The 72,089-nt window shown below is 43.5% G+C and overlaps 1 protein-coding gene across 3 annotated transcripts; it reads left to right on the forward strand.

The window, feature by feature from the left end:
* Positions 1-1,916: 1,916 nt before the first annotated feature.
* Positions 1,917-58,475, forward strand: TAF1B (TATA-box binding protein associated factor, RNA polymerase I subunit B). Of its 3 annotated transcripts, none has more exons than XM_072143564.1 (15): positions 1,917-2,099; positions 7,041-7,139; positions 7,940-8,030; positions 9,891-9,988; positions 10,601-10,696; positions 10,775-10,919; positions 11,708-11,873; positions 12,931-13,030; positions 33,231-33,378; positions 36,172-36,349; positions 38,340-38,386; positions 39,943-40,033; positions 42,624-42,694; positions 43,665-43,887; positions 58,075-58,475. In XM_072143564.1, the coding sequence occupies exons 1-15, from the start codon at positions 2,082-2,084 to the stop codon at positions 58,265-58,267; spliced, it is 1,764 nt and encodes a 587-aa protein (XP_071999665.1). In that variant the 5' UTR covers positions 1,917-2,081; the 3' UTR covers positions 58,268-58,475. The 3 variants fall into 3 exon arrangements, with proteins under 3 accessions (XP_071999665.1, XP_071999667.1, XP_071999666.1); XM_072143565.1 differs by lacking the exon at positions 1,917-2,099 and adding an exon at positions 4,594-4,862; XM_072143566.1 differs by lacking the exon at positions 7,041-7,139.
* Positions 58,476-72,089: the final 13,614 nt, after the last annotated feature.

Genomic DNA, 72,089 nt, shown 5'->3' on the forward strand with positions numbered 1-72,089 from the left:
CCGTACTAGTACGGCGCGCGACGGCTCCCGGTGCATGGAGAGGGCTCGCGGGCCGAGCCCTCTCCATAGCCGGTAAGTCTTTGCTGCATATTGCAGCAAAGGCTTACCGGTAACACCCGCGATCGGTGCTAGCACCGATCGCGGGTGTTTTCTCCGCGATCGCCGCCGGCAATGCTGCCGGCGGCTTCAAAGAGATGGCGCCGCATGGGCGCCGCCATCTTGTCGTGGATCGCTGCTCCCCGATGACGTCACGGGGAGCAGTGATCCGTCGCCATGGTAACCTCGGGTGTTCCGAACACCCGAGGCTACTTCGTTTTAACCCATGCATTACAATGTGCTAATTGCACATTGTAATGCATGGGGAGTAAAATCCACATATACTGCCATACTGCAGTATGGCAGTATATGATAGGATCGATCAGACTACCTAGGGTTAGAGTACCCTAGGGAGTCTGAAAAATAGTAAAAGTAAAAATAAAAAAAAGTTAAAAAAAAATTATAATAAAAAAACCTAAAAATTCAAATCACCCCCCTTTCCCTAGAACTGATATAAAAATAAATAAACAGTAAAAATCATAAACACATTAGGTATCGCCGCGTCCGAAAATGCCCGATCTATCAAAATATGATAATGTTTTTTCACTATGTTTAACCCCGTAACGGAAAATTGCGTCCAAAGTCGAAAATGGCATTTTTTTGCCATTTTGAAAAATATAAAAAAATTAATAAAGGTCGCACAGTCCCAAAAATTATAGTAATGAATACGGCATCAAAATTCGCAAAAAATGACACTATCCACAGCTCCGTACACCAAAGTATGAAAAAGTTATTGGCCCCAGAAGATGGCAAAATAAAAAAAAAATTTTGTACAGGAGGTTTTAATTTTTTTAAATGTATGAAAACATTATAAAACCTATACAAATTTGGTATCCACGTGATCGTACCGACCCAAAGAATAAAGTAGACATGTCATTTGGGACGCAGAGTGAAAGCTGTAAAATCCAAGCCCACAAGAAAACGTCACAAATGTGTTTTTTCACCATTTTCACTGCATTTGGAATTTTTTTTCCGCTTCCCAGTACACGCCATAGAATATTAAATACCGTCACTATGAAGTGCAATTTGTTACGCAGAAAATAAGCCATAACACAGCTCTTTATGTGGAAAAAATAAAAAAGTTATAGATTTTTGAAGTTGGTGAGTGAAAAATGGAAGTGAAAAAACTAAAAAAGGCCAAGTCGTTAAGGGGTTAAGGTGGCCTTAATTGGCAATCTCTCCTTAAGGAGAACACCAACTGTCTGACACTGGGGAGACTTGAATGAGTTTATGATGTTGTAAAGATGGAGTATTCTAGAAATCATAGACTTGGAGCGACCAACTTTTCTAGGATCACTCCTCTGGCCTTCATCTTCTTCTGCCAGAGGGTTTTATTCACTTTAGAACGGCACAAGATTTATGCAAAGTCAATGGAAATTGGAAAATTAGGTTGGTAGCTAAATATGGTTAGTTAAACACCAATAACTTACATGTTCTCTAATTTTGATCAGTCTTTTACAATTCTATCATTAACAGATTTTATTCAGTTCTTTAGAATATATACAATCTATGAAATAAGTCTAAAATACTGACAATCTACACGTTAGGATATAGTAACATAGTACTACACTATGACCTTCACATTCAAGTGATTGTGCACTGTTCTCTAATTTTGATCTCTAGTGTACACTCTACATTACAGCAGCTTCATGTGATTCAAGATTAAATACGTGCAATTTCCTTGGAAAAGGTGTTAAAACGGTTTTTGTTAATTTTCTAGGAATCCCCTTTAACCAGTGCAGGTTGATGCTGTCGCATTATTTTGCACATTCTGTATAAAACATACAGCGAGCGTCTCCTCCGTGACTCTAGCTCCGCCCTCCCATCGTCACGTGACTCAGGTGGAAGTGACGCGCTCAGGAGGCGACTGCTACTTAGACACAACACATGGTCGCGCTCAGCGTGATTCTCTGATGTCCGCGGCTACAGGCCCCGCCCTCACAGGATAACGGCGGAGGAGTCCTCGGTGTAACGCGCGGTGCATCATGGATGCGGAGAGCACGGTGCGTAACGTGCGGTGACGTCCTAGGGGAGCGCCGGGACCCGCGTCCCATGTTTTTACGGCGTGGTGTGTCAGTGTTATCATGTGTATGACACAACACATGCCAGTATGGACAATGATGTATACATCTAGAGAGCAACGGGAAGCAGCGGTGCTGAGGAATAAAATGTATCCATGGGCCTTGACTTTAGGCAGTGCATATTAGCAGAAGGGTGGCGCAGGGGCGGAGGGTGTCCCTGTGCGGGTGGCGCAGGGGCGGAGGGTGTCCCTGTGCGGGTGGCGCAGGGGCGGAGGGTGTCCCTGTGCGGGGGGCGCAGGGTGTCCCTGTGCGGGGGGCGCAGGGTGTCCCTGTGCGGGGGGCGCAGGGTGTCCCTGTGCGGGGGGCGCAGGGTGTCCCTGTGCGGGGGGCGCAGGGTGTCCCTGTGCGGGGGGCGCAGGGTGTCCCTGTGCGGGGGGCGCAGGGTGTCCCTGTGCGGGGGGCGCAGGGTGTCCCTGTGCGGGGGGCGCAGGGTGTCCCTGTGCGGGGGGCGCAGGGTGTCCCTGTGCGGGGGGCGCAGGGTGTCCCTGTGCGGGGGGCGCAGGGTGTCCCTGTGCGGGGGGCGCAGGGGCGGAGGGTGTCCCTGTGCGGGGGAGCGCAGGGTGTCCCTGTGCGGGGGGCGCAGGGTGTCCCTGTGCGGGGGGCGCAGGGTGTCCCTGTGCGGGGGGCGCAGGGTGTCCCTGTGCGGGGGGCGCAGGGTGTCCCTGTGCGGGGGGCGCAGGGTGTCCCTGTGCGGGGGGCGCAGGGGCGGAGGGTGTCCCTGTGCGGGGGAGCGCAGGGGCGGAGGGTGTCCCTGTGCGGGGGAGCGCAGGGGCGGAGGGTGTCCCTGTGCGGGGGAGCGCAGGGGCGGAGGGTGTCCCTGTGCGGGGGAGCGCAGGGGCGGAGGGTGTCCCTGTGCGGGGGAGCGCAGGGGCGCAGGGTGTCCCTGTGCGGGGGGCGCAGGGTGTCCCTGTGCGGGGGGCGCAGGGTGTCCCTGTGCGGGGGGCGCAGGGTGTCCCTGTGCGGGGGGCGCAGGGTGTCCCTGTGCGGGGGGCGCAGGGTGTCCCTGTGCGGGGGGCGCAGGGTGTCCCTGTGCGGGGGGCGCAGGGTGTCCCTGTGCGGGGGGCGCAGGGTGTCCCTGTGCGGGGGGCGCAGGGTGTCCCTGTGCGGGGGGCGCAGGGTGTCCCTGTGCGGGGGGCGCAGGGTGTCCCTGTGCGGGGGGCGCAGGGTGTCCCTGTGCGGGGGGCGCAGGGTGTCCCTGTGCGGGGGGCGCAGGGTGTCCCTGTGCGGGGGGCGCAGGGTGTCCCTGTGCGGGGGGCGCAGGGTGTCCCTGTGCGGGGGGCGCAGGGTGTCCCTGTGCGGGGGGCGCAGGGTGTCCCTGTGCGGGGGGCGCAGGGTGTCCCTGTGCGGGGGGCGCAGGGTGTCCCTGTGCGGGGGGCGCAGGGTGTCCCTGTGCGGGGGGCGCAGGGTGTCCCTGTGCGGGGGGCGCAGGGTGTCCCTGTGCGGGGGGCGCAGGGTGTCCCTGTGCGGGGGGCGCAGGGTGTCCCTGTGCGGGGGAGCGCAGGGGCGCAGGGTGTCCCTGTGCGGGGGAGCGCAGGGGCGGAGGGTGTCCCTGTGCGGGGGAGCGCAGGGGCGGAGGGTGTCCCTGTGCGGGGGAGCGCAGGGGCGGAGGGTGTCCCTGTGCGGGGGAGCGCAGGGGCGGAGGGTGTCCCTGTGCGGGGGAGCGCAGGGGCGGAGGGTGTCCCTGTGCGGGGGAGCGCAGGGGCGGAGGGTGTCCCTGTGCGGGGGAGCGCAGGGGCGGAGGGTGTCCCTGTGCGGGGGAGCGCAGGGGCGGAGGGTGTCCCTGTGCGGGGGAGCGCAGGGGCGGAGGGTGTCCCTGTGCGGGGGAGCGCAGGGGCGGAGGGTGTCCCTGTGCGGGGGAGCGCAGGGGCGGAGGGTGTCCCTGTGCGGGGGAGCGCAGGGGCGGAGGGTGTCCCTGTGCGGGGGGGCGGAGGGTGTCCCTGTGCGGGGGGGCGGAGGGTGTCCCTGTGCGGGGGGGCGGAGGGTGTCCCTGTGCGGGGGGGCGGAGGGTGTCCCTGTGCGGGGGGGCGGAGGGTGTCCCTGTGCGGGGGGGCGGAGGGTGTCCCTGTGCGGGGGGCGCAGGGTGTCCCTGTGCGGGGGGCGCAGGGTGTCCCTCTGCGGGGGGTTGGGCTGCACAGGGGCGGCAGGTGTCCCTGTGGGGGGGGGGGGGTTAGGGGGTGGTGGCGGGTGTCCCTGTGCCGGGGTTGGGGGGCACAGGGGCAGACCCTGTGCGGGGGCGCAGTGCGGGCATGCTGTGGGGGCAGGGGGTGACCCTGTGCAGGGGGTCACCATATGCAAGATAAAGCTGGAGTTTCCCAGTCATGTTATTGTTCATATGAGGACATTGACATCACTGTGTAAGCACCCCTAACAATGGCTGCAGATTGGCTGTTGCTTATTTTCACTTCTCCCTTCAGAATTCACCTGGCACTTTATCAGCATACATCCTATCTATACATTGTAGCGACATCTTTACAACATGTGGCATAAATGCAACGTGAATACAGGCTAAGGGCAGGACTGTAAAAATGCATTTATTATCCAGGTTTATCACTTCTCCAAGTGCACCAGGGGCTTGTCCTCACACTGCTGCAATGTTGTTTTCCAGCACTAATAATTTTTCACAGTCCTGCTGCTACTAACAACAAGTGACGCCAATAAAAGAATAGAGCGGCATGTATGGGACAGGTAATTCTGTGAGCGTCTGGGTTGCTGAAGCATTGTGTGTACTGTATACTTACAGTGATGTTATCTTCAGTGTTTTTTTACATCAATGTTACCGCTGCATAATTTTTATTTCTCTTGGCAGAGCGTTATGGACACTGCACACTCCATTATATGCCTGATATTATCATGAGCTGCGCTCTAGCAGTATTACTCAGCTTTGATTTCTGCTACATTTTCATCTTGTTTTTTTTTCTAATTTTTTTGGATTGTCACACAAAGCCCCTCCCTGTCTTTGCAAAGAAAAATTTCTCTCCATTTTATGGTCGCTATGGGGACCATGTAGTTTAAGAGTCTCTGCTTACAGTCCATAAAATGTAGCAGATTTTCTGTATGGGTTTGGGTTACATTATCAGGTTTTCGATAAGATTTTGGATATCTGATCTTATTTTTAAAGTCTTAATATATACAAAAGAAAATTGACATGAACTGGAGATTCAACCATCAGTATCATATTTCATACAGGTTTTCTTCTGGGTTTCAGCGTGGGTTAGGCGCAGCAGCCTAATCATATGGTGGAGTGCAATGGCCTATAGGGGCCCCTTGAAAGCGGGAAATGTAGTGAACATCAGCAGCTGATTGGCTGCTGCTAATGTTTAGGGTGTTTCCCCAGTGTTCCGTTAGGCCCCACTGTCCAGGAGGCCTAGGATGCATCCATTATTGTTGCATCCGTCCCCCATAGTCTATGGACTTCTCTACCCATAAATATTTATAGATATGTTCGGAGTTTATGCTCAGATCTTTCCTGACGTATGTGCTGAACGTTTAAAAAGAAAACCGCATATACAAAGTGGGCCGTAAAGACTCCTGGGCCAGAAAACTCCTGCTCCACCCCCTGGGTGGCCTTGAGACTCCTTGGTCACCCCTAGAGTGGGCCACAAGCCTCATAGTTCCTTCCCGTGGAGCACCCTCTGCGGGGGGTCATGGGAATTCAAGGCCACCTTTAGGGGAGGGACCAGGAGTCTCAAGACTTGCTCTTGGAATCCTGCGACCCCCACGGGAGGTAGACCAGGATTCTTCTGGCCTAAAGGGTTGTGAGACTTGTAGGCTACCCTCAGAGCGGACAATAAGACTCTAAGACCAACCACAGAGTGCGCCTGGCCACTCCCAAAGCTGTCTGACTCCACGGTCACCCCAAGTTTGGGACGCGAGCCCTTTGAGGGGGTCGAAGGACCTCTGAGGCCACCCACAAAGTGGGGCATCAGTGCCACCCCAAAGTTGGAAGCCGTTGGACTTCTAGGCCACAATCGGAGTGGGCCATGAGACTACTGGGCCACTGTCTGAGCTGGCCGTGTTGATGTGAGTCTACCCTCAATGTGGGCGGTGAGGCTCCTGGCCCACACCCTGGCATGAATTGAGAGTAAAAGGCCACTCCCAGAGGTGCCTGTGAGACTATGGGGCCACCAGCAGCATGGGCCTTGAGCGTCTCCCAGCTTGGGCTGCGAGACCCCTGGTGCACCCCCTGAGGAAGTCACGGGACTCCAAGACAACCACAGAGATGGCTATGAGACTCCTGGTCTATCCCCAGAGCAGCAGCGAGACTCCTAGGCCACCCACAGAGATAGCCATGAGACTCGGCTCTGGTGTCTTGCCTGTCTGCTCCTCTCCCTCCTTTCTTGCTGACTTACCTTTCTGATCCTCTCCCTTTTCACATCTCAGCAGAAATGAGCAGCCCAGCTAGTATCTGTTCTATATATTACAGTATACATTTTTATACACCAATATAAACAGTAAACATTTACACTCTACATATGTATATGGCAATACAGAATGATAGACATCTATCCAGGAACTTCTGGCCCACCCCAATGGTTAACTCTTGTGACTCCTGGGCCTTCTGCAGAGAGGGACGTGAGACTCCAGAGCCATCCTTTAAGGGGCCATGGAACGATGAGGCTATCCCCAGAGCAGGCTTGAGACTACTGGGCCATTTCCAGAGTGGCTATTAGACTCCTGGGCTATTATCAAAGCTGGCGGTCTCCTGTGTCACCCCAAGTTCGGTGTGAATATATAGCCTAACCGTGTCTCCAGCACAGATCTGAAGATTGTCTGCATTGTTTTGATTTCTGATGCCTCTTGACTAGTTTTAGTATGATCAGTGCTTTATAATTACAACATGTCCTGACTTTTTTCTTTTGTTAGAAATCTTATAAGACTCCATGCCCCCAGTGTGCAGAGGTTCATTGGGGTATCAGCGATGAAGGCCAATACTACTGCAAAAGCTGCCACACTGTCATAGAGGTACATATAGCACAACCTGGATATATTTTACATTGACTCAGCAAGTTATTTCTACTTCAACTAGATTCTTGCTTAGCCTAAACCTAACCAAAGACTGGTCACAATGTAATAATATGACCCAAAGAGTTTTATAAGAGGTTCTTTGATGTTACAACATCATGGCTACCGCAGTAGTTGTATTACTTCATATTCAGGGACCTTGGCAACTAACAGAAACTTTTATAACTTAAGAGACTGGATGTAAAGGTGTTGAAGTAGCTTCTTCATGTTAATGATTGACCTGTAGAGGTAGGTCATTCGTATCAGATCAGTGACGGTCCTCTGTGGCTGCGTAGCCCAGCCGCTAGGTGAAATAATGGAGCTGTGATAGCTGATGTTGATGACCTATCATCTGTGTACGTCTTCAGCTATAAAACCCTTTGAAACACACTTTTTAAGTATCAAAGCACAGGTTTTTCGTTACATTTAAGGGGTAATACAATACTACAGCTCTTTTAGGCTCTGTTCAGACTGCATTTGAGCCTTCTCTCTAAGGTTTAGGAGAATGTGGCCCACTGTATAGGAGAACACAGGGATATGGTAAATTGCCTGTAGAAGAGTGCATACTGGATGCTTCTGTATAGAATAACATAGTGGACCATACTGCAGCATGGCAAGACTCTCTGTCTTCCGTATGTCAAACATGTCATAAAACAGTACATCTAGAAAATTACGTTTCCGTAATTGTACATAACTGAATTCTGCACAGCATACAGACCGATGTGCGGCTTCTTGGACTGATTCTTGTGTATTTGTTGCAGAAAACTCTGGAGTTGGAGGAAACAGAAGTATACAATAAAAATGCAAGAGCCCAGTCTATTAACCGAGGATTAAGGAAAGCGAAACGCAAAGGTACAAACAAAGTGAAACTCAAAAGTACACACAGTTTTTGACCACTTTGTTAAAAGTAACCCGTCAGTAGAAATTGAACTTATAAACCACTACCAGTTTCAAGATTTTTTTTCATAGTCAAGCACGTGGTCATCATCCAGAAAAAAAAAAGCACTTTGAAGTGAGTTGTAAATTCGTTGTATGAGGCAATGGAGGTGGAGAGTATAGCACTTAAGTCCAGCTCTCCCTCCTCAGAAAACCCTTCTCTCTTGTAATTGATTGCACTGCATCAAAAGATATCACTAACATGGTCTCCTGAAGTCTGGCAAATGATGTCCCTCACAGCGGGCAGGAAATTCTGTTGTGAGGAGAGCTTGACTTCAGCACTAATCTCTCTGCCGCTCATTTTCTGGATGATGTCACCACTCTGGGCTATGTGAAGAAACGTGAACTGGTGGTACTCTGCTTTACAACATGCTGACAGTGGCTTCTGCTGACAGGTTCTATTTAATGGAGTGAAGGAAGGCTTCCAAAAAGACACTGAATACATACAAGTATGGATACTGGACCCCAAATCCTGTGATTGCTAGGGGACCATTTGGTTACGCACATTTATTTCCTACTTTGGGGATACAAATTCATTAATTTTGTGGGTCATGGGGGGACTTGGCTAAACATATGCTTAATATTACCCAGTATGCTAATTTAAAGGGAATACAGGCGGTCCCCTACTTAAGGACACCCGACTTACAGACAACCCATAGTTACAGACGGACCCCTCTGCCCCATGTGACCTCTGGTGAAGGTCTCTGAATGCTTTACTATAGTCCCAGACTGCAATGATCAGCTGTAAGATGTCTGTAATGAAGCTTTATTGATAATTCTTGGGCCAATTACACCAAAAATTTTGAAACTCCAATTGTCACTGGGGCAAAAAAAAAATTGTCTAGAACTTCCATTATAAAATATACAGTTTCGACTTACATACAAATTCAACTTAAGAACAAACCTCCAGACCCTATCTTGTATGTAACCCGGGGACTGCCTGTATTTCTATATGTTTTTCATTTCTTCAAGAGGTTTTCCAGGAATCTTCTGTCAATACTTAAAATATGTCAATGTATTTTCAGGAGATAGGTTTATCAGACAGAAAATATCATGCATGTTTAGGTATGCAGTAATGTATTGTAAACTAAAAATTTGTTGATATTTTGTATACTGTATTTTTTGAACTGTGAGATGCACTTTTTAGCAAGAAAAAATCTTGTTAAGAAGTACCTGAGTCTTATAGACCGAAGGTCAGGAGTATCCAGCATTGCCAGACCCTCCTGACCGCTATAATGGAGATCAGGTGATGCCCTGATACAGAGCTGCAACCGATCTCCCACAGAGGAGCCTCCGCACTGCTCTCCCTTCTCCCGGGTGTCCTACAGGACCTGCAGTGATGTCAGAATCATGTGACCGATCACATGCTTCTAACATCACCACATACTGATGAGAATGGGGACATGCTGTACTGGGACAGGGTAAGAACAAAAGGAAGAGGGAAATAGGGAAAAGGGGGGGGGGGGCTCTGTGTGTATAACTGAGTTGTCTGTGTAACTATATGGATGATGCAGAGCTGTGTGTGTAACTGTATGGATGATGCAGAGATGTGTGTGTAACTGTATGGATGATGCAGAGATGTGTGTGTAACTGTATGGATGATGCAGAGCTGTGTTTGCAGGTTAGGTGCCACCAACAGGGATATATTAATTGGTGTAAAATATATTTTTCCTTTTTTTTTTTGGAAGCCTAAATCTGGGGTGCGTGCTATAGTAAGAAGCGTCTTATAGTCCGAAAAATATGGTATGCCTCCATATGTTGTTTGTTCCTTTGCAGAGTGGGGTTGGGAGTGGTACATCTGTGAAGGATTTCAGTTCATTCTGCTCAAGCAAGCTGAAGCCCTTGAAGCTTTGGGAATCGGTTCTGGAATTAAGGTACGTACGACCTCACATCTAGACATGATCCTTACTAATATTGTGGCTACTGTGTGCGGTAAACAACAATATGACCAAGTTCTGGCAGATGAATGAATCATTTTCTAAGATTTGGACAGTTTTTTTTTTTTTTTTTTGTTTATTCTTAACCCCAGAATATACAAAAGTAAAATAATATTCACTTTCTCAGACAGTTTATAAGTGAGCTCCAATATATGAACTACTAAATGATGCCATAAAATTACACATTAGTCTTGCAAAAAACAAGCTTACCAAAGCATCATAAAGCAGTGTTAGGCCATGTCTTTGAATGGGTTTTGCAAGTTGAGCAGTTTATACATAGTGTCCTATCTGCATATAGCATGTTATAGAGCAGGAGGAGCTGAGCAGATTGTACATAGTGTCCTATCCGCAGGCAGCATATTATAGAGCAGGAGGAGCTGAGCAAATTGTACATAGCATACTTTCTGCAGGCAGCATGTTATAGAGCAGGAGGAGCTGAGCAGATTGTATATAGTGTCCCACCTGCAGACAGGATGTTATAGAGCAGTAGGAGCTGAGCTGATCGTATATAGCGTTCCACCTGTATTAATGTGGTTATATGTACAATAGGAAGAAGTTATGTGTGTTCTTTGGAGAAAATACCTTCAGCGGACGGCACAGGCATACTGCAGAAGACCCATGAGGAATGGACAGCGGCTGGTCTTGGTATGTACAGAGCTGAACTGCTGTATATAGAGGGAAGTCTCCTTGTCTGCCTAGTATTGATCCTTGTATATGTCCTAGGCCTGTGACAGCAGCGTAGCCTCCTCAGAACTCGACACGGATTCTGAGATTTGTCCTACAGATATCACCGTGGATTCCGATTTCGAACAGCGTTCCCAGAGCAGCCTGGGCCTCCCCTCCACAGGAGAACACACAGATGTGTCCGGTACGTATCCAGTTTCCTTCTTTAGTAGTCCCAATTACCTGCACATATCAGTAGAGGTTTGTTTAGTTGTTAGGGTAATATGAAATCAACACCAGTACGAGATCGAAGTAAATGCCTTATTTCCCCATAAATAAATTTCCAAATTTTTAATTGCATCATCATTGTGAGGAACATCATCATAACTCTCTGAACCCAGGATTTCATGGTGAATTTCTTGTGACTAGTTTGCCTTTAGAAACATGGGCCCCAATTTCTTATGTCCAGCAATGGCACTTTCCTTACAAGAGCCCAAGTTGCTAATAACTATTGGTTCTGTCAGCTCCCTTCTTCCTCCTTCCCAAATTCCTCCTTGCCCTTTTTTTTTTTGCTATGCCAGCAGCAGCAACTCCGGTATCTTGGCACCTAAAAATCCTATTTCTGTTGTCATTTTAAAGCGGACAATCTCCCTTTTAATACAACACAAGGGTTTAGACACATTGATATCTACAGCTCCGGAGTGGAAGCTCTATATGAAAATCTCACACCTGACTATAACTCAAAAATGGATATCTATGGATCTATAATAATCCTTGTGTTAAATTTAAAGAAATTTCTCTATAAAATGACACCAGATCTGTGTTTAGGTGCCACGGTTTATATGTTTGTAACTATTGCTTGTTTATGGGGAAGCACTTTATTCCTCCAACAGATTGGCTCCTTCAGAATGTCAATATTGCACTATTTGTTTCTGTATTAGAGACCTCTGAATTCTACACTGTATTTTATTTATATTTTTAATTGGTTTTTAGATGCGGAAAGTATGACTTCTGTCCGGTCGGGGTCTGTAGATGGAGCTGCTTATATACAGAAAAAGAAACCCTGGGAGAGAAAATTGAACATGCCGATGACCCTGGCGTTCTGCTACCTCTCATTGCTGTGGGTTAGGGCATCAGTCACATTGTCTGACCTTCTGAGGTAAGAGGCAAACCTGATTTCTGATGGAAAGGGGGATGCCTCTTGCATTCTATTATAGGCTATTCTGTCCTGTTTAGTAACACTATGATGCCCCCATTTCCCATTTAAGTTTTCCACACGCAATGACATCACTTATGTCTATAAGGTTGCTGCAGATTAAAGCAAACTTCACAGTATCCAGAAAGTTAGAGGATCACTCATCATGTGATAGGGGAGTGACAGCCATTCTAGTAGTAGGGAAGTCGCCCACTACCCAGTACTGGTGACTGGTTCCAATAGCCTATGCTATAAATATGCTTTTGGTAGCATCCTGAATCATTTTGGTGCTTTATAAAACTTTATTTCACATTACCTGGCTCCTCCCAGCTGCATGTGGTGAGACCCAGCGAGGGCAGCAGCCCATGTACCAGTCTCCTCATTCATTCTTTCCATTCATTCTTTCCCTCTTCTACACTATCCCCCCCTGAATGCTCAATATACATGACAGGACGTGGGGAGGGAGCTGCACGAGTGTGTATAAGAGGAGACTGAGACCCAGACATACAGGCTGCTGCCACTGCCCCCCAGCACAGCATATGCTTTTGGAACCTGTCACCTGCTAAAAATGACATTCCTGCTGACAGGATCGCTTTAAGATAGAAAACAGAGCAGATACTTTTTAATTCTTTACATGTAGAATATTTATGGATTTTTGATCAGCAGAAGTGCAAAAATTGTGTAAAGACGACCAAATTTTGAAATAAAATTACTGCAAAAATATCCCTTTTTAAATTCTACCCTTAATGCCAGACTAAACGTGTCTGTCCATGGCTTGGCTCCTAGTCTTTGAGCGGGTATGGCTACGGATATGTGTGAGCTTATATGGCTAAAAGGCAGCAATCAGAAACTTTGGGTGGGGGGGACTTTAAATTTAAAGTGGTTTTTCAAAATTCTGAATAACAAGCAAAATTTTTAGCATAAACCTAGTAGCCATCTGCTTAGCATGATATACTGTATATGAAAATGTTTTGGTTTTCTTTCCTAACTTTTTCTTTTTTTTTTAAACTAAATTTGACAGGTTAGTCTTCTACCGTCACATCCCCTACTACAACTCACAAGAGAATTTTCCAGAAACAATCAATATATATGGAGCAGATCTGAAGGCCTTTGAAGTTAAGGTAAGTGTTGTCATTTATAATATGGGCTCTACTCAGCCTTCAAAACCTTAATGCAATGGACGGAAAAGGCTTTAATGGGAACCTGTTAGCAGAAATTGAACTAATAAACCACTAGCAGTATGTTGTCTAGCCGCTCAGCAGGTTCCATTTCATGTTTCATTCATGACCCAGTGCGGTGGCATCATCCAGAAAATCAACTTTGAAGTGAGATGTAAATTGGTTGTATAAAGTCAAGGAGATTTTGACACTGAAGTCAAGCTCTCTCTTCTTCAGAAAGCCCCTTCACTGTAAATGATGATCCTGGGTCCAGAGACATCATACTAAGCTGTGTAAAGTAATAAATACTGAGGTCGATAGTTTAGCATTACAGAGGGATTTGTGGAAGCTTGAGGGATGGGCAGAGAAATGGTTGATGAGGTTTAATGTAGATAAATGTAAAGTTATGCACTTGGGCCATGGAAACAAAAAGTATAATTATGTTCTAAATGGTCAATTACTTAGTAAAACTGAAGCTGAAAAGGACTTGGGCGTATTGGTGGATGGTAAACTTAATTTTAGTGACCAGAGCCAGGCGGCTGCTGCTAAAGCAAGTAAAATAATGGGATGTATCAAGAGAGGAATAGATTCTCATGATAAAGACATAGTTTTGCCCTTATACAAATCCCTGGTCAGACCACACATGGAATATTGTGTACAGTTTTGGGCACCAGTGTATAAAAAGGATATAGTAGAGCTGGAACGGGTGCAGAGGAGAGCAACCAGGATTATTAGGGGAATGGGGGGACTAGAATACACTGACAGATTACAAAATTTGGGATTATTCAGTTTAGAAAAAAGACGACTGAGGGGAGACCTCATTACAATGTACAAATACCTGAACGGACAGTACAAGGATCTCTCCAAAGATCTTTTTATACCTAGGCCTGTGACCAGGACAAGGGGGCATCCTCTACGCCTAGAGGAGAGGCGATTCTACCATCACCATAGACAAAGGTTCTTTACTGTAAGAGCAGTGAGACTATGGAACTCTCTGCCGCAGGAGGTTGTTATGGCCGACTCTATGTACATGTTCAAGAGAGGCCTGGATGACTTTCTGGAGAGAAAAAATATCACGGGTTATGGGGATAAAACATTTATTTAATTCTTAAAGGTTGGACTTGATGGACTTGCGTCTCCTTCCAGCCTTATATACTATGATACTAGATAGGATCTAGTAACCAGATCTCTGTGATTTCTATGACGGAGGAGGAGGCATTCTGAGTTCCCCACCTCGACATTGAGTTCTCCTCCTCCTTGACTTTATAGAACTGATTAACATCTCACTTTAACCTCTTAACGCTCAGCGTCCAATATATCGGACGCTGAGCGCAGTGACTTAGCGCTCAGCGTCCGATATATCGGACGCTGAGCTGATGCCGGTTCAGCTCAAGATCTGAGCCGAACCGGCATCGGGAAAGACGGGGTGCCGGCTGTAACTAATAGCCGGCACCCCAGTGTAACACCCGCGATCGGAGTTGTCTCCGATCGCGGGTGCTTAACCCGTTAAATGCCGCGGTCAGCGCGACCGCGGCATCTAACATGTATCTGGGGGATCTTTCCCCCACGATCGGCCCCCCCCGAACCGTTTTCGGGGTGCGCCGATCGTTGCTATAGTAACTCTGGGGTCCGATCTGGACCCCAGAGTTACCTGCAAGAATTGCCAGTAAGATGGCGTCTGTGACGTCATCTTACTGGCACAGTGCCAGCCTATGCAAGTGCATAGGCTGACACTGATAATACTCTGCAATACATGAGTATTGCAGAATATTATCATGAAGAAGCAATCAGATGATTGCTTCTTCATGTCCCATGGTATAAAAGTGAAAAAGTAAAAAAAAAAGTTATTCAATAAAAAAATAAAGTCATAAATCACTAAAAATGCCCCAAACCCCCAAAACATATAAAGAGACATATAACTCAAAAAAAAGTCTAAATCATAACACAAACCCCACATATATAGTATCACCGCGTCCGTAACAACCCGTAGAATAAAAGTAAATCATTATTGAACCCGCACGATAAACGCCGTAAAAAAAACTGTTATAAACCCTCCAAAAATTATGATTTTTACCTTTTCAATCCCACAAAAAATGCTATAAAATGTGATCAAAAAACCATATGTACTGCGACATGATACTGGTGCAATGTACAACATGTCCCGCAAAAAACAAGCCATCAACCAGCTCCGTAGCCAAAAAAGTAACAACGTTATGCCACTTGGAAGACGGCAATACATAAATGATAGATTTTTCCCCACATTAGGGTTTTGTTTGACAAATTTAGTAAAACGTAAGAGAATATATTCATGTTTGGTATCCCCGTAATCGTATCAACCCATAGAATAAAGATAACATGATTATTAGTCTATACGGTGAACACCAAAAAAAAAAGAAGTAAAAAATCCAGTACAGAATTGATGCTTTTCTACTCCTGTCCTCAAAAAACGTTCCTAAATTTTCAACAATAGGTGATACAAACCCCAAAATGGTAACATTGGAAAAAGCATCTCATCCCGCAAAAAAAATGGCATCACATGGCCCCAATAACGAAAAAGCGAAAATTTTATAGCCTTCAAAAGGGGCCAATGAGGAAACTAAAATCCTGGCAGCTGCAGCGCCCTCCTTCCCTTCTGCACCTCGCTGTGCCCCCATAACACAAGTCACAGCCACATGTGGGGGGTCTTTGTACTCAGGAGAAATTGCAGAACAAATTGTATGGTGGGTTTTCTCTTTTTATCTTTTGGAAATGTGTAAATTTTAGGGCTAAATGAACGTATAAGGGAACAATATGACCATTCTAAATTTCACCTCCATTTTGATTCAATTACTATGAAGATCTCAAGGGGTTAACAATCTTCGTAAAAGCTGTTTCTGATAGCTTGAGGGGTGCAGATTTGAAAATGGGTTGGTTATATAGGGGGTTTTGATGCTAAATATGTAAAATTTCATTCCAAACTGTATTTATCCCCAAAATAGTCAATTCTGAAAATCCGGAAAAGCGATATTCTATTTGTAAGCCGCGCGACATCAAAATAAATTATCCAGACATTTCAGAAATTATGAAAATGTAAAGTAGACAAATGGGAAATGTTATTCAGCAACTTATTTAGGTGGTAAATCGATCTGCCTGAAAACGCAATGATTTTGAATTTCGAAAATGGCAAATTTTTCCAAAAATTTATCATATTTTCTTTTTTTTTGTAAATAAATGCAAAACTTATCAGCCAAAATTTACCACTAAAATGAAGTACAACATGTGGGGAAAAAACAATCTCAGAATCGCTTTGATAAGTAACAGTGTTCAAAAGTTATAACCGTATAAAGAGACGCAAGTCAGAATCCAAAAAATCGGGCTGAGCCTTAACCTGCAAAATGGCTGCGTCCTTAAGGGGTTAAAGAAGACTTTCTTGATTATTCCTCCGCACTGGGCCATGAAGGAAAGGAAAACTAGCAGGTGTTACACTGCTTGACAATATTCTGGTAGGGGTTTATTGGGCCAATTGCTGATGACAGGTTCCCTTTAACCTTTTCATGACCAAGGGTCAATGATACTTGAATGTCCAGGTCATATTGATGCAGTTCTGTTATGCTATATCTTTGGAACAGCTTTACATATCATAACAATTTTTTTTTTTAGTTTATTTTCCTGAAATGTTAGACTTTAATTCGTGAGATTTTAATTTGTGCTCGGCAATCTCTGTCAGCTCCATAGAGATGAGTGGAGATGAACGGACATGTGAGGCCCTCTGTTCCACTCATCTCAGGGAGCGATGAGGGGTCAGGCGGAGGTACGTCGGGCCCCCTGTTCTCGTGATCTGTGGGGATCTTATCACTACTTTAGTGGGAAAACCCCTTTAACTCCTTACCTAGATGTGACGTATTAGTACATCACATTGTGGCTGGGCCCTCTCCATACAAGATGAGTGTTTGATGCATATTGCAGCAGACACCCACCAGTAAACCCCCAAAATCCGTGCTAGCACCGATCGCTGGTGTTAACGATCATGTAATACATGTGAAATTCCCATGTACTGCCATGGTGTAGCACTGCTCACCCCTCCCCTCTCCATAGAAAATGCTGCATTGCCGTTCTTACGCCCATAGACAGAGAATGCGCTCTTATTTTTTGCTGCCATGGAACAGTACGGTACTATTTTTGCAGCCACACATGCTCACCATACCAAGCCCAAGCACCATAGACGGGCATATTATATTATATACGCCCCCTATACGTTAGTGTGAATGCAGCCTAAAACTGTATTCCCGTAACTGGGGGAGCAAATGGCGGTGCACTGGAGAGGAGGAGGGGTAAGCACTGCTCACCCCTCCACTCTCCGTAGGAAACAGCGCTGCACGGGTGTAAACCGCACTGCCGCCATAGCCATCCCCACGACGGTTGTGAGAATGGGGCCTAACCTAAAGTGAGAACTGTTTTGGATGACCATTTAGCGTTAGATTGGGAACATTTAGGGAATTGAAGATGGCACGGTGCTTTACGGGCATTGGTGCTTTACGAATTGGGGAGACCATTTCAAAAAGTGCCAATCATCTAGTGTTCTCCTGTGTAACATTGTCCAATGTACAAAGAATGGGGTGATTGAGGAAAAGCTTTCAGCGAAGATGATTGAAACAACTACTCCATGGGTGAGAAAACAAGGTCAAAAATCGTTTTTATGAATTACTGATGCACGGTTCAGCATATTGTTGAGTGAATTAGTTCCTTAGCTTGGACGGGCTATAACAACAAATGACCAATTCAAATGGGTTAAAAGGATTATAATCTGCAAGCTGCATGTTGTAGGGATACAGTATGCTCTTTGATTTCAAAAATCCCTTTATTTACTTTTTATCCCTAGTATTTCTGTCCATTTTTGAGAAATCTTTGAACCTGTATGCTAATGAGGCAGATGGAGCACCCAAGACCTCACCTTGCCACCAGGAGCACTGCTATTCCTGCTTGGGCTACTACCCTCTTCATCAGAAAAACAGGAGATTTGTCCTTTGAGAATAATTGGGCGACCCTGATGGAAAAGAGTAAGTGATTTAGATTGGAATAGCAGTGCACCGGGTGCGGAGGACATGTCCTCAGTGCACCAACTGCCTCATTAGCATACAAATTCAACTGGTAATATCTTGCCGTCAGATTATTTATTATAGTTCCAGTCATGGTATTGGCTTTCTATAGAGTGACCCCCATGAGACCACTAGAAAACCTAAACCAACTAGAAAATGTAAAAACTTTTCATTATACAAAGAATCTAATTTTGCTGAAAGTGGACAACCCCTCTAATGCCACCCCTCTAGTGACCCCTCCCCTCTCCATAACGATACATGACCATGTCCTATCTTTTTCCTGTGTACGCTGCTGCACTGTATCATTCCGTGCACCCATTGCCGGCCTATTGGGGGAATATATACGCCTCTCTACGGTCATGTGAATGTAGCCTTACATCTCCAGCTTTTCATGTGCTAAAACCACAGTTAAAAACTACAGTTGATCCTGTAGACTACGGTGGTGATTTAGCACTTCTTCGCCAGTTTTCTGCAAGAATTTGTGATTATTCTTGCGACTAAGCTACTTCCACACCATGTAGGCGCGGGGGGAGCGTCAGCATTGAGGACAAGCATTGGGCGTTCCTATCCCGTGCCGGCGCACTCACTAAGGTCATATACCATCCACTTCTGAATATTTGCAGATCTTTACGCAAAACTACGCCGGGTCCAGCATGGCTTAGTTTAGCCCGGTGGCGCAGCCATCCGACAGATCAGGCGGATCAAGCGGCTAAGCCACTTGATGTATCGGTCACAGCAGGTGGACGGGGCCTTATCAAACGCCGGCTATGATAAATGTCCCCCTATGAAAGTAACTCAATTTTTAGAATTTCATCCATACTAAACGAGATTTGGCAGATTGCTAACATCTTTCTTGGGATTCATACAGGCTATTAAGTTATGAGATGCATTGTACATTGTTGTGGTATCGTTGTGGTGTATTAGGAAAGGGCAATGACATCTTGTTTGACTTTATTGGGGACCAGCATCAGACGCAGGAAAACGGCACATGTGGCATCCTGTTTGGCTTTAGCATTGACATGCTGCCATCACCGGCCTCAGAGGTGACCTAGACATATACTAGGCGTGTGACGTCCCTTCTGGGTAAAGCGGTAACCTGCCCCAATCACCGGCCTTGGAAGTGACCTAAACAGATACTAGGTGTGTGACGTCCTATCTGGGTAAAGCGGTAACCGGCCTCAGAGGTGACCTTGTCTCATACTACTTGTGTGATGTCCTGTTGTGGATCAGCTTCGACCTGCTCTGATCACAGGCTTCAGTGATGACCTGGGCACATAATACATGTGTGCCGTCCTCTTTTTGGGATCGGCTTTGACCTGCCCCAATTACAAGCCTCAGGTGACCTCAACACAAATACCTACCGGTGACATAACACGTGTGCCTAGATCAGTGAAGCAGAGAAGTAATTGCAGGTTTAGGACAACCTCTATAGATCACCCCAGGATCATTCATAGACTTCCTGCAGCGAGTCCATCCATGTGTGTACTTGATGTAATTGCATAGTCGTATAGATACTACTTCTAACCGCAAAGTTGTCTGTCGTTGCTCTTTGTGGCAATAAAGTTTAGTCACATTACCTCCGAAACACCTCTTCTGGTTACTAATCCAGCACAGAAAGCCAACCACATGCGACCCATAAAAACTTTTAATTGTCGATCTTCTGAGATTGCCACAAGCCCGGTCATGTCTGCAGCCTTACATGTCCTCAGCGCTGACATGAAAAGGGCCCTTCATCCTGTGTCTGTAGTATACACCCCTGTGCTTTCAACTCACCTGAGGTCCTTCACATCTCTGTGGAGATTATTGGGCATTAGATTAAACCTTGTGCTTTTATCCACACGTGTCTTATGTCTTTATTACTTAGGAGATACAAAGGGTTTGAGAAAGTCTGACTCCAGGGTGGGGGTTCCTTTTCTTTTATGGCAGTGACCTGTGATGAATACATGTATTTTCACTCCTTGTCACACATTACATTCTGCCTGATTTATTTTGTGGTTTTGAGGACGGGCGGGTGCACCCTGGCGTCATGGTATAAGTGCAAGATAACACACTTAAAGGGCAACGAGTTCTCATATTCCTGGTCTGGTATAAATCTTTATTTCTATAGCACCCTCATATTCTGCAGCGCGGTTCAAAGAATGACATTAATAATATCATATGAAACTATAGGAATGCTCAAAGGAGCTTACAATCTATGATGAGCAATGGGAGACCCAGGAGGTATCAGATCCTGTATAATTAATGCTTTTTCACTAGCCCACGTCTTGTATATTGGGACCAAAGTTCATAAGACTTCAAAGTAGCCTGTAAATTGGTGTGTAGTGCTTGGAGGATTACATATTGGGGAGGGATACAAAAGAATCCATGGAGTTGTTGGTTGGGGTATTGGTCTGATAGTCCATGGTAGGGCATTCCAGCAAATTGGTGCAGTTTGGGAGAAGTCCTGAAGATGTAAGTGGGAGAATTGATTAAAGAAGAGAATAATCTAAGATTATTTGCAGATCGAAGCTGTACACACAGTGGGGCAGGGTCAGAGTGGGAAAGGTAGGATGCAGCACTAAGGAGGGGAAGGGAGAAGAAGAGATCATCCAAGCACATATCAATGCGGGACCTAGAGTTGTGGGGCAAGGCAAGAAGCATGAGTACGTCTCCAGACTGGAGCGCCACACATCATCCAACCCCAAGCTCCCAGCCAGAGCACAGACCGCATTAGGATAGGGGGGAGGGAGGCGTCCGCCCCACTGCCAGCTTTGTGTCTAGGGATCTATCCGACACGGTGTTGAAGTCTCCCAGCCACAGGACCGGGACCACTGTGTGCTTTAGCATGAAATCCCTGAAGGGCGGATGGGCGTATAAACTGGCAAGAATTAATGAGGCCCCCTGGCACTCTTCTGGCATTGGAGGAGAACACAGTGGTATGCCCAACCCATCCATGATTTTTTGAAATATTTTTTTGAGCCAAAACCGCTAGTCGCCCTCCAGGTGCATCTCCTGCAAACAAATGACATACTCCGCTACCTCAGTAAAGGATGCTTTGATAAGGGACCTCTTAACCCTGTTGTTATTAATGCTCCAAATATTCCAGGAGACAATCTCTATATCACTCGTCGTCATAGCAATGTGGTGAGAAGAGTTGTGACCAGGGGGGTTTTACATCAGGTGTCATTCACTGATGCAGTAAAAACTGGTGGATTTGGAGTTGGTGATGCACTCCTGCGGTGTCACGTGAGGCAGATGTCTCAGATTTCTTGAAGTGCCCCAACTTCTCTGTAGCTTCACAGGTTTTCACAGGTGCCTTGGGCAAAGGAGATTCAATAAGTAAGTCAATGTAAAAGGGGATCCCCTCTGGAGTAGTCCATGCAGGATGAAACAGAATAGGACAGGGAGGGTAGGCAGGATGGCCCCAGGTGACCTTGAAGTACCCAGAACTGAAGGCTCAAACTGCAGGTCCTTAACGGGGGTTCTAAGTAGAGAGTGGAAGCACTGTCTGGCAGTATCAACAGCAGTATTGGTGACACCCTTAGGGTGCAGGCCAGTTCCAAGTGAAGAGAAATGCAGATGGGCACAAGGCCACAGGCAAGAAAACAAAAACGCCTTTGCAGGGATGGCCTTTACGGCTGGCCTAGGTCTCCAAGTGGTGAGAAAAACCAAAGCAAGGCCGGGATGGATACAGGATTGACAGCACAGGACGGAGCTCTCAGATGTGCCACGGTCTTGGTCTATGGCTTGAAAACGCCCCCCGGGGTATACGTCTTTGATGTATGGCTGTCTCCTGGTTTCAAGTGAGGAAAGGATTAGAGAATGTGAGAAGAGCGTGATCTAAATGTAGAAGTTTTAAAAGGTCATTAAAATTGTGAAAAAACTTTTGAAGCCTCATATGACAAATAAAAGTATATCCAGGTATTGGGAAACTAAAAGACCATTATATCTTTGAGCCATTTCCTGCCTAACGGATGGCAATGGAGAGGAAATGAGAACAAAAGGCATCTGTATGTCGGATACTTCAGCCAAAAGCAAATGGTTTCAGGCTATGTACATGGATTTTGAGGTTATAAGCAACTCTGCATCTCCTTGGCCTATAAGTATGGCATATAATCTTTTAGCCAATGTTTTGACAGCAGCAGGCAGATCCTACAAGGTCCAAACCAGGGTGGACCATGAAAACAATGACCATGAAAACAATGTGCTTCAATGAGACTTGGAACCAAAGCTTAAACCACCTTGGCTTTCTGATGCAGATGCGAGGGGGTGGGGGATGGGTGTGAGTCATATTTTGAGATCCTGAGAAAGCCACATATAACTAACCCAAGTGAATGACTAGCTCTTGAAGTGGATTGATTAGAAACAGAAACATTGCCAATTGTAAGAATGATTGACTTTGACCAGAGACAAATTATGACAGGAAGAGGACTTATTCTGTCACTAATTGTAGAAAATCCAAACTTCCTTATTAAACTTCAGGTCATCCCTTAAAATAGTTACAGTCATCAAAGACAGAACAAAGTAGTGTAGGACCATCACCCATGAGTAACCGTGTTCCTGTTTTTGAAGACTGCACCCATTTTATAGGATGACTTGAAACTTTGTAAAGAAGTTTTGATTTTCTACACTCGGTGCTGGACCAATTCCACCTTCCATTGGTTGACGTGAACACGCTGGACCATGTGAGTTTTCAACTGCATGATTGGAGACAGGAGTGGTCTAATAGAGGGTTTCCATGACGGAGTGGTTGCAACATAACAAAGATGCCACGAAAGAGGAACATTTCGTTAACAAACATAATGCTGATGGGTGCCCAATACTTATTGTAGCCTGCATGGATTAAAGGCTCGTCCATTTGGTCTAATCTACAGAAAATATATTGATGGCCAAATTGCTGAAAATGTTACTACTATGTTAGTAAGGTGTGATAATACTCAAATAGCTTGTTTACAGATGGACTTTGTAGGCCTCATTGTCAATGCTGACCCCTGCCCACTGCTGAAAGTACCTACATAAGAATTGGACTATGAAGCAATGAAAGATGGTGCCCTGGTCTGATGAATATATTTTGCTTTACATCTTCTATAGACATGGCACAAAGATAAATTGTGGTGAGTGGACAAGCTGGCGATGGGAGTTTGATGCTAAGGGCAATGTTTTTCTGAGAAACTTTGGGTTCTGGCGTCATGTAGACATTTACTAGTGACCCAAAAGTAATACAGACCAACTACACCCAATTTATGCCAGCTGTTTGCCTTAAAGGCCTTACTAATGTCCAGCCACCCTGTAGGAATAGTTATGGTTTGAGGAAGATGATGAAGAAGAGGTCAAGGGAGTGACTTGGCTATCTTTCCGATTGAGCATCTGTGGGATGTCCTGGATAAACATAGTTTATATGGTTGAAAAAAGACACATGTCCATCAAGTTCAATCAAGGAAGGGAAGGGATTGAATGAGGAAGGGAATTGGGGGGAAACCATTCTATATAACATAACCATCAATGTTATTTTAGCAAAAAGGCATCTAGACCCTAAAACATGGAGGCCCTTACCTTACTAGTTACAGGAATTGCATGCTTGACATCTAACATCTTGGTGGCTGATACCACAGGACATCTATGAAGGTCTTCTGGAGTCCATAATTTGTTGGGTTGGAGCCGTTTGGTGGCATGAAGGAGACCTCCACAATATTAGGCAGGGTGTTTTTATTCCATTACTTTAGCTTTGTTTGCTGAGTAGATGCACCTCGCTTGTTGGTGCCATAGTTTATGAGCTCTAATTCTTATCTGTGTGTGTTTTACCATATTCCTTCCCAGGAGTCTGGGCAGATTGTGTCCCAGCTTATAAAGACGGCACTGAGCTATAAGATTATTATCCTTGTTAAATATTTACACCAGTATAAACAGAGGAATGCTTGAGAAAACATGCCAGGATGTCTGATGAAACGATATGCCAGCAGAAAGGGAAACCTGAAAGCCTTCAATATTCCTGAATCGCTGTCATTTGCACAGTAACCAGACACCCGTGGCCTGTGCCCACCACCAGACACCGCAGGTCACCTGACACAAGGCTTCGTGTTTGTTCTCCAGCTGTGGAAAATGTATGTGACCGGAGATCTGTCAGCACCGGGAACACGACCGGCTGTTTGCTGGCCAGCATCTCGCTCCTATGTGACTGAGTGATCCCACTTTCTCCATCTTTTAATGTATTTGCTTTTAGACAAAGCTTCTTCATGAACAGAGGTTTTCTGTTTCCTCTGTAAGAAATGGATGAAAATCCATAGAAATCTCATTTCACAGCACGTTTCCGTATCTTACTCCTTACCTTACATTTACAGGGCCATAAGTAGTCTGGTTTGTAGCGGGAAAATGTATGCGTCCTATGACCCCATTTATTCTATTGAGTCATTATGATGTACAGTTACGTTGTGATGTGGTAAAGGATGTATGGAGAGGCCACACAAAAAGTTGTATCACACAGCAGACACCTTGTTTGCACCGATCGCTGCAGCTAACATGGTTCTGAGATCCGTTCCAAGATTCCCATGGCTGATCATAATAGTCTTCCGGAGTATTGCCCACAAGTAAATTTGATGGGCTCTCAAATCGCATCATCATTTTTCTGGAACATTTGACCCGAACCCTAATAACCTGGAACTGAACTGACAGGCGGAGTTGAGTTCCGGTTTCTGAGTGTTCGGGCCGGATGTTCCAGCAAGCTCATAATGCGGGTTTGATATTTGTTGCATGCGGCAAACTCACTTGTGTGCAATAAGCCTTAGACTAGTTCACCTCTGTGTTCAACCTTCTGTTCTGCAGTTTCCGTTTTGTAACATTAGTAACGAATGACTGAACGGATCTGTTTTTTTTCTCCATTGGTTTCAATGGACTTGTAATAGTATCCGTTTTTACATCATCCATTGTATTCCGTTATTTCAGTGGATAGATCTTATATCTATTTCTTATATCTATAACATATATACAGGCAGTCCCCCGGGTTACGTACAAGATAGGGTCCAGAGGTTTGTTCTTAAGTTGAATTTGTATGTAAGTCGAAACTGTATATTTAATTGTAGGTCCAGACCAAAAAATAATTGGCACCATTGACAATTGGAGTTTAAGCATTTTTTGCTGTAATGGGACCAAGGATTATCAATAAAGCTTCATTACAGACACCTTACAGCTGATTATTGCAGTCTGAGATTATAGTAACATCCAGAGAGCTTCACCAGAGGTCACAGGGGTCTGTCTGTAACTATGGGTTGTCTGTAAGTCAGGTGTCCTTAAGTAGGGGACCGCCTGTATATTAAATGACAATCCGTTATTTTAAAGAAAAAAAACAGAAAGAAAAACGCAGATGTGAACTTGGCCTCCAAAAATAACTAAGAGTAATAATTTGGATCACCCCTATTTCCCTAAAAAGCATCTAAACAGAGATAATAATAAGCATGTTGAGTATCCCTGCGTCCAAAAAAATTATAGCATATGGTGAACACCAGAACAGAGAATAAAAACATCCAAACTCACACTTTTCCTGCTGCTTTGCCTTCCATTAAAATTTGGATAAAAAGTGATAGAAAAGTCATACAGTTCCCAAAATGGTGTCAATGAAAACGTCAGCTCTGCAAAGGATAAAAACATTGGAGTAGGACGTGGATAGCTCCTTCCTTAGTGTAGTGGCCAGATTGCAGAACTGCAGTTTCAGCTCTCGTACAAGTGGAATAGATCACAGGCAGTGAATTATCTATTTCCAGTGAAACCTTTTGACTACGTCTTATCTACTATTCTCTGGTCTCTGAAAAGTATAATAGCTACCAGGCCTGTAGTTTAATAAAAAATACACCACTAGGGGGCCTCGGCTATGTATAACTTATTCACAGGAGCGCCATTGAAATCCTATGTTTTGTTTGGATAAGGAGTCTATCCTTCACTAATTAAAATAACCCTTTAAAATTCATTATTTCTTATCCTTTCGTTTCATCTTGCGGTTTCTTGTGCTTTTCTTGTTTTTCCTTTTATGTAATGCCTCATTTCCCCTCTGGGGGTGCTGTAGGAGAATGAATCACCAAGTGTCTGCTTGTCTATGCAAATTACAGCTGATTCCAAGGGAAACCACCATGATATATAATTGATCAGATGAATGGAACAACCTATAAAATGTTCTGTGTTTTATTTTGCTCTTTATGTGACATAGTGATGTTTTCTTCTGGTCAGTGCTCAGGTTTTCCTCATTGATCAGAGAGCAGTGACTTTACCTAATGCTTTCTAATAATCCTATTGACGCGTCTGGATTTTCTAGTTCCATGATTAACATGATCTTCAGTATTTCAATAAAATAAAAACCCTGTAAATATACCTCTACCGGTGAACCGTCCGGTTTTACACATCTCGTGAGTCGACCCTGAGAAACCAGCAGAGTGACTTCTCTATAAGTGATTAGGGTAGGATCTCTTTGGTCTCGCGCTTCTCCAGGAAAACAAAATCTTCCCGTGTATGGTTGATCTTCATGGTACCAAAGTTTCTGCTCCTTCGGCACGTCTTGCTTTTCTTGGACTCCACATTTTTAGGGTTTTTCCTAAATCAATTGTCAACATCTGCAGGGAGAGGCAGAAGAAATAAAAAGGAATTAAATATTTTTCTGCAACTCCCAACATGCTTATACCGTCTGAAAGATTAGTCTTTTCTTTAAAATGGCACCAGCAATATGTTTCTAGGTGTTATAGAACCAAAGATAGGGGTGTCTGAAGGGACAGTCCCCTGCGCCCCCTAAAAATGACTCCTCTCTGGCAAAATGACTATCTTCTAGTTTTCACTTGACTTAGAGATTTATGTTTTTTTTTTTTGTTTTTTTTTAATTATACTAGAAAGGACCTTTTATACCCTAATAGTTTAAGGGGTAAATTTTGGTAACCCTTTAAAGTTGGCAGCCATTTATAGGAAACCTATGATGAATGTACAGTAAGTGGATCCAATGGTTGGTTCCTTCTTAAGCCCTAAACTATTTTTCTCTAATCCTTTTATATAGCCAAACCTGATGTAAAATTAATCTCACTAATATGCAAATTATCAGCAGAGGCTACTGGGGCATGGAGTAGCTAGCCTGTTCGAGTTGTGGGAGGCTACACCACAGCCAAGAAGCTTTGCTTCAGTGCCGGTGGCTACAATGATACGTGTATGTGCTCCGTCACTGGAGCAATAGATGCTGCGCATGTGCAGAGCTCCGGAGAGGCCGGCTTCATGTATACAAGCCGAGGATCGCAACTAGGATGTGCAAGGTGGTGGGACAGCTGAGGCTGCCCAGGTGTGGAGTAGCATGTTCAGGCTGTGGGAGCAAATTCTACTCGCTGGAGCAATAGCTACTGCACATGCACAGCACTCCGGAGAAGCCGGCTTCATGAATGTGTGCAGGCTGAGGATCGCAACTAGGATGTGCAAGGAGGTGGGACAGCAAAGGCTACTGAGACGTGGAGTAGTCTGTCCGGGCTGTGGGAGCAAAATCTTTGCCACGCCCAAGAAGCCATGCTTCAGTGTTGGCGGCTCCAATGATACCTGTATGTGCTCCGTCACCGGAGCAAGAGCTACTGTGCTTGCGCAAAGCTCCAGAGAAGCCGGCTTCATGTATGCTGCTTATGCACAAGCCAAGGAGCGCAACTAGGATGCGCAAGGAGGTGGGACAGCAGAGCCTACTGGGGCGTGGAGTAGTCTTTGCTCCTGCAGACCAGACGGGCTACTCCACACCCCAGTAGCCTCTGCCGAAAATTGCCATATTGGTAAGATAAAGTTTAGATCAGGATAATGGACAGAAGGAGGAACCGACTATCGGATCTGTCTTAATAGGTAGATTCCTGATGGTAGTTTTCCTTTAAAGAATTACTTATAAGGCACCAGGTATGTTGACTTCCCATATCAAGTTCTATCTTTTGGGCAGACTGTCAGTTTTAAAGGGGTTGTCCAGGATTAGAAAAAAATATGGCACAACACTTGTCCTTGTTGGTTTTTAGTATTGTAGCTCAGCTCTGTGGAGGGACTCCATAGGACAGTGGTGGCGAACCTATGGCACGGGTGCCAGAGGTGGCACTCTGAGCCCTCTCAGTGGGCACTCGGGCTGTTGCCCCAGCATAGACTTGTCCAGGTAGCACAGGATGTGAAGCATCTGGGTCTATATCTGAGACTGCAGGAAGAGAAGGTGTGGACAGGGTCAAATTATCATTGGAGCCATTGAAGCTTCTGCTCTTGGCCCCACAATTCTTCCTGTTCATTGGGAAGTTCCAAGTTTCCCACCTTCTGTCAATTATATTGGTGTCCTCAGCACTGCTGAAAGCTGTGGTATAGCATGGGGCAAGAAGATTTTAATAATTTAATGCTAGAATAGCTGTGTTGGCACTTTGCTATAAATAAGTGGGTTCTGGTTTGCATGTTGGGCACTGAGTCTCTAAAAGGTTTGCCATCACTGCCATAGGAGATGAAATACAGCACACAACCTGTGTAAGTGTGGCATTATTTTCAGTAAGTCGCCATGGCTGCTAATGATCTGCTGTAGCAGTCACATTCCCATATCTGGTTATTGCTGCAGCATGGGAATGAAAAATAACCGGGAATCAGAGTAGTAAATTGTGTTCTTATCGCTTGTATCTACCAGCTTGAGACGGACAGCCTCTTTATATGACATGGAGGTAAAATATAATATGCACGCTGTCTTCTGCTGCCAATAGAGGGCACTGAAGAGCTTACTGCATACTGACATTACAATTATATGTGTAACATAGCTGTACGATATGAGCACCCACATGGCTGTGGCAGGCAGCTATGTGGTGTGTTTTTCTTTTAGTTTTTTTTTTTGTCAGTTTTTTGCTTTTATACTTTTGTTTTTTAATTCAACATCTCTGTAGGAAATTTGGAGTCAGAAAAGCAGTACTGAGGCAATAACTTTGACACATCTGATATATCTTTAATGTAGCATCCACCGTAGATTAAAGGTTACACTTGCCATCCGGGCTCTGTAGGTGTTCGGGAAGGTTTTTGAAACATGATAAAAATGTTGACCAGCCTGTTCTGTTTTCTTTGTGATTGCAGTGAACTCTACGGTATTCATTGTACCTTTAATTCCGCTGACAAAGGAGCAGCCTACTGCTTAAGAATAGGATGATGGTTTCCTTCTGTGGGCTCTAATGGCTATGTACAACTATGGAAGTTATGGGATAGGCAATCCTGCGTTTATATGGGGACTTGGGGACATATCACTTGTTGAATAGGGGATAGGTGTCCTTTTTGGGACAACCCCTTTAAATGTTTGTCCAACATCCTTCAAATGTGTCTTTTTTTTTTTCTTTCTCCCTAAAGCTAAAAATTATATAAAATAAGAAAACAAGTAATAGTCACATTACCAACCCAGCAACATTCCTGCCTCCAGTGATGGTGGTTGGGAGGACACGTGACAGCCCTCAGCGGGGTCCTCTTAAGCGGTCACATGTCCATGTCGAAAAATCGTAGCTGGAGATCACACTGGAGCACATTCACACCTGCGCTCAGTATATTCTGTTTATCAATAGAGGGGAAAAATAGCGCAACAGGGCGTGGAAGCGTAATAGATGGTAACCTGCCATTCATTGATGTCTTCCATTTTATTTTTTTTATTTTATTTTTTTTTGCATTTCTCAAATAGAGTGTAATTGACACCCCTGATGCAGGTGTGAACTGGACCTAACAGACTCATCTGCACACTATGTACGAACTACTCCGCTCCTCCTGCTCCGCAACATGCTGCCTGAAGATAAGACTGCTCAGCTCCTCCTGCTCTGTAAAATGCTGCCTGCATTGGACACTGGATACTATATGATCAGCTTTTCCTGCTCTATAACCTGTTGAGTGTTGATAAGATACTATATACAAGCATAACGATCCAGCTCACTAAAAAGAGCCGTAGGTCCCATCACTAAACTGATGAGCTCCTCCTGCTCTATAACATGCTGCCTGCAAATAATACACTATGTACAATCTGCTCAGCTCCTTCTGCTCTATAATATGCTGCCTGCAAATAGGACACTATGTACAATCTGCTCAGCTCCTCTTGCTCTATAACATACTGCCTTTTTACAGTCATAGGAGTGAATTAAATGTCTTCAATCCTCTGCTCATTGTTGTGGCTACTGGAGGAAGCCATAATTCTGGCCTGATGTGTCATAGTCACAGTCTTGACTTGAATGGCTGGTTACTTGTATATTCCGGTAGCCACCAGCTGGCATCTCTCCATGGCACGGATACACATGAGTGCAGTGTACATGTACTTAGAAAGCCACTGTCGGCATGGGTGAGGCTCTCCGTTTTCCATAGTAGCAGGAAGTGGGTGTTTGGGAAGCTCATTGTGCTCAGGTTTTAGTTGGGAGTAATCTCTTGTGTAACAGAAACTCTAGCTTGTCCTTACCTGTCTCAGGTATGACCTAATCGAGAACACAAAACCCGGCTATATTTTGTGAGATTTCTATAAAAAAAAAATTCCCAGCATTTTAAGGGCAGTTTTTATTCTTTCAATTCTCCACTAAAGAGGGGGGGAGGGGGTCAGTATATAATTACCCTAGTAAAGGTTCCCGTATAGCTCCATAGGCCTATTTATCTACAATAAGGATCGACTGCTTTACTTAAAGGGAAGGACTAAAAGCTTAATTGTTTTTTTTTATTTTTTATTGTTCTTTTAGTTAGAAAGCAGAATTGGAGCAGGTTGCACAATATCTACAGTATTCGTGCCGCCCATTGTAAGGTTTTTCAATGAACAGGTGGGTTTTTGGGACAAAGCGAAGCAGAGGAGATGAATACTGAACAAGAGATCAAATATTAGAAACATTAACATCCAAATGAATCATTCTGGAGAAGACCTCCAGTATGGAAAATGGGTGACCACATTTTTTTTTTTTTTTTTTTTTTTTTTAGGTCTGTAGGTGGGAGTAGTTTACTCAGTCTGTCCTGGAGGCATCTACAGAGCTTGTTATGTATCCAAATTCTTTCTAATGGCCAATTATGCACCTGCTACAGCAGGACACGATCTGCATGGGCTTTCAATTTTTATATAAAGGAGTATATTAACATCTTGTGGTTTAAATCACAATTTTATTATAATTTTTCAAAAATTCTGGTATAAAGACATAGCAGTTTGCAGCAGTGAATTAGAATTTGGAGTGGGCAGCAATTCTAAGAAGCCTGCTGCTAAATGTTACACTAGAGTGCATGATGTAAAGAGACTCTCCTTAGCAACATTCAAAGTTTCCAAAAAAGTCCAATTTTAAACAAAAAAATGTCTCTTGCCCCTTAATCTTGGGTATGCTCCAACCGCTGTATTCTTCAACCAGCAGTAAAATACTGTAATCTAGACCTATAATACTATGAATATGAAAAAAGCAAGCATCCTGTTTAGAGGCTCTCCTTAGCAACACTCATACTCTCTCCTCAACAACATTCTTCAGTTCAATTTTTTACAAAAGCTTTCAAAAGGCTTTGTACACGTAATTAATACCTTTTGGTATGCTCTGACAGATGTATTCTGCACGCACTGGTGGTAGTGTACTGTAATATAGACAAATTATACTGTAAATAGGAAACCCAAAAACTTGTGGTTTTTGTATCTCTTGTGCAGATCTGTGTGTTTCAATGAGTGCAGACTAAGAAAACCTGTGTATTGTTTTCTGCTGTAATGTACAATAAATTGGCTCGAAGAGAAAAGTGGGTGCCTATGAGAGCCACCATAGTGATCACTATAGTAGGCCCAGCTCTGTTTTTGGGCACCACTGGGTAAACTGTGTGTGTGTGGTGTGGTGGGGTGGTGGGGGGTGGGGGGGGGGGGGGTTGGTTAGACTGCCGTGGGCCCTGGGCTGCATGAATATTATAGCCCCTACAAGTCTGATTCTAGTACCAGATGTACGGAGTGATTCCAGTTTCTTGGGGAATGGAGGTCGTGTCCTTTCTGCCTTTTTTTAATCTGCAGTTTCAGGACCTTTTTAAAGATCCTGAAATAGCTCTTATGTATCGAGACCAGGAACAGATGGTTGAGGATTTAATGGGTGGAGCTCCTTCTGAGTGTAAATTTTGGTTGGGGGTTTAGTTTGTCCAGTGACCCCTAGAAAGCGTGGGCCCCGAGCTACCGCCCAAACCGCCTATATTATTAGCCACTTCTGTACAGGGTACATGGAGTATTTCATAGCGCCATAAATCAGGTTCATTAAAGTGGTAACCACTTCCTGTTAGCTGCCTTGGGCCCCTGCTTATTGAGGTACCCCATACCCCCCCCCTACTATTATACAATGATTACGATCCAACACAATAGTGTGAATGAAGAGCATTGTGTAACCATTGCTTGACTTTTCCCATTCACCTCTATTGGAGTGTGACTCCGGGCACGAAAAAAGTCAGTCAACTTGAATCCTACTACACACAATTCTATTTGTACCTGTTTGAATAGATCACTAACTTTATAAAAGTGGACTATTGAGCACTGTATGGTAGTACTACAGCAGGCTATTTCCTCCACCTTGTACAGTGCATTAGTGTACATTGTTTCCTGAAGACTCATTACTCATAGCTGTCGGGCTGATACTGGCAGACTGTCTCTCTAGTAAATGGAGCGCTTTATTACATTGCAGTTTGTTTTTGCTTTATTAAGTGTTCCTATCATTGAAAAGCGGAGGATTATGTGATGTGGGTGGAGATTATACATATAGGCACTAGGTGTAACCTGCTCTCCGTACTTGACAGATACACTAATTTGTTTCTTCTGAGAAAAGAGCGGGCGTTCCTCGTGGTGAGACGCCGCCCTGTTGTTGTTGAGGTGCCGCTGGGGGGTAGTTTTGGCATATGCCCCCCCCCCCCAAAAAAAAGTATAAATATACACTTATGACATATCTATGAATCAGTGATATTGTGATTCTATGTATCCGTGATTTAGGAAATGCTAATTCATGCAAATGAAGATGAACCATCTCAATCACTGGTGATCGGGCACGGACTTTTCTAGAAATGACCCTTTTCGGTCATTGCCTTACTCGTTGCCCTTTAATTTTTGCCGTTTTACATGTATTATTAAGAAGTAAACTTTGGGAATATTACATTGATTCTTTTCATTACAGAACTTCCCGGTGCACCGTAATATTCTGGAGATAGCGCATTGGCTTGGAGTCTTTTTGCAGTTGCCAGAGTTTCCTCCAATAACAGAAACCTGCTATTATCATCCAAATGTCCTGTGTATGAAGTATCTGATGGAGGTGAATCTGCCAGGTATTTGCTGTATTTTTTTTATCATGTACAGGCGGTCCCCTACTTAAGAATACCCGACTTAGACGACCCCTAGTTACAAACGGACCTCTGGATGTTGCTAATTTACTGTAGCTTAGCCTTAGGCTACAATGATCGGCTAGAATAGTTATCACAGGTGTCTGTAATGAAGCTTTATTGTTAATCCTGGTTCTTATGACAACCCAACATTTTTTAAAATCCAATTGTTACAGAGACCAAAAAAATTTTATTTGTTAGCAATTTTTTTTTTCAGAAACAACATTCACTGAAATTGGCCAATGGATACAATTTACAAAGCAAATACTTTCAGCAACCATCAATTGTGTATGCAACCTCCTGACTAATTCACTACTAACATGAAATAAAAAGTGATCAAAAAATTTCAATAGATACTGCAGCTCATTCCACAAAAAAACAAGTCCCTCTAAGCTCTGGAAATGATTGGAAGTGATGTATTTGAAAATAATTGGTTTTATAGTGCAGCAAAGTACAACACGGACTGCAAGAGCGTGCACGGCACAACATCTGGAACAGAAAGGTTTCATAGAATGTCATCAACAAGCGACATATTTCTTTAGGTGATTCTATCAAAAAATGCAGGGCCTTCTACAAAAAGCAAGCCCGCTCTTGTGGCCAGAGTCGGAAGAATATAAAATTTAGGGCTTGTGGGATGTAACAATTAAAAAAAAAATAAGAAGCAGAAAGTTCCAAACTAGTCATTTCTTCTACTATCTTTAAAGGGATCAGTATTGCTTTTATAGAAAACAATTTTTACTCGCTCAAGGTTATAGCAACCCCTTTAAGGATGTGGCCTAATATGCATCATTTGCATGTTTTGCTTTTTATGTGTTTTCATTGTTACATCCCACAATCCCTAATTTGTCGATTTTTAGTCAATGTAGATTTATGAGGGCTTGACTTTTGTGTGAGGCACTGCACTTTTTTAATGGAATCGCTTAAACAATATGTAGCTAATTGATGACATTTTTGTTGTGACGTCCAAGCACTCCTCTGTACACCAATGGGAGGAGTATAAGGATTTAAAAAAAAAAAAATCTCTGGTAACCCCTTTAAGTTGTTGATGCTGAGCTCCCTAAAGTTGCCATGTTTTCAGAATCACAAGACGAATTGTAACCTCCTCACATCCTAGAGAGCTTTGGATGTTAATTTGTTTGTAAAGTATTAATCACTCCAGCTTAATTAATAGCTATGCAAACACTTGCTCGCCTCTTCCTCATAGAAGTCTAGGGGAATTTCCGTCCTCCGAGCCCTTCGGGCAGGTTGGTTGTTTCCTCCGGCAAGGAATTAGTTGTGGTATTTCTTGTTTTTAGCTGCCTCTATCGGATACAATGCGGAGTATATTGCAGAGTGTGTAGATGTCTAGCAAATCTCTAGTAGAGTTTCTTGTTGGACTGGAAATGTAGGAAGCGGGGAGATTTTTCATGCTGTAAGTAGGAGATAAGTGATAGCCTGCATGTTCTGCTTGTTTACTGGACACTTCGTCCATCTCGTGTCTCCGTGTTCCTTGAACGACAAACAGGTTGTTCAGCTTGTGACATGACGGTAATTATCGCCTCGGATCATTACCCCGATGTGGTTGACATTCAAATGGGGTTTCCATGGGTGTCTGACACGGGTGATGGCAACACCATTGCTTCCTGGAGAGCATGTCCACTATGATACAAACCTTCTCTTAAAAATTATCGCTATCGTTTGAAGGTCCTGCCAGGCCAATAACCTGTCTGTAATATATTACTTTTTAGATATGCTTCTTCTAACTGCCCCTAAGAACATTGCACGCTGTTATTGGACAGGCTCGTATGTCTATTTCGACATCGATGAGTCGCTTCCAAACACTATAGTCCTTCCTGACGTGAAATTGTCTCCCGGATCAGGCATGTGGATCAGCGTGGCCAATCCCAAGGAGATGAAACAGATTTATTGTGGGATATTTTATGCAGATTTTAATTAGGATATTATTAGGATATTAATTGCTTAATCTTGGGTTAGGTCATCAAAATTAGATCTGCGGGACACCGCCAGTCAATTTTTTAGAGGGGCCGGGCCACTTCTGGCCATTGGTCACGGGTCCCAATCCCATTAAAATACTGTTTATACTGATCCTATACCATATATTAGTGATGGCAAACCTTTTAGAGACCGAGTGCCCAAACTACGACCAAACCCACTTTAAATGCAAAGTACTGACATGGCAATTTAAACAGTAACTGTTGCTACCTGTTTTGTCACCGCTTTTACCGGTAATTGCATCTGTGTCCTGGGGACACCAATACAGTTTAAAGAAAGAGGAGACATTCAGATTATCATTGTAGCTTCCTTCCAGGGGCCCCTGAACAGCAAGAATTGTGGGGCCCAGAGTAGGAGCTCCAAATATAACGCAGCCTTGACTGCATCTCCTTGCTTCTCCTGTAGTCCCCGGGAGCTGAGGATGTGTAGCTTTAAAATAGCCCTGATCACAGCACATCCTGGCTAGGGACTGCAGGAGGAGGTTTCCAGGGTCCAGTCTGGAAACTCTGTGCTGGGGTGATGGCCTTGGTGTCCATGGAGAGTACTCAGAGTCCCATCTCTGGCACCCGTGCCATAGGTTCGCCACCACTGCCATATATGGTGCCCTGTTTGAAACAGTCTCTCAACATTTGGTTGGTGTCAACAGATCCCCTGATCATATAGTGGTCATAGGTCATCCATTTTATTGTCATTATTTATTGTTTTTTTAATTTATCATTTTTTATTCTTTTTTAAATTCTTGATTAGACGAGCTGCATACTTGGACTTGCACCGTGGCAGAGAAGGCCAATTTGGACAACGTTGAATTTTTGACATTTAATCCTAAATTAAAACGCAAAAGGATGATCCCGCATGACATTCAAGCCGTGGCCATAATAATCGTAACTCTCAAGTTGATATTTGGCCTTGATGACAATTATGAATGGTAAGACATGCGCCGGAAATTAGGAACATTTGTGGTTAAAGTAACATTTTAAGCAGAAGATCTATATTTATTTGTATAGAGAGGAGCGTGGACTAAATAAAATGGTCTCTAGAGGCCTCTGTCCATTATTAAAGGGAACCTGTCATCAGAAATTGACCTAATAAACCACAACCAGTATGTTGTCAAGCAGCTTAGCACATTACATATCATGTTTCTTTCATCTTCCAGTGTGGTGGCATAATACTGAAAATTAACTTTAAAATAAGATGTAAAATGGTTGTATAAAGTCAAGGAGGCGGAGATTTTAACACTTAAGTAAAGCTCTCTCCTCCGCAGAAAGCCCCTTCACTGTAATTTATGGCCCTGCATCCAGAGACCTCATTAACCAGATCTCCTGAAGTCCGATGTACAATGTCGGTCACAGAGGAGGAGGCGTACAGAGCTCCACACCTTGACTTCAGTGTTAAACTCTCCTCCTCCTTGACTTTATACAACCAATATACATCTTCAAAGTAGATTTTCTGGATGATGCCACCACAGTGGGCCATGAAAGAAACAAATACTAGAAGGTGTTACGCTACCTGACAATATACTAGAAATTATTTCTTAGGCCAATTTATGATGACAGGTTCCTTTTTAAGGGATTTTTTCTTCTAGTTTTTTGAGCATATTATATGGAACAGTGAAAGATGACAATCAATACTTTGCAGGAAACAATAAAAAAAAATCCCAATTTGACTGAAAATAACAAAGAAATTGAGAGCTCTGTCTTTGGATGCAAACATGAGAATTAAAAAAAAAATGTAGCCAAAAATGTTGGTTGTGTAATTTGTACTTTAGGTGCTATTGGCTTTTAGAATAGATCTATTAAAATCATGCCTAATAAACCGGGGGCACTTACTCATAGATCAAGGCACTTTGACTGTGGTAATCTTGTTATCCATGGCTCTTTCATTCTAAAATCAACTTTTATAATTATGCTAATGAGCATTAAACACAGCATAGCTGGAGGGGTAGGGGGCGAGGTTATATGCTAAGATTTAAGAACACACAGGAGACTGTCCTAGTGCTTCAAGTCCAGCTACAATCTTGGAATATGAATCCATTTTTCATCATTTACTTCATAACTTTGGCACACCTTTGTCCATGCAGTTGCCAACACAACTAACTTTAAAAACCCGGTGTTCGTAAACCCCCATTGTGAATTTGTCTGTAAAAAAAACAAAAAAAAAACATCTATAATTTATAAAGGGGGGGGGTGTTATTTTTTTTAGTCTATTCACGTCTGAGCGGTGAGGTTCAGTACACAGTGACTTCAGGACTAGGGTCTACTAAATGTCACAACTTGGCCAATACAAGCGGTCCCCTACTTAAGAACACCCGACTTACAGACGACCCTTAGTTACAAACAAATTTACTGTACTTTAGCCTTGGACTACAATAATCAGCTATAACAGTTATCACAGGTGTCTGTAATGAAGCTTTATTGTTAATCCTGGTTCTTATGACAATTCAACAATTTTAAAATCCAATTGTCACAGAGATCAAAAAAAGTTCTGGCTGTGATTACAATGATAAAATATACAGTTCCGACTTGCATACAAATTCAACTTAAGAACAAACCTATAGAACCTATAATATACGTAACTCGGGGACTCCCTGTATTGGCTGTGGTCTCACCTTACCTCCCAACACATTGGTAGTTCTATTATTGTATTGTTGATATTAGTATTATTAGTGTTCTATTATTGATATTATGATTATTATTATTAATACTATGATTATTAGTAGTATTATTAGTATTCTTATTGATATTATTGTTGTTATTAGTATTAATAATGTTGTGATTAGTATTTATTATTTGCTTTTTGTTTTGTTTTTTTTAGGCATACACTTACTGTATACTTTGTGTATTTTGAATGTGTTTTTGTTTGTTTTTTAAATCATGGTCAATTCCTTTTAGCCTCTCACCTCTTTTTATATTTTTTAGGCAATTGGCGCACCTTGCCCAGGGAATTAATAGAGAAAACGATAGAGGTCTGTGCAATGTTTGCCAAACATTTCCATGATTTCTAGTAGGGTCTGGGGTTTTTCCTAGAGATGTGCAGATGTGTAAGGGAAAATTAAGCATGGATAAACCAGGGATCCAGGCACCATGACTGTGGTAATCTTCTTATATATGTTTTCCATGACTTCCTTCCTACTAAAACTTTTAAAAATTATGCTAATGAGCAAGAATTTGCTTCAAAGGCTGTTATACTGTGCAGGAACAATCCTCCCCTTCCACTGTGTGATGAAACTTCTGTGCTGCTTTGAGATTGTTTCAGGCCGAGGGAGGGTGAAGTGCTGATAAGACAGTGTAATAGCCTGTGAATCTGCAGCACAGTATGGGGTCTGGGAACTGCTCCAATAGCCTTTCAGGCTCATAGTTAATTTTAGAAGGAAGGACGCCATGGATAACAGATATAAGTAGATTACCACGGTCACAGTACCTGGATCTATGTGTAAGTGCCCCTGGTTTATCAGGATGGATTTTATGGTTGATTTACCTTTTATTTATAATTGTTATGGTTCCGCGCTGCCACCACAACATCCTGTATATACCAGCTAGTTCCGGGGGGGGGGGGTCTACTATCACCTGGCCACCTATAAACTATTGAGGACTTATCCTTTTGGATGGGCTCTGGAATCTTTTCACTCTAATTGAAATCAATGGAAGGCTGCCAAGACCTACCCAAGAAACGATAGGTCCTATATTGTAGACCAGTGCTGCTTAAAGTATAGGTCGTGCCAGTCAAAATCTGCCTTGTAAACTGCCATTATAGTATAAGGCCAGAAAGCCACTTTAAAGAGGACCTTTGGATGATTTGGGACTCTAAACTCTGAATGGGTCATTATGGAACTGTGGTTTAGTGTCCTAAATCGCCCATTGGAAAGTCCCCAAGTGCTTATTCTTGCTTCGTTCTGGTGCTCCCTGCGTCTGCAGTGTCACATAATGAAGCCGGTATCTTACCCCGCGGTTTCTCTGTGCATGCGTCATGTAGTACTACTCCGGCTTCATTGAAGTACTGCGCAGGTGCAGGGAGCACCAAAGACAAGTCCGCTACGTCTCATCAGACCCATATCTAAGGTAAGTATAACGTTTTTGTTTTTTTTTATAGCACCCACAGACAGACTTTGGAACACTAAACAACTGGTCTGTAAGGACCTATGGGTGGTTGAGTGTCCCAAATCGCCATGACAGGTCCTCATTAAGACTAGTGAATAATTAAAGCTGATGTACAGATATTGTAGCATGCTGAGACTTGTAGACCTATAATATGTGGAGAGATGAGAGCTGCGTGTCCCTGGTTTATAGCTTGTGATTAGGTGGGGATCACCATTACCAGGCGCGCAGAAGGGATTACGTGAGTCACATATGGGGGCATTGGGTTGCAGGCCATTGTTTCTTGATTACGTTTGCCGTCTTTCCACGGGTAAGACAATATTTACCAAGCCTCATACGGATTGTTTCCCTCTCACTGTGAGGTCTCTCTCTCCCCCCTACAGAATGCATGTAGTCACTATAAACGCCTCCTCATCTTTAATTTCAGGTTTCAGTATATTTGATTTCCAAAAGTGGTACAAGACCATGAGACCATCTATGGATGAAGCACGCAAGAAACTAGAGGAGGAACAGGCCAGGTAGGTATCACTTTAGTCTGGTTTGGATTATATGAGAGGGACCGGAACAATAATATAACCATATATTCTGTGTCATTTTCCACATATCATGAAACTCTGGCAATCTCTCCTCATTGTTTCCTTGCTTGTTGCACAACTTGTTGTTCTCTGACGAGGAGCCTAACTGCGGAGTTCACAATTCCATGAATCGTTCAAAAAGTATCGTTCAAAAAGTTCAGTTACAGTTGGTACTTGAACAGTCCTCCTCATCATGCTGTTCACATTTTTGATACAATGAGACCAAGATGACACCTAACAAATCAACTGTACCTTGCCACTGCGCGGTTTGTGAGAAGATCGTTCTTAGATGGTAGCGTCCAGTGAGCTTAAAGAGTTGCACAGGTACAGAGAGACCTGGCCCTCATTTCGACTTGTGAACAGGATGAGCATTTTCTGTTGTCATTGATGTCCAAGGTCAGGTGACAAGTTACAGAGTGACATTTTTGTGGGGGTATAGTCACCAGTGCTCTAAGCTTTAGTTTTAATAAGTAGTTTGAGAAGACTTAGATATACAATGTCACTGCAGCAGCAACTTTTCCAATTTTCATTAATTTTACCCAATTGCCGTGTTGGTAAAATTGGTACATCATGTGCAAAAATATCATGTACCGCTTATATTGTAGTATAGCAGTATATGGTGTGATCAATCAGACCATCCTAGAGGGTATTTTAATAATTTTTTTAACCATTTTTTAAACTAAAGGTAAAAAATTAAAGATCAATTCACATGCCCACCTGTCCCTCCCTGACCCCCTTTCCTAGAACTGAAATAGAAATAAACGTACAGTAAAAATCATAATTATGTTGGGTATCAATGCGTCCCAAAAGTCCAGATCTATCGATATAGAAAACATTCATTTATTCCCGGTGGTGATCCCTGTAAAAGAAAATGGAATCCAAATGTCCGTAAAAACACTTTTCACCATCATTTGTTGGTGCACGAAGCTCCAGTGTATGACAAATGTGCCACACCGGGGTTACATATTACATGGAGACCGAGGGAGGGGTAGAATTGGCTGAGTGCAAAAAGATAGAAACGGACTGATTGATAGAAGGTTTTTTTTTTTTCTGTGTATGTTTACATCAAAACCTGAAAACCTGTACAGACCAGATCGTATCCAGTCCGGGCTGTTCTCTCTAATGCCAGATACATGTTACCTATTCCTGTACAACAATCTATAAAGGCACGTGAGGGACTTGTGAATCCGCTGATGTCATTGGTTTACATTTACCTAGTCTGGAGGCTGCTGTAAACTTATGTAAGACATTAAAAAAAGGTCCTGATGTGAGAAAGAGGATGTTTCCATTCACAGAGATTTTGACAATTCCCTTTGTCAAAGGGGCGTGTCCTAGGACATTGTGACACGTTGATGGGGGAAAAGAGGGCCCAAAAAAAGATGCTCCAGAACCAAGTATTTTATGGAAAAGTAGAAGTGTTGAGAAAGTTTCAGGTCAGGTATGAATTGTCCTTTCTAAAGTTCTCTTCTATGTGTAATCACAACCGTTTACCTATTAAAAACACTTGAGGACTCATTTACTTACCCGATCCTGTCGCGATCCAGCGGCGCGTTCTCCGACGAGGATTCGGGTCTCCCGGCGATTCAGCAAGCTCATGCGTCCAACTTCCTGCAGGTGTCGCTGCTGTGCCGGAGTTCACCATCTTCTCCTCGGTGCATGTAAGTGCTTGATTTTGTGACACCCTTCGTTTTTTAAATTCCGTGTTTTTTCCGAATTTGTTGGGTTTTTTGGAGGCCACAATCCCCCGATTTCTGTCGCGTCGGATCGCGTGGAAAAAAATCCCGGCGGAATTCGGCGCAAAACGGAAAAAGTCGGGAAACCCGATGAAAGTGCGGCCTTGGAGCCCTTAGTAAATGAGCCCCATGGTGTCAGACTTGTGATTCTGTAAGCTACAGGTCCAGAGATACAGATACAGTGATACAAAATTGGTACTGGTAGGTTGATTAGATTGTGATCCCCATTGGGGACAGGGACTGATCTGACAAGCGCTGTGCAGCGCTGCATAATTTGTGTGCGCTATATAAATAAAGGAATTATAATTATTAGAAATTTTTGGCTTGCTGTGTCTATGGTTCTGTAGAAGCACAAACCTGATGTCATCAGAAAGAAGAGATTCTTATCTTTAATATGACACCAGCAGCATGTTTGTAGGTGCAATAGGACAGAACATAGGGGCTTCTCTGTGACGCTTCCCTGCCGCTTTATATCTGCAAAATGAATCATCTCTGCTCAGTCTCACATGACTTTGGAGTAGATTTCTTAAAGGTAAATGTATAATAATTAATAATTCATTATATAGTGCACACACATTATGCAGCGCTGCACAAAGTTTACCAAATTGGTCCCTGTCCCCAATGGGGATCACAGTCTAATCAAATGGATGAGATTTCACATAAAAGAGAGGATTTCTAGAAAGGACGTTTCATACACTACCATAGAAAGCTGGTAGTTAATTGGGGTAAAATCTGATGACTGAATAACCCCGGCTGTGCAGAGGACTTCACTTTACTTGTATTCTTCTTCTGATTTACAGATTTTATTGGGATAGCGAAAAAGTGTTGTATTATAGACATAAGTCCAGAGCAAGGATTCTGAAAAGGAGACGTAAGTACACCCGGTTTATAGTCCATACAATGTACACTGCTGGGGGTTTGCACGTTATGAGTTATTTATCTATACATATGTATTAATAGATAGTGTTATTTGTTTTCAATGGCATTCAGATCACTGAGTGGTATTCACCTGTTTGTCATAAAATTCATAAGCAGAGTTTTATATATCGGGAGGATTTTGCAGTGAATGGGGACCGATATCCGGCCAAACTATTTGCGGATGGATATATCAGTCCACGTCGATGTTTATGGCGTCTAGTCACGGTGCAGTGAGCACATTTTGTCTCACCGCACCGTGATTGGCGTAATATAGGATATTTCCTATATTTCACCCTTTTACAGCATCGGCTGCTCGCTTCTCTCCTGCTCACAGCTATATGTTCTCCCATCTGAATGTAGCCTAACTGCGATTCCTGGCCTGGGCTGTGAACCCAAGCACTAAATATACTCTCTTATGTATAGAGCGAGTCTAAAAGGTCCCAGGACACACTTCTATTCAAGAAACCAAATGAGACATCTGATGCCCCCTTCAACTAATTGTTGAAGGGACCCATTTTGTAGGCCATGTCGGGAACATGGCCGCCACCTTAAAAGCCGCCATATTGAATCGAGGCCAAGTTTTTAGTATTGTTGAAGAGCCTAAATATGTGAAAAGAATAGGATAGTAGTCCCCAGCCAAACTACAACTCCCAGCAAGCTTGTAAAGCTGTGGAACCGCTACTGAGGATGATGAAACGGCACCACTGATGTTTACTGGCAGTGGCTGGTATTGCAGCACCCAGAGTAATTATAGAGTATGACTCCGGTGTTTTGTTATTGGTGTGCAGGTAAGTTTTCACACTTCCTGACCATCCACCTGGAACATAGAGATTACTGTCATCAGGACACAACAAGAACCTGGATTGCTGTAATAATTTGCCTGCGTTGTAATGAATGGCATCTTTTGTCTGTGTCCTCCCCAGGGTTGGCAAAGAACCTGCAGAATCAGTTCATCAAGCTGGCGGGCGCTGCACCTGACGCTGGGAATCAGGGCCCTTCCAGTTTTGTGTTTAGCTGGGATGAGCAGAACGGAGACAAGACCTGTTTTCATGGCCACAGCCTGGAGCACATTGTGAAAAAAGACAAAAAAGAGATCAGCAGAAGGAAGGGGTACTGGCTAAACTCTGTGCGAAAATGCAGAAGCAGGTAAGAAAAACCTTTTAATTGAGGGGTTTGTATTGGCATAGGTAGCCAGGGGAACAATGGTCCCTCTATGAGGGGGGTCTTTTGTGGGTCTTTCAAGAGATCTGTGGGACTACAGCTCTTAGATTGACCTCCTTACAGATGCGACCTCCCCAGATCACGAGAACGAGGGGTCTCTGGTACCTCAGTCGGACCCCTCATCGCTTGCAGAGGTTATTGGAGTATACAGCTGTTCATGACTGTTCTGCTCAATATGTCTCAATGGAGCTGATGGAAATTCCCGAGCGCCGCGCTCAGTCATCTCCGTCAGCTCCATAGTGATAAATGGAGCAGAAAGGTCACGTGCAGCCGTCTACTCCATTACTCTCCGGGAGCGACAAGGGGTCTGACTGAGGTACCTGGGACCCCTCATTCTCATGATCTGTGGGGGTCTTATTATTGAGACCTTCACCAATCAGCAAGTTAGCCCCTATCCTGTGGATAGGACCGAACTTGGCTCGTGGGAAAACCCTTTAAAGGACACCTGTCATCAGGTCTGTGTCACTAGTCCTGTCACCTCTACCTGTTGGAGCAGCTCACAAGGATCCCATCCCAGCCTTTTGTTTAGTCATTTCATACATCATTATAAAATCATCTTTTCTTTATTATGTAAATGAGGCTGGTCACATGGTCAGAGGCAGTCACTCCTGTTACCCCTCCCCTCTCCTCCCCCTGCTCATGTCTGTGTGTAATGTATAGTAAAGCATTGCTAGTGTGTGTGCTGTACCTGCTGACATGCTGCATCCTCCTAATACACATGGGTGAGACACAGACATCAGCTACACATGTACTTGACATGTTCTGCTATAACATGGCTGCAGCCTGGAGTTGTTGTATCTCTCCTATAGACACACAGGTTGCAGCGGGCTCCAGCACCAGGAAGCACATGGAGGAGCCAATACACCATTATACCTCCCATCATTATACAGACTGTCAGTCATGTGTATAGGAGTATCTCACACACACAGGCTGCAGGTGGCGCCAGCACCAGGAAGCACATGGAGGAGCCATTACACCATTATACCTCACACCATTATACAGGTTGTCAGTCATGTGTATTGGAGTATCTCATACACACAGGCTGCAGGGGGCGTGGCCACCAGCAAGCACATGGAGGAGCCATTACACCATAATACACGCTGTCAGTCAAGCACTGGGGGTGTGTCTGTGCCTCCCACTCATGAATAAGCTGGACAGCTTGAATATGCTAATGACTCATTGGACATCTCAGGTCATTTGCATACAGCTTTAGGACCTCATTGCTTAGGTTTACAGGCATGTAGAGGGACAATGAAGGGATAGAGGCAATGCTCTCTAATGGCAGTTTATGAAAATATATTTAGATTAGGGGGTTATTTTGCCTGACGGGTTCTCTTTAAAGGGGTTTGGATTTCAGAAAAGCCCCAGGGGCCTGGGGCAAGAGAAAAAGAAAGCTCCTACTAATCCTGTTCCCTTTACCTGGATCATTCTGGTCCTTCCGGTTTCAGAACCTGGATTTGACTTGAATGTTGCCAGGGAGTCAGAGCCTTATCCAATGACATCCGTTTTCCAGTGGACTTCACTTCCTGTCAGAGATGCTTCACTTCCTGTCATTCAGTTTTTTCCTAATATTAGGAGGCCTGTCATTGGTTAATTTGGGTGACACCCTAGTTCTTATTGGGTTGGGTCCAAAAACTGGAATTTCAATAGCAGGAAATCTACCATCAAAATCCATCATGATAAACCAGACACACTTACTCCAGGATCCTACTCCTTAGATCCAGGCACTGTGACTGTGGTATCTTCTTATATTTGTTATTCATGACCTCCTTCCTTCTGAACTCACCATTTAAAGGGTGTTACAGGAGTCCCTCAGTGCTGCAGCTTCATGCGCCGTTACATAGTCCCTCAGCACTTCCCCCTTTCTCTGCCTGATGTAATCTCAATGCAGCCAAAGGAAGTCCTGAGGGAGCAGTAGGAGACACTTTAACAGCCTGTGAAGCTGCACCACAAAGGGGCTCTGACAATGCCCCTAGGAGCCCTTTAGTCTCATTAGCATAATTTTAAAGTTGATTTTTAGAAGGAAGGAGGCCATGGATAACAAATATAAGATGATTTCCTTGAAGAATGGGTCATCCCCACCAGCTCCTGTCATAGATCTGTGTTTATACATAACACCTGGGGGTGGTGGAACCTGGTGGACAGGCAGGTCAGTAGCCTTGACCAATGATAACATAGGAGGCGTGTCTAAGACTACATAGGACTCCTTGCGTAGCAAAGCCGTGGTCACTGGAGCTGAAAACTCAAAAGCAGAGGGCAAAATATGAGCAAAATCAATACTACGTCATCGTTTTGTCACTTGTGTTTCGGTTTTGACCGTCCATTTAAATGTTGATTCGACTCCTCGCTTTACACTTACACACAATGTGCTGTAATTACGTAAGACTCAGTCATCATTGTACTTTACTTAACGAGAAGAAAGGCCGCCCTGATTGCAGAGAGGATTTCCATCCCCTGCCCCCCCCCCCCCCCCTCTTCTGTAACACGTCTCCACCATTATCTGGTGACATATGTAACGTATCATTACCGGCATTGAGTCTGTTTGCTGCCATTGTCGTGATTTAATGCATCGATTCTCTAAGAAAATGAAGATATTCACACATTCCTGCTGTTCTCAGGTTCCTACGTAATGGGAAATGGGGGGTTATTATAATCCCGGGAAAATCGTTTCCTTTTTTCGACACGGAACCCCTCCTGTGTACGGGTTACATTACAATCTGAGCCGTATCTAAGAACGCCATTGAATCGGGGGGGGGGGGGATTAAAATGAGAATGCAGAGGCTTTGGTGCTGCGTGTCACAATGGAGACCCGGACACGGTTACAGGCTGCGGATTAATTTCCATCTTCACGACAAGCCATAAGTTTTTTGTATTTTTGCACAAAGGCAAAAGTTTGTGGGTAGTTATGAAGAATAAACAAAGACGGTCTCAGCCGCCCCTGGCCGCCAAGATAAACAGGGGAAATAAAAAAGTATCAGTATTCCAGATTTATTTACCTGCTGGACGTCATTTACGTCTAAAAAAAAATCTATACAGGGCTCCTTTTTTTCCCCCGTGAACAAAAGGCGTTGTGTTCAGGTCCTGCACTTGTTTTTGTTTCCTGTCCCGCGGTTTCACGCCCATATTCCTGTAGGATTTGCAGGTAAGACCAGTGTCAGGTGCACATGGATTATGGCGAGGGACCTCCTGATATTTTATGTAATAAATGAACCAGGTAATTGTTTATCGTGTGCCATAGGAACCGCAGATGAAATGACACACAATGCTTTGTTTTGTCTTATCTGGGAATTCGTTTTTTTGGCTAGTAAAAATTTGCCGTTTGAGGTTGACATAGTCAGGGAAGTAAGACGACTCCTTAAAAGAAATCTACCATCAAGCATGATGAACCAGGGACACCGTGACTGGGGTAATCTTCTTACATTTGTTATCCATGGCCTCAACTTTGAAATTAAGGTAATGAACACTTCACACACAGATTCACACACACTTCCCCCCTCCCCGTTTCAGTTTACAGCCTGTAAATACCGAAAGAGCCCTTCTAACTCATTAGCATAATTTTGAAAGTTGAAGGAAGGTAGCCATGGATAACAAATGCAGATTACTACAGTCACGGTGCCTGATCCAGGCGATCTTTTATTTTGGGGCTCTTCCCTTTGCTCTGTTGCCAAATTATCAACCCCCCCCCCCCCCCCTGAGCTCCCCATACACAGTGATGCTCAGTTTGGCCAAGTGGGTTGAGAAAAGAAAGCCATTGCCAGACTCGAATTCCTCATCTCCAGGTAAGGAGGCTTCCATACACATTAAGGCGCACAACTGTCTGCTGAATCGGGCAGCAAGCGGGACAATGTGTGCATCCTGTTTCGCCTGGGTGGAGTTGGGAAGGTTGAGCATTGGAGATTCTCCATAGGAGCCGGTCATCTGTCTGGCCCGGTGGCAATGTGACCTCTGTGAACCTGAGTAATAGAAGTCAAAGGATGTCCGTAAGCTAGTGACAATCTGTGCAGTAAGCTTAAGGCCACCCTATATAGTCATGTAGGAGGGGCTACACGTCCATGGGCTGCTCTGAGGCCGCAAACAACCGACCCATGGGGAATGTAATGTCCGCTCACATATCGATGACCACAACAGAGACCGATCCACTAACTCGTTCAGGAATAGGACTGATTTGTACAGTCGGCTCTCAAACATGATTTTGTAAACCTTGTCAATGTGTATAACACCTTAGAAATACCTGAAACCACGTGCTAGCCCTTGAAAGAAGGGCCAGTACTCATCCAAATGCACGTGTACGTGTGCATGGAGTCTCAGCACGGGGAAAAAAAACCAAGACATAAAAAAAACTTAGTAAAATTTATAGTTTAAGTGTAGAACATGGAATATAACCAGAAGTGCTAGCACTGAATGTAGAGCTGCCGATTCAGGTCTTCAGAAGATCCTAATGGCTGAGGACGAGTCTGACTGGACAGTTTACAAGTTTCGAGGGCCATCGCACAAGGTTTATCTCAGGACGCATGTTTCTGTTCTATGTGTTCGAACAACCTTTAGCTTGAACCTCCTAACTGGAAATGCTGCTTTAACCAGAACTACTGGACTGATGACCGATGGGTTATGATGACTCAGTAGAAGCCATAGAGAATTCAGATCGCTTTTTTGAGAATACAAAAATAAAATATAGTTTCTACTTTTAAAATAAGACCATGAGAAATTTACTAATGAGAATACCCCAAAATTATGGCAATATTTGCACCAAAAACAATGTTTGTACATGTCTTACACCACATTCAAAGACTAATAAGTGGGCAAGGCTTTGGAGAAATTGGGCGGTCTTGGTGGGAACAGGTGGATCTTAAGACATAACATTGTCTTAAAAGGAAACCTGTCACCAGCGACACCCTCCCAAACAAACCACACACATTAGCTGTGCAGATGTTATTTATCCATGGGATTAGAGCCACCATTCTTGTAAAAAAGAGACATTTACTGATGTCCTGTTACAGTGATGGAGGCAGGGAAGCTCCAGCATACAGTCAAACTACCCACCTCCTATTTGACACCACTAACCCAGCCCCTCTTAGGAATGAGAGAGCTGTGGGTGACTTGCTGAAGAGAATTCCTGAGAGAGGGGACAAAGAGGGAGCTGATTTCTCTTCAGCGAGTGACACACAACCAATGTCTCTCAACTCCCTGCAGCCAGTCCCACACAGCCAACCTCTCCCTCAACTCCCATATTACCACTCCCACATTCCTGAGCGGGGCGTGGATAGCAGTGTCAACATCATAAGAGCCTGGGTAGTTTGGCTCTATGACTGGATCTTACTGTGGGAGGGGAGGTCTCTGGTGACCATTATTATAAACAAATGGATCATTTGTTCTAATTTTGCTTTTAAATTTTCAACCCTCCAATTATTTTAATTGCTTTGCTGTAATGTTATTAACTAATATGTTCCTCCCTTGCCCCATTTAAGTGCCATTGTATCATGTGAGCTATGGCTGGATTAATTATTCTGTATTGATAACATCTCCCCATGTCTGGTAGCTACTGTGACTGAGGGGACTGGATATATTCAGTACAGAGGAATGAATTCAGCCCCCTGTCAAATGAGGCATTTGGGTGTATCCACAAAAAAAGCGGACCTATGATATCTGCATTCAGTCCGTATCGTATCCGCATCCAGTTTTTTTTTTTTTTTTTTTTTTTACATCCGTAGAAAAAAGGATTATTTTCTAATGCATTTTTGGCCTAGCCCAGCTGGTTGCTTAGCAACATTTGAGATAAAATGGACTGCATACAGATGTCACCCATGTGTCCTCACAATTTGCACGGTAAAAACAATGAGATGTGAACAGACCCATAGAAATCGATTGGTCAGCATGCTATCAGCAAAAAAAAATGCCAAAAACTCCCATATGAATGAGTTTAACACTTGCATTTCTTTGGGATACAAAGATATTGTATTGTATGGTGCAGGGGGGTAAAGGCTTCTGCTTCAGACTGATGCAGCCTCCCAGCCTTCTCTTATTTCTCTTGTGAGTGATGACCAATAGAGATGAGTGGACCCAATGTTCGGGTTCGGGTCTGGTCCGCAAGACTATATTGCCGGATTGGTGGCTGTACAACCTATCGGAAATGTTGACAATCTAAGTCATGGCTAGTTGCTAGACATATTGCCGGATTGGCGGCCGAAAAGGAAATTGACCGTGTTTCGCAGGCCACACCGGAACGCAAACAAGAGTCCGCTCATCTCTAATGACCACCAAATACATGGACATTCATACTGATACACGTGTAATAAATGTCATCCAGCACTTAAGTTAAGTTTTCTGCTTTCTCCTTCTAAAGTTAATTTCCAATAAAAGAGCGCATTCCAGCTGACGCGTTTCGAGGCCTCACATGGCTCTTAGTCGTAGCCTAACCTGTAGCGGGTGCGAGAGCAACAATCTGCAAAAGTAATAAAAAGATTATGATAAAAAGAAATGTACAGTTTTTCTGGAAACTGCAAAGACTGGACTCCTAATCAGTGATTGTGAATTTTAGGGTGGGTCAATACCCTCTGGGATCGCTTTACTCAAGTACACACTTCTCCACAATTAGTGTTATTGCTATTCTTAGGACAGACCGGTTGTAGCTGCTATGCTGTGCATCCCGCCTTTATCCAGCATGGCCGTAGGGTGTTATTGTTTGTACCGTTGTGTGTCAAGCTTTACCTGTTTGTCTTAATTCCTTTGTGAGGTCATAAAAGTTAGAAGCCCGAAGACAACACACAATGTTCTATCCTTCCAAATTTTCAAAAAGAACTTACTGTTGTGGGCAACAGCACTTGTTTTTACAATTTCTTATTGTTAATATTTATTTATTTATTTTTTTTTATTCGGTAGTTAGAGAATTACAGTAGACGCACCCAGCATCTTGATGATCCTTAATGTAGTCACCCAACACCCCCACCAATCAGCATGCCCATATTTAGTAAATCTGTAAAATTCTGTACCAACTTTTCAACATTTCCCTATTGACAGGATCGGAGAAAACAAGCTAATCGATGAGGGTCTGACTTCCGGGACCCCACCGATCACAAGTAGTGGATACTAGCAATTCGGAGAACGAAGATCATGTTCTCATTGATGGGAGGGGCAACAGTTTCTGGCGCTCCATTCAATACTATGTTAGCACTTTGGATATCTCTGGCATTTGCAATAGACAGGGAATGGGCATAACTCCTTCAAGCTCCACTTATTGGACACAATTTTGTACCGTAATTTTAAATTACTTATAAACTTTGTCTCCGTTACTTGGCTCCTTCTACCCCATTTCTTCTCCGTAAACTTCTTTCGACTTGACGTTACTTTTAAGGGGAAGTAAAAGAGACGGATAAGAGGAGAAAGAAGTTCTTTTCTCTGATCAGAAGTATAGTATTACAAAGTTTACTATATTCATCTGTACGACTAATTTATACAATTTTTGTTGAAAATTTTGTGAGGCTACTTATAGAGTTCCAGTTTACTGTGAGATGTCCAAAATATCGGATCTCTTATAAATATGCTCCATAGCAACAGATATGAGCGGTTTCTATTCTACCCCCTTCATCAGTTTGGAGAAATTTGTGAAATTCTAATAACATCGAAGTCAATAATCAGAGTGTATCCAAACTAAAACTGAAAGATCAACCCGATCCTCGAACATGTAGCGACAGGTCACTGATGCAATCCCGTCCTGTACACCGTTACTCATCTGTTGTGTGTAGACATAACCCGCCAGCTATGCCAGTGCATTCTACAGACTGGCTTGCTCATAGTTACCAGCTTTTTCGTTCCCATGTTTTTTTTCCCCTCTCTTTGTGTGTCATTACACATCTACCGTGACACTGGAGGTTGGAGAAGTGTAAACATGGGGTTGTGTTACAGCGGCTTTGTTGTACAGGTAAATTCTTCTGTATGAGCAGGAGCCTTCCAGCACTCGATGAAAGCTGATGCCTGTAAGGATGAAGTCTTGTATATGATGCCCACACCCACTGCTCTGTGCCAGCTTAATCTCATCTTGATTTCTCTACCAGTATAAAGCAGGTCAAGCACATAAATTGGTCTAAACGGCAGATTTCAGATGACAGTCGTCTTTGTAGGCCATATCTGTAGTCAGAACTATGGAGTTGGTAAGCCAAACTTTCCCTAACTCCAACTTCACTAAAATGGTCACAGACTCCCAACTACACAGTTCTGTTTTCCTGGTCACTCTCAACAATGCTAGATAAATGAGGACATTCCTTGCCAGTGCCTCATTGCTCTGATATTTAGCTTCACTACTGAGCATGTACATAAAGTGCAGCACACATCCATCTAAACTAAAATGTGGACTGTCAGCTCTTGAGTTGCGTCCAGCACCCTGTTGAGAGTCCAATGAGCGCTTCTAAAACTACTGTAAGCATTAATTGGAGCAGGAGGCCGGGTAGCGTAAATGCAGCTGAGAAGTCCTCACTGCTCCTGGGTCATTTCCTGCCGATCTGCTGTGTTTCATGTCTCCTGATGCCGGTTGAATTCACCGGTTGAAGAATGAATGCAGGAGCAAATCCTGGGGATCCCAGCAGTGGTAACTACTGTTCAGCTGTTTGACGCATAGAACCAGCGGGGTGGCACATGGGGGAGAGAAGAAGCTGCTGTGTGGTGCAGGGAGCAGAAGAGGAGCCCGGAAAGATTATTTTTCTTCTTATCTTCAGTATCTGCTCCGGGGTCTCCAGTATTGTTTTTCTTCTCTGGGGGTTTGTAGTATTAGTCCGCTCTAAGATTTCCACTATTATTTGTCTGCTCTGGGGTCTCTAGTATTATTTGTCTGCTCTCGGGATCTCCGGTATTTTTTGTCTGTTCTGGGGGTCTAATATTAGTCTCTTTTGGGATTTTCAGTATTATATGTCTGCTCTGGGGTCTCTCAGTTATTATCATTGTCTGTTCTGGGGTCTCCAGTACTAATATCTGCTCTGGGGTGTGCACTATTATTGTTTGTTCTGAATGTAGTATTTATTTCCATAGAGGAACATGGAGCATGGCGCCATATTTCGGGAAAAGATAGACAAAAACAACGCAAGACGGAATTTACGTGTCCCATCATGTCCTGTCTGCTATCCGTCAATTTTAATGGATAGCCCATGGATAGATACATTTCTACAGGCACACGTCTGTAGTCTCGGGCAGTCTTTTGATGATACATTGCCCCCTTGTCTAATGAACTTGCATATAACCATTCAAGTCTGTTTTCTTTTGAACGTGAAGATGGTTTGAAAAAAATGAACGGGGAACAGGGGCAATAAACTGATAAACTGATGTAATTTGTTGTACTGGTGACAGGTCCTCTTTAGGCTCATTTTATAAAGATTTGAGACTTTGCCGCCTTCCTAGACACAGGAGCATATGACATTTTGGGGAATTCAAGCAAAGATTTGTTAGGTGGCCTACACCTGCGAATGCCAGGGCAGTGAGTCTGCCGTAGCTTTAAACCGTATCAACGCCCAGTGATGGATAATATAGAGCACAGAGGGACAATACCAGCAACCATCACACTTATTTTCACAACTAGTCTTGAAGATTTGGTTGTATCCAACCACTGTGTGGGGCTCCCCTGGACTCACACAGGCCCCAAGAAATTGTTCCTGGCACGTTATACCCCTCCCTCCCGTATAAAAACAAAGCATGCGAAGCCAAACCAAGAGTGCATGTACAGAGGATTTCAAAAGGAATATCTGTTGGTAAAACAAATTTACATAGAAACCAAAGGCCTTTCCTCAGGATGTAGATATTAATAATCTTCTAATAATCTTTATTTATATAGCGCCATCATATTCTGTAGCGCTTTACATATGCTAGTATTCTTGGGCAACCCCTTTAAGACAAAACCGCACACAAACACAAGCAGTGAATAGGGATCTTGGATTTATCAGCACCTCACACCTTCCTCCCTATGTATTATCATATACACCACTAATACAAGTTTATTACAGGTCATCGCTTACCTGGTATCTGATGGCTATAGCAACTTCTCTGATGTTCTGTTTAGATTAAGATCTAAAAATCTTTGCTGTCCTTCATAAAGTTTTTTTTTCTACAACAAAAGTAAAAAAAAAAAAAAAAAATTCTTCCAAAGTTCAGTTTACCTGAAATGTTAATTATATGTTTCCTCTTATGCAAATCTGCACTGCCTGAGGATATAGGGGGTGTATACAGTGTTCAATGTACACAGACAGAGCAGTTATATTTACCTTTTATGTTATGAAAATTGGTATATTTCCCTCTCCAATGACCTTGGGCATATTAATTCAATATTGACTTCAGTACCGACGAGTTACTGTCATACCTATTTATTATACTATATACACTAGTCTATGGATCGTAGGACTAAACTCGCTCCATTTACTTTATTGGGACGTTAGGCATGACCCACATGTTGTTGGTATTACAGGACACCTGTTTTGCCAGTTGTGTGAGGTCCTGCCAATTGGACCTCCCACAATCGGATATATATCACTATTCCTGTGGAAAGTGTCTAAATGTCTTTTATGGGAAAACCCCTTTAACAGACACCCCTTTAAGAGTCACATGACAGAGAGAAAGAAAGATAAGGGTACTCCTTGCCTTGTCCTTCGTATGGCAGAGTTGGATTACTTGGTTTGTGGCAATCTATGGACGTATTCACTCGTCTCGCCATTTTTTATCAGCCATCTTTAGCATCCCTTGAAGATCTTTTCTTACCACAGACGCCCATCCCTTATTATGTGGTTAAGCGGCAAATTGCAAAGGTTCATACACCTGGGACTCCCATTAATTGGGCAGTTAGGGTACAGTAAGTCCCAGAGTCCATCCTGTTAGTGAAGCCATCCATGATCACTGCTGTATTTGGTTCTGGAGCTGTGTGAGATTACCATCCTAGCAGCCCATATAGGTGAGTGAGCACCAGCCATCTTTGACATGACTGACTTTGTGTCCCCCTGTTCTCTTAATCCCTGGAGGTCCCAACGGTTGGACCCCCATCAATCTGACAGCTATACCCTATCCATTGGCTAGTGTTAATGGCTGTTTGCCTTATTGATTTGTCCTGAAATTTTATGTGAGTAGGAATAATCCACTATCAAGACCAGATTTTTTTTTTTAGAGTTCAGGCAGTCCTCGGGTTACCTACAAGTACTGTAGGTTTGTTCTTAAGTTGAATTTGTATGCAAGTCGGAACTCCAGACAAATTTTTTTGGGCCTCTGTGACAATTGGATTTTAAAAATGTTGGGTTGTCATAAGAACCAGGATTAACACTAAATCTTCATTGCAGACGCCGTTTAGTAACTGTTATAGCTGATTATTGTAATCTAGGGCTAAAGTACAGTAAATTACCAACCTCCAGAGGTCTGTTTGTAACTAGGGGTTGTCTGTAACTTGGATATTCTTAAGTAGGGCACTGCCTGTACTCTATATTTAATGTAGCAGCCCTTTTCTGTGACTGGAGCACCCCTTACGATGACAATTTTTCTCAGATATTTCTCTGTCCTGGTCTCCTGTGGAGCAGATTTAGTGACACAACCTTACCGCAAACCAATCACCACGCAGCTTTCATTTTACCAGAGCAGTTTAAGAACCGATTTACTGCGCTCCAATTGGTTTGCTACGGGCAAACCGTTTTGATAGACGAGGCCCATGTTTTCTAATGACATAGTTGTGACCTTCATGCAGTCGTAAGGGGTCACCTACCGTGTATGGTCACATAGCCCTCACTCGCTTTTGTTGAACGTCTTGCTGTAGAACGGACAGTGATGAATGGATTGGTTGCTATGGGCCACAGTTAGTAAATATCCCTCTCGGAGTTGCTCCTATGTGACATAAAGGTGAGAGGGACGGTTGTATTGTCAGGTACACCTTGTATCCGAGGGGGAGCCGGCATATTATTTACTGGAGTCTTATGTCCTTCTCAAAGAGCCTCCTCTCCATGTCAATGACCGACATGTATTACCTCTCCAGGGCGAAGTGATCTAACAATGAGGAACAGAAAACGCCATTTACATTCAATCGCCACACAGTGACGCATGCAAAACCTTTCACACCATTGAAACCCATTGACCTAATGGTGGTCATACACATCACAGAGCTGCATGCTAGATCTGGTCAAAAATCTGCAACTTTATTTATTTATTTATTTTCATAGGCCGTAGAATTGGCCATAGGTTTCACGGCGTGAAGAAGGTCTCAGAAGTTTTAGAAAAATAAGTTTTTTTTCTGGGATTAAAAGGAAACCTGTCACTAGATATGACCAAAGTAAACTACTAGCCCCCCTCATGTAGTGTATGAAATATCCAGGAGCTTTCCCAGTTTATATCTTGAAAACATAAAAAAAAAAAAACAGATATGAACATATAGGGGCACATTTGCTTAGCCGATCCTGTCGCCATCCTCGAGGTGCGTTGTCCGACGAGGGTGAAGTCCAGCGCTATTCGCCCGATATCCTGCATGTGTCGCTTCCCCGCTCAGGTCCGACAGAGTTCACCATCTTCTTCCCGGTGCATGTAAGTGCTTGGGCTTGCGACACAATTTTAAATGTTAAATCCCGTGCTGAGTCCGAATCCTTCGGATCGTCCGACGGCCCCCAATTTGTGTCGCAATCCGATTGCGTGCGCCAGAAACCCTTGTTAAAATGCGTCAGAGATCGAAAATAGTCAGGAAACCCGACAGAAATGCGTCTGTGTGGTAAATCTGTAGCGTAAGACCGTAGTAGTGTAAAATCTGTGCCGCAAATGGCTTTCCTCTGTGGATTTATGCACGTTGTTAATGGGGGTTGGCAAATTTACTTCATGTTTTATGTAATTTTGAGAGTGTGTGTGGGGGGGGGGGGGCAGGATATTAGTTGCCAATATACATCTATTCTAGTTCTGCGCTGCTTTCTTGGAATGTAAAGTATAGCCCCAAATTCAGATAAGTCTTCTACCTTGTCAGTCAGACATTCCTGTCCATAAAATGGCCAGAGATGGAAGGTCATGTGATCTTAACCATCCAAGACCAATCTACCTTCCAGGACCTTATGATAGTAATCATGGGGGAGATTTATCATAAGTTTCTTAGATCAGAACTATTCTAGTTTCCCACGGCAACCAGTCAGAGCTCCTCTTTCATTTCCCTACAGCTGTTTATAAAATTCAAGCTGAGCTCTGATTGGTTTCCATGGGCAGCTAGAAGTTTTACCTCAAACAACTTGATGATAAATCTCCCCACATGAATACAAACTTAAAGGGGTGTTCCTATTTCAACAAGTAACTGCTATTGTTTGAATAATGAAAAGTTATACAACTTTCCGATATACTTTCTGTATCAATTCCCCAGTTTTCTATATCTCTGCTTGCTGTCATTCCATAGAAAGCTTCTATATTTACTTCCAGTGGACAGAAATCTGACAATGGTCACACAGGTGCACGGCTCGTTAGTATCATAGAGAGTAATCAGAGCCGTGTGATATAACGAGCCGTGCACCTGTGTGACCTGGAAGTAAATATAGAAGCTTCTTATAGAATGACAGCAAGCAGAGATATAGAAAACTGGGGAATTGATACAGAAAGTATATCGGAAATTTGTAGAACTTTTCCCTATTCAAACAATATCAGTTACTTGTTGAAATGTCCTGGAAGGTAGATTGGTCATGGACAGTTCATGGATCACAGATGCCTGACGCTGAGGTCAAAGATTTTTCTGAACTAGGGGCTTTGCTTTTACATAAGTAGAAAGTGGTGCAGAAGTAGAATAGATGTATTTTGGTAAATTACGGATATCCTGCCCCTCACACTTACACACATATTACAAAAATATAAGTAAATTGGTTGCTGAGTAGAGAAATCAACCTTTGCGCACAAATAAATTGTGGATAAAACGCCCCAGAAACCAACCATTCCTTGACGAATATTTGTGGAATAACCACAGGGGTAAATCCCACGGTTATTCCACCACATTAGGTACACTTAGGGCTCATTCACACAAAAGTAATGGCCAAACCTTGCGTAAATGTACCCTTAATGTGAAAGGGGTGTTCCAGTAAAGTGACAGGCCTACATGACACGATGTTCCAATTTTTCTCAACCTGTTTTTCTTCATTTCTTGTTTTCTGACAGATACTGTCAACACTGGAGACAATACGACGAGTGTCAGTACCCGAGTAGCTACCGCTTCGTCTTGTCTCTCTTCTCCCTGGTCCTCCGAGTTGAAGCCCGTGTCATCCATTACGAGGTGTCCTTGATAGAGGATAAACTTTACAAGCAAGTTCCTGTAAGGCGTATCAAAAAACTCACGAAAACAAAGATTTGACTCGGAGATGACGGGTCTGCTTTCCATGTCCCAACTTTTCAATTTCTATTGAAGATTCCTATTGAGGATCATGATGTTCGGCTAGTTACAGTGTTATTCTGCCGTCCAAAGTGGTGACAACAATCAGAGGAGCGTGTGACGAAAGCTCTATATACGATTGCCTTATACATCCTTATTTTTTTCAATAAACGTTGTACTTTGAAAGGAATGTAAAGGGTCTGTCATCTGTACAATCCATTAGGGCTTATTCAGAGGAAAGCATGTGTTCTGTGATATAGTGACTGACTTCTGGCCATATTTCGCGGAATTAATGCCGCCCCAGGTGCATGACGTCAGGTATAATCTGCCCCCCCACCACCACCATGTGCTTAGGTTTTTTTTGCAGACCTTTTCACTACTATTGCAGTCCATGTTCTGAAGGAGGGGAAAAAAGTTCATGTAGACCACACATCTGTGAAAAAAACACCATAGCCACCAAGCAAACAATGGGTCAATATGCTTTGCTAAAATATCAGGGGTAGCATACACAGGGTCGGCTCCGGGTTTCAGTAGGCCCCTGGCGACAGAGCCTCGGTGGGCCCCTTTGCAGTAAAGTAAAGACATTAAAAACTCAGAAATTTAAACCGTCTCTTGTTCCCTAAAATATTCCCTAGTTTAACAAACAGCTGCCTATAGGTTATTTATATAAAACCCCACTCGCCCCCCTATGGGATTAATTATATACAGCCCCCATGGATTCCTTATGGACAGCCTTATGTGCCCCCCCCCCCCCCTTCAGCAGGAGCCCTGGACCACGGCACTTGCCTAGATATGACCAGTGATGGCGCCAGCCCCGAGCATACAGATTTGAAAAACAGCAAAGTACACACTTTGTGTCCTTATACACATGAGAATTATAAAATTATCTGATGGGGGAAAAAAAAAATGAAAAAATAAAATGTTCACCATATTTGCGGGGGTTTTTTTTGTTTTTTTAAATTTTTTTATAAGGTTCAGAAATAGAAGATACTGGTCTTGTTTTCTTAATATATATATAAAAGTTTAAATAACTTTTCTATGGCTTTTCCTTCCATATTTTACTCTTAAAATTATTCCTTTTTTAAAAAAATTTTAAAACGAGGTCTCTTGGTCACAAAGTAGTTAACAGTAAACTCTCTTCAAAATCCATCATGATAAAGCAGAGACACTTACTCATAGATTCAGGCACCGGGACTGTGGTAATCTTCTTATATTTGTTATCCATGGCCACCTTTATTCTAAAATCAACTTTTAAATTATGCTAATAAGCCTGAAGGGATCTGGGGGTGTTGCCAGAGCCCTTCAGTGCTGCCACTTTATTGGTTGTTACACCACTCTGAGTCAGAACTTTCCACTGCGTGAGATTACAGCAGGCAGGGGAGGGGAAGTGTAACAGCCTGTGAAGCTACTGCATTGGGGAGGGGGGCTCTGGTGGCATGCCCCAGAGCCTTTCTGACTCATTAGCATAATTGTCAAAGTAAATTTTATAAAGAAAGAAGGCCATGAATAATAAATATATATTATTATTAAAAGAATATTACCACAGTCCCGGTGCCTGGATCTATGAGTAAGTGTCCCTGGTTTGTCATGATGGATTTTTGATAGTAGATTTCCTTTAAAGGACATCTACTACCAAGATGAAAGACTGTACAAAAATGAGCCTGAGGGGCTCCAGTATCCATTAACATCCCCTTAGGGTCATTTGCATACAGTCCTCCATCCTGATGGGAGATGCCCTTTAATGGAATGTTTCCCAGAACTTTGCTAAAGTGGTTGTCAATCACATAGCGACTATGGTGCCTGTAATGATGTCACCGCTACAGCTGGTGATGTCATGATCACACGGCACTGGTCACATTATTATTGGGAATGCTTTCGCATCTGCAGGCACACGACACCCTGATCCGACACTGTTCAGCTGTTCTAGACACCCAGTGTACCAAGAGCAGATGCCTCCGTCTACTGTATAGTGGCCATGGAGGACCGGCACTTCTCTTATGTAAGTTAATAGAATGGTAGTAGTGGTGGTGGTCTCGGCTATACATATCTCTTACCTATTGCTGACCTGTCTTCTTTGATCAGTGATATCAAAAACTAAGAAATCCCTTGTACAGAGGGAGTGTGTCAGTGCAGCAGAATACAATGAAGGGAAGAAACGTAACCAGGTCTGCAGCGTCTCCTCCTTCCCCAAATTATCCGAGACCCTTTCCATGTGTCACATCCAGACATGCGGACAACTGAGGGGAGGACAGGTCCTCTATCTGGAATACAGACTGGTAAACTGGGGCACAATATATACATCTAAAAACAAAATACCACTTGGAATAAATGCCATAAAACTGTGAATCCCAGATGTAGAGGCGGCAGAATGTCCGTGAGATCTAATCTGAGAATGTTTGTCAGGACTGTATGAACAACCATGAAATGTCATCTCCGGTATTTGAATAAAGGGATTTGGCAGACAGTTATGCAAAATAATGAAGTTTAGTGATTTCCATACAAATAGTCAAACATGCCATGATGCAGTGATACTATATACCGTATGTTATATTAAAGGGTCAGCCACGATGAGCTCTGCCGGTTTGGATGGACTGTGGCATGTGGGCTGAGCTGGACTTTGTTCTGTATATAAAGTTACCGCAGATCAGCTCCTATTCTTTTGAATAGAAACCAAGCTGCAGTTACTCAGTTTATCCACTGCTCTGGGAACGGAGCCTTATCATTCTTGGAACCAGAAATGGACACATTTAGGTTTTTATCTATTTAGGTTGCTTTCACTTGAGATGAAGGAGCCATCATTTAAGATTTGTAAAGTGCTACGGAATTTGATGGAGCTATATAAATAAAGATTATTATTATCATTGCTATATGTCCTTACATATTGGGCTACATTTACTTACCCGGTCCCACGAAGTTCACAGAAAGTGCATTGTCAAATGACAATGCGCTGTGCCGCGATTCACTAAGGTCGTGCGCCCGAGTTCCTGCATGTGTCGCTTCCCCGCTCAGGTCCGCCGGAGTTCACCTTCCTCTTCCTGGTGCATGTAAGTGCTTGGGCTTGCGAGACAATTTGAAAGTTAAATCCTGCGCTCAGTCCGAATCAGTCGGATCGTACGAGGCCAGGCCCCCCCCCCCCCGATTTTTGACGCACAGAAGGTAGCACAACCGCGCCACAATCCGATCACGTGTGACACATTTTCCTGTTAAATACCTGTCCCAGTCGTGCAATCCCCGATGAAAGTGCGAGCGACGACCCTTAGGCCCCTTTCACACTTGCGTTGCAGATCACGTCAGAGTCTGATCAGGGTGCGCTCAGGGTTTGGTCAGTGAAAAACGCGCATTTTGCATCAGAGTGCAATCAGTTTTCAGTCAGAGTTTGTTCAGTGTCTCAGTTTTTCACGCGCGTTTTTGATGCAATTTCAATGCGTTTTTCACACGCAGGCAATGCACGTGAAATGGACTCAGGACTGAGCTCTATCTTTTCTATGGCAATTGCTGCGTGAAAAACGCATTGCACATGCAAGTGTCTCAGAGTGCAATGTGTTTTTGATGCGTCTCCATAGACTTGTATGGTGCGTTTTTCACGCGCGTGACTTGCAAAAGTAGAGCATGTCGAGATTTAAACGCGCGTTAAAAAAAACGTGCGTGTGTGCGTGAAAAAAAATGCAAGTCTGAAAAGACCCATTGATTACAATGGGTCAGAGTGCAATGCAAGTTCTGCACGTCAAAAGCACACGCAGAAAACACGCGTGAAAAACGCAAGTGTGAAAGGGGCCTTGGTAAATAAGCCCCATTGGTTCCATATAAAACAAACTAGTAAAGTCATTTCCGGCTTCCGCCCATCTCTGCCGATAAGATGGATGTAATGTGGAAACTTGCAGTTGCTCCTCATTGCAGAGGTTTATCCAATCCCTCCTAAAACCTCAGTGAAGTGATACATTACACACAAGAAGTTTCCTGTCAACCAGCTCATCTCTCATAGTGCTCATATGTTGGTTGGAAGTCTGTGCCCTCCCCACCCTCTATCAGAAAAAAACCCTCTTTCACCAACTCCCGAAATGATCCAAGATATGCCGACCTCATCTATACCTGTAGGCGTGGAGGGGTTAGTACCAACCAAAGTGTTTCAAGTAGACCCTCTAGGAGCAGTTTTTTACTTTTATTTTGATCCTAGTGTGACATTTACCACCAACCTAACAATAATCCTTGTTTATATAGCGCCATCATATTCCATAGCGCTTTATAGGTTCCTGATCACAAGAGCTTACAGTCTATGAGGATGAGGGGGTGACACAAGAGCTTACAGTCTATGAGGATGAGGGGGTGACACAAGAGCTTACAGGCTATGAGGATGAGAGGGTGACACAAGAGCTTACAGTCTATGAGGATGAGGGGGTGACACAAGAGCTTACAGTCTATGAGGATGAGGGGGTGACACAAGAGCTTACAGTCTATGAGGATGAGGGGGTGACACAAGAGCTTACAGTCTATGAGGATGAGGGGGTGACACAAGAGATTACAGTCTATGAGGATGAGGGGGTGACACAAGAGCTTACAGTCTATGAGGATGAGGGGGTGACACAAGAGCTTACAGTCTATGAGGATGAGGGGGTGACACAAGAGCTTACAGTCTATGAGGATGAGGGGGTGACACAAGAGATTACAGTCTATGAGGATGAGGGGGGGACACAAGAGCTTACAGTCTATGAGGATGAGGGGGTCACACAAGAGCTTACAGTCTATGAGGATGAGGGGGTGACACAAGAGCTTACAGTCTATGAGGATGAGGGGGTGGCACAAGAGCTTACAGTCTATGAGGATGAGGGGGTGACACAAGAGCTATAAAGGGTGAGGGGGTTGTAAAGATTATGCTAATCAGTCTGGGGCACTCTGGCTACGTCACTGGAGAACCTCAGAACATCTTGTCTTTTCATTTATTCACTCCCCCATTACGATACAAGTAGGGACCATTAAAAATTCAAAGGTGGTGACTTGGCCTTTAAATCCCCAGATCTCAATTTGGTAGGTTATCAATAGTATATACTGGAATAGTATATTGGATCCATGGAGACCATGCAGGTGTTGGTCACTTTGAGAGGTCCACCCATCCCCAGGTCAGAGTTTGTTGGGTAGTACAATTAGGATTTATGGACTGTAAGGAGGCAGATGTAGCATATCTTACAGCCACATCCAAATGTTCTGGGGATGTAGTTTGGAAATCCTTGTAGCCCAACCATGGAGGAGCAGGACCAGTGTATGGAGCCTCTGCTGGCTCTTAGTTTCCCCTCACGGACTTAGACACTATAGTTAGGTGACATTTGCTCTGCATTGTTTCCCATGCACCTGTCTGCTTGTATCATCGGTGACCTCACTACTATTATTGTATGTGAAGGTGTGTAAAGGATTGCCTGCAGAGCTCTCCCTTCAGCATCACTAATCCTTTATCACATCCCACAGACCTCCTGTCAATCATATCCATATTCTCACCGCAGCTTTGTCTAGCCTATGATATCATTGAGGAGTGGTGCCATCTCACCGGGGCGTAGACAAAATCTCACAATGAAAATAGAAATATTTTAGCTGCGGATCATAAAGAAGTTGTACGGAATTATAAAAATATGGCTACTTTTTTCCCCAAAAAAACACCACCACTCTCCAGGGTTGTGTAGCATTGATGTTCAAGTCTATTGGAATGAGTAGTGGGAAGGTGCAATACCAGAAGTCACCTGTGGACAGTCGTGGCACTTTTTTTTTTTTCCAAAACTACCATGTTTTTCTAAGGGACCAGCTCTTCCATTCATTGACGGAACAAGAATCGGTGACGGCCCATCTACTGGCACCCCAACTCATAAGTAAAATATGTTCTATCTTGTGGATAGGGGATGACTTTAAATTCCCAGAATACCCTTTGACGTTCACGTGTACTGTATGGTGACATATTTGTAGGGCACCTCTATCGATAGAGTATCAAAACATACAGTGATTTTACCAGTCAAGTGATTGTGGAGCCCTTCAGTAGATCTAGGAATTACTAATACCGGCTTACAGGGAGTTGGCCAGTAATTGTCTTGATACCTCCCTTGTTTCATCTATTCCCATTACGTGTTGATTATTAAACACTGGGTGTTTTTCTTCTCTCTCCTGACCTGAGAGATGAGACGTTAATGAAGGACGGTCACCAGGCAGGAAGGTGCGGCTGCTGTCTTTAAGCAGCCAGCGATGGTAGATTGCCCTCGGGCAAGGGTGTCCTCTGTAACCCGCACAGCTGGAACAAGTTCTCATTAACTATACTCAGATATGTGACAGCGATGTGCAGGGGACTAACACAATACATCGGGGTGTCAGTGGAGTTAAACTCTGTATATAACACCCGTGAGAGATGTGGGGGCATGTCAGAAACCACTTGTAGTCTTGGCACATACTCAAAGCCATTGGGGGGGATTCATGATTGCCTTTGCGGACGAAAGTGTCTAAAATACCTTCCGACACATTTATGAAGGATTTTTCGACAATATTTTGTCTGTTTTCCGACTTGTCCAACAAAAAGTGTGGGTGGCCTCGCAAATGAGGATGTGGTTTTGGAGAAAGGGGGCGTGGTCATATGAAAATTAGCCGAAAAAAAAGTCACTGAGGTTGCGCCATAATGTGGCGCACAGTTTGGACCAGTTCTGTGACACCAATACTTTTATTCACACATCATTGTGATCTGCACCAGGTTTGTACCCGATTCCTCCTGGGCTTCATTGAAGGTGAAATGTTATCTGTTGTGGAGCCAGGTTTTGGTTTTTTAGCACTTGGAGTGACATCAGTCGGGCACGGATTGTCTTCTACTTCCCCTGAAGAAGTCGCATTGAGCAACGGGACGTGTGGGATGTCGCACACCCTTACTCCATTTGGGTCCCCGGTACCAGCACGTTTGTGGAATGTCTATCTTCCTTTACATGTGTTTCAGTTTATGTACCATGTGATATATGTTTCTAGGCAGAAATGTATATACCTCTTGGACTGAGCTAGTCCTTTCATGCTATACATTGCTCTGTGGCTAATTGTTGTTATCGAAGGGATCTTACCACTATACCTTATTGGTTTACCTTGGATTAAAGGTGTCAATGGGATTTATCTTCACCCCGGATAGGGTGATGGCTCACCTGGCGTTTTGAACAAGTTTTTGGCCCGTTTTTAATCAGTCCGTCAAAAACGCATCAGTTTTTGACCAGTTTGAATTAATATAATTGGTCAAACCTGTCAAAAATGCATGGGTTTTTTTTAACGGACTGCTTAAATACGGCCCAAAAATGCGTTCAAAACGCCACATGTGCCTTCACCCTTAGGATGTCTGTACTTTGTTGTACGTTTTTTAATTGTTTTCAAATGTCTGAATGTCAGTCATTCTCATGTATTTGCATTATGTATGAATATTTATTCTTCCTATATTGGCCATTTTTTAACTTCTTCATGACTTATGTCTTCTACTTCCAGCCATGATGGAGTTGTGAGAGAAACCTTCACTGACCTGCGCCAGTTATATGACTATCTTTTGGGGAGTTGAGCATTGATTACCTTTATTTTGTTGAAGTATTATGGAGCTGTTGCGGGGACTTGCTCTCTTTGATCACTTGCTCCTTCATTGTTGACTCAGTTTTTATGATTTTTTAATAGTATCCTACAAGGCCCAGCAATAGTGACCTATAGGTCAGATTCCTTATCCAATAACCACCTGTGGCAATGCTGGTTCTAAATTCGTCCTTAAAATTTTCAGGAACTACAGAAAAGGCGGTAACTTTCCCGCCAAAACTTTCTGAGGGATCCACAAGTGATAATGATCATCCCTTGTGGATCCCTCAGGCAGTTTTGGTGGAATCCTTCCATTCGGACCTTAAATTATTGCTTGACAACAAGTGTCACTGTCAGCAGGTGACAACGACAATATCATCTATGACTAATAGACCTTATTACAAGGGATCTCCAGGTATTGGGAATAATGTGAATTATTAAAGTGCTCCAACACCTGAAGCGACTCACGGTGCCCAAGACGGACTGATGTGGGAATTTGTCATTTATTGAAACCCTCATGATGTTAGCCTTCACAAAGACAGAAGGCAGACGACTTCTCATTTACTGTTAAATGGGTTTTTCTGGGTTATCTAAGACTAAACATAGGATCTGTTAGGGTCCGGCACACCTACTAATCCGTTTATCAGAGCAGCCGCTGGTGCCAGAGATAACACAGAGACTTATTAGATCAGCTCCAAATTAACTCATAATCTGTGAGATGTAATGAGCTGTAATTAGTCATCCATAGACTTTCATGCTCCCCTATCTTTATTAGATGTCACAGCCGAACCTTGGATCCATTCCAATGCTGTGGTATAACACTCGTTAGTTGCTGTGACCCTTATGGGCCCGAAAAGGCCCATCGTTAATATAAGCCAAAGTTATGTTATCTGTTTCTGAAATATATGTGAACGAAAGAACAAACTACAGTTGCCCAATACAAAAATACTTTATCGCAAAATGTAAAAAAAAATAAACCTTCACCTTGTTCGTAACGACGCAGCCGACACAAACTCTGGTGTTATTTGTTTTGCATGGTCTATGACATAAAATGGACATATGAAAACACAACAAAATGTAAGAATTCAGAAAGTGAAAAAAAGGAATGAAATAAAAAAAGAATACTACTCATCCTGCAAAAAACAAGCCCTTACAAAGCTCAATCCACAGGAAAATCACACGTCACTCGGTTTATTATCCCATATGGGTTCTGCAATGGGGTGACACAGAATCACACAATCAAGAAGGACAGGACAAGCACGGTCTATACTGAAGCGGCATAAAATGAGGCAAAATCCCAAAGGTCGGGTATGTACCATGTGCCCTCAGGCGGGTGAGCTCTGGGGGCCCGTGGTACTGTATAATTTTATATTACTTTGCATTTATCTTTCAGCACATTGGAATAGACAGGTGTAGTCACTCCTCATGCTGTGCAGGGGCCGCATACACAGGATTTCACAGCCAGCTCTCTGATTGTCCTCAATTAAAGCCACTAATGAGCTTAGAAAGCTCCATGATCCCTCTAAACACCGTGACAAATTAGATCCTCCGCCCTATATCCTCCATGGAGACTGATTATAACATACAGTACAGCAGACAATCTCTATTCTGTACCCAAAGTATAAAATATTATGACAGGGCACAGGGATAATACACACAGTGATGTCACAGTACAGGGATAATACACACAGTGATTTCACAGTACAGGGATAATACACACAGTGATGCCACAGTACAGGAATAATACAAAGTGATATCACAGTGCAGAGATTATACATACAGTGATGTCACAGTACAGGGATAATACACATTGTGATGTTACAGTACAGGGATAATACACACAGTGATGTCACAGTACAGGGATAATACACACAGTGATTTCACAGTACAGGGATAATACACACAGTGATGCCACAGTACAGGGATAGTACACACAGTGATGTTACAGTACAGAGATAATACACACAGTGATGTCACAGTACAGGGATAATACACACAGTGATGTCACAGTACAGGGATAATACTCACAGTAGAGAGATAATACACAGTGATGTCACAGTACAGGGATAATACACACAGTGATGTCACAGTACAGAGATAATACACAGTGATGTCACAGCACAGGGATAATACACACAGTGATGTCACAGTACAGGAATACTATACACAGTTATGTCACAGTACAGAGATAATACACAGTGATGTCACAGTACAGGGATAATACACACACTGTGATGTCACAGTACAGGGATAATACACACAGTGATGTCATAGTACAGGGATAATACACACTGTGATGTCACAGTACAGGGATAATACACACAGTGATGTCCTAGTACAGAGAAAATACACACAGTGATGTCACAGTACAGGGATAATACACACACTGCGATGTCACAGTACAGGGATAATACACACAGTGATGTCACAGTACAGGGATAATACACACTGTGATGTCACAGTACAGGGATAATACACACTGTGATGTCACAGTGCATAGATAATACACACAGTGATGTCACAGTACAGGGATAATACACACAGTGATGTCACAGTACAGAGATAATACACAGTGATGTCACAGTACAGGGATAATACACAGTGATGTCACAGTACAGGGATAATACACACAGTGATGTCACAGTACAGGAATACTATACACAGTAATGTCACAGTACAGGGATAATACACACAGCAATGTCACAGTACAGGGATAATACACACAGCAATGTCACAGTACAGGGATAATATACACAGTGATGTCACAGTACAGGGATAATACACACAGCAATGTCACAGTACAGGGATAATACACACAGTGATGTCACAGTACAGGGATAATACACACAGTGATGTCACAGTACAGGAATAATACACACAGTGATGTCACAGTACAGAGATAATACACACAGTGATGTCACAGTACAGGCATAATACACACAGTGATGTCACAGTACAGAGATAATACACACAGTGATGTCACAGTACAGGGATAATACACACAGTGATGTCACAGTACAGGGATAATACACACAGTGAAGTCACAGTACAGAGATAATACACACAGTGATGTCACAGTACAGGGATAATACACACAGTGATGTCACAGTACAGGGATACACAAAATGATGTCACAGTACAGGATAATAAACCGAGTGATGTCTCAGTAGATGGATAATACAGAGTGATGCTACAGTACAGGGATCATACACAGTAATGTCTCAGTACAGATATATATATATATATATATATATATATATATATATATATATATATATATATATATGCCAATAAGGGTATCATTTTAAAGGGGTTTCAGGTTTGGTGGAGAGAACCATGAACCCCAAAGTTTAGAGTTTAGCAGTCTACTTGGGTCTTGGTCCAAGAGATAAGTCGGGTGTCTTTCAGTCACCATAAACTAACCCTGATTGTAGTATTGGATAATATTGGCAATGGTAAACACAACTTTAGGATGAAAGTTCTCCTCCCAGACCTCACACATCAAAGACGAGAGCTGCTTGTTGTGTGTACAGTCCACCTCATGTAAGCGACAATGTTATTGCTCAGTCTTATCTATTACTGCCCCTCATTCTGCCACCTGTACACATCTTCTATAGATCTCAGGACAGATGACAAGATGTTTACAAGTAAACGCTTAGTATGGCCTCCACTGTGTATGACATGGTGTAATACATAACATTACCAAATACTGACTTCCCCCCTCCCAAGATACAACATATTTACTGTACACATGGGGCAGATTCAGTGATGTCCCTCTGTAATGTAGAATATGACACACCCACATTAAGCACGTTTTTGGCTCCAAGGTAAATGTGTTGCATTTTTATACTAAATATTAGTAAAGAGGGCCACTGTACTGTGACATCACTGTGTGAGTGATCTCTGTACTGTGACATCACTGTGTGAGCGATCTCTGTACTGTGACATCACTGTGTGAGCGATCTCTGTACTGTGACATCACTGTGTGAGCGATCTCTGTACTGTGACATCACTGTGTGAGCGATCTCTGTACTGTGACATCACTGTGTGAGCGATCTCTGTACTGTGACATCACTGTGTGAGCGATCCCTGTACCGTGACATCACTCTTTGTATTACTCCTGTACTGTGGCATCATGTGCAGCATGCTTACATACATATGACACCTTTAAATGATTTTTTTCTTACAAGTCACGGGTATTGTAAACTGCGGCCATCTGCAAGTTTGTTATCTTATCCCCATAGTGTGGCATCAATGTGTGTATTATCTCTGTACTGTGACATCACTGTGTATATTATCCCTGTATTGTCACATCACTGTGAGTATTATCCCTGTACTGTGACATCACTGTGTGTATTATCCCTGTACTGTGGCATCACTGTGTGTATTACCCCTGTACTGTGGCATCAATGTGTGTATTATCTCTGTACTGTGACATCACTGTGTATATTATCCCTGTATTGTCACATCACTGTGTGTATTATCCCTGTACTGTGACATCACTGTGTGTATTATCCCTGTACTGTGACATCACTGTGTGTATTATCCCTGTGCTGTGACATCACTGTGTGTATTACCCCTGTGCTGTGACATCACTGTGTGTATTATCCCTCTACTATGACATCACTGTGTGTATTATTCCTGTACTGTGACATCACTGTGTGTATTATCTCTGTACTGTGACATCACTGTGTGTATTATCGCTGTACTGTGACATCCCTGTGTGTATTATCCTTTACTGTGACATCCCTGTGTGTATTATCCCTGTACTGTGACTTCACTGTGTGTATTATTCCTGTACTGTGACATCACTGTGTGTATTATCCCTGTATTGTCACATCACTGTGTGTATTATCTCTGTACTGTGACATCACTGTGTGTATTATCCCTGTACTGTGACATCACTGTGTGTATTATCTCTGTACTGTGACATCACTGTGTGTATTATTCCTGTACTATGACATCACTGTGTGTATTATCCCTGTACTGTGACATCACTGTGTATATTATTCCTGTACTGTGACATCACTGTGTGTATTATCCCTGCACTGTGACATCACTGTGTGTATTATCCCTGTACAGTGACATCACTGTGTGTATTATCCCTGTACTGTGACATCACTGTGCGTACTATCTCTGTACTGTGACATCACTGTGTGTATTATCCCAGCACTGTGACATCACTGTGTGTATTATCTCTGTACTGTGACATCACTGTGTGTATTATCTCTGTACTGTGACATCACTGTGTGTATTATCCCTGTACTGTGTCATCACTGTATGTAGTATCCCAATACTGTGACATCACTGTGTGTATTATCCCTGTACTGTGACATCACTGTGTGTATTATCTCTGTACTGTGACATCACTGTGTGTATTATCGCTGTACTGTGACATCCCTGTGTGTATTATCCTTTACTGTGACATCCCTGTGTGTATTATCCCTGTACTGTGACATCACTGTGTGTATTATCTCTGTACTGTGACATCACTGTGTATATTATTCCTGTACTGTGACATCACTGTGTGTATTATCCCTGCACTGTGACATCACTGTGTGTATTATCCCTGTACAGTGACATCACTGTGTGTATTATCCCTGTACTGTGACATCACTGTGTGTATTATCCCTGTACTGTGACATCACTGTGTATATTATTCCTGTACTGTGACATCACTGTGTGTATTATCCCTGCACTGTGACATCACTGTGTGTATTATCCCTGTACAGTGACATCACTGTGTGTATTATCCCAGCACTGTGACATCACTGTGTGTATTATCCCTGCACTGTGACATCACTGTGTGTATTATTCCTGTACTGTGACATCACTATGTGTATTATCCCTGTACTGTGACATCACTGTGTGTATTATCCCTGTACTGTGACATCAATGTGTGTATTATCCCTGTACTGTCACATCACTGTGTGTATTATCCTTGTACTGTAACATCACTGTGTGTATTATCCCTGTACTGGGACATCACTGTGTATTATCCCTGTACTGTGACATCACTGTGTGTATTATCCCTGTACTGTGATATTACTGTGTGTATTATCCCTGTACTGTAACATCACTGTGTATGTTATCCCTGTAGTACGATGACATTGCTGTATGCATTATCTTAGTTACGATAAGCTGACCAAAGTAATCTGTCCATAGCCTGCAGTTTAGGATAATCCATACACTGTGGGTCCCAACTCCAAGGGGCAAATTTACTTACCCGGTCCTGTCACGATCCCCAATT

Source organism: Engystomops pustulosus, chromosome 3, assembly GCF_040894005.1.
Source record: "Engystomops pustulosus chromosome 3, aEngPut4.maternal, whole genome shotgun sequence".
Taxonomy (NCBI): Eukaryota; Metazoa; Chordata; class Amphibia; order Anura; family Leptodactylidae; genus Engystomops; species Engystomops pustulosus.

Bases quoted from the DNA above. Each gene is read 5' to 3' on its own strand.
- TAF1B (XM_072143564.1), top strand. The intron at 8,031-9,890 runs GTACAAACAAAG...GTTCCTTTGCAG, and splicing joins AAGGAAAGCGAAACGCAAAG to AGTGGGGTTGGGAGTGGTAC. The intron at 36,350-38,339 runs GTAAGACATGCG...TATATTTTTTAG, and splicing joins CTTGATGACAATTATGAATG to GCAATTGGCGCACCTTGCCC.